Source organism: Urtica dioica, chromosome 8, assembly GCF_054948205.1.
Source record: "Urtica dioica subsp. dioica isolate 48M chromosome 8, U.dioica_male_clone48M_v1_H2, whole genome shotgun sequence".
Lineage (NCBI taxonomy): Eukaryota > Viridiplantae > Streptophyta > Magnoliopsida > Rosales > Urticaceae > Urtica > Urtica dioica.
In genome coordinates, this window is record NC_142763.1 from 26,981,952 (window position 1) to 27,051,505 (window position 69,554).

Below are 69,554 nucleotides of genomic sequence, written 5' to 3' on the forward strand. Positions count from 1 at the left end.
ATGCGTCTATGAACGATAGGATTTTATGTCCCGCTGTTGCTTTGACTAGTCTATCGATGTGTGGCAGGGAAAACTGTCTTTTGTACACGTCTTGTTTAGATCGGTGAAATCGATGCATACCATCCATTTTCCTTTTTCTTTTTTACGACGACAGTGTTACCCAACCAATCCGAGTATTTTACTTCACGGATGGAGCTTGCGGCTAGGAGCCTGTCTACTTCGTCATTGACTACTCGTGCCCTATCGGATCTGAGCTTGCATCTTTTTTGTTTTACGGGTTTGAAACTAGGATCAGTGTTGAGCTGAAGAGATGCAACGTCGATGCTAATTCTTGGCATATCTCCCGCCATATATTCTCTTTGAGTTCGGCTCCGATCCCTATACACTTGGTGGGATCAAGGCCATCGAGCTGCACTTGTACTGTCATCTCGGTGCTTGGGGAGTCCGACTCTTCGATATTTAGGTATTCTTCATGAGTCGGCTCAATGGTCATTAATTGCTATTGTTTTTCCCCAGTTTTTATCTTGTGGCTTGTGAGGTAGCAACTACGAGCAGTTGCTTGGTTCCATCTGATCTCCCTTACCCTTCCGGGTGTAGGAAACCGGATGCACTGATGGAATGTTGAGGGCACTGCCCATATCCTGTATATCCAAGGTCTTCTCAGTACTATGTTGTAGGGGGGAGGGGCATTCCAGAACCTGGAATTCCACTATTTTGTTTATTCCTTCCGTCTTTACGAGTAGCTTAATGGTTCCTACCGAAGGAGTGGTTACCCCGTTGAAGCCTGTGAGTTGGGTTTGTTCCCTTTCGATCTCCAACTCTTCTATCATCATTCTCATTAGGGTGTCCTTGAAGATAAGGTCCACATAACTCTCTCCGTCGATCAGGACTCTGGCGACTTCACAGTTGGACACGTCGATTGTAATAACGAGCGCGTCATCGTGTAGGTCTGTTATCCCGGGTGCTTCGCTTTCTGAGAACGAGATTTGGACATCATGTTATACTCTGGGTCGGGTGGTCTTATTCATCAGCCGTCGCTGATGAGCTTTGATCGAATTTACCAAGTTGCTACAAAATTTTGAGCCACCCATTATGAAGTCTACTCAATGTTTTACTACGGTCGGCGGAGAATCGGGTTCCCCTTCTTCTGTTGGTCTAGACCTTTTAGGTGAGGGATTACCTCTCCCTCGATTGTTAAAGACCTTCTTTTTAGGCGGGGGTCCTAAGTCGACATTCTTTAGTTCTCTTTTTGCGTATTTTACAGCCAAGACTTTACGCATAGTCTCGCAATTTACCGTTGCGTGGTCATTGCTTTGATGGAATTCACAATACGCGTTCGGATCCCTCATCCATTTTTTCATCTAGGGTCCCCCTTCCTTGCTCTCCGATGTTGAAATAGGTGTCGGTTAATGGTCATCTCTAGTCTGAATCTCGATTCGTGCCATAATCCGTTCTTCAGAGCAGTCATGGTATATTCAAGATCGATGTTCGATATTTTGGATAATACCTCCTTGTAACGGACCATGAAGTCCTTCAAAGGTTCATTTTCTTTTTGCTGGACCCCCCATAGGTCCGCCATCGTTAGTTCGTCCTCGACGAACATCGAGTAATGTTTCAAGAATGCTGCAGATAGTTTCGCGAAACTGTCAATGGAGTTAAGCTCTAGTCTGGAAAACCACTCTAGAGCGGATCCATATAGGCTTTCTGCGAACAATTGGCAGTAACCTGCCTCTCGCTCTCTCTCTGTTAGCATAGCTCGTCCCATAGCTATTCTGAAAAACAGAATATAGGACTTTGGGTTCGAGGTGCCATTGTAGCGCGGGAGACGAACTTTTTCGGCGTCTCCAATGAACTCATCGGTTATATTTTTAGCGAACGGGGTCCTTCCTGTCTCGGCGACGAGCCAATCTATTTCAGTGGCCGAACTGGTCGCGTTGTGGAATTTTGAATGGATGGCTCTCAGTTCGGCTGCCATGGACTCTTTGAATTTTTCAAATTATGTTATGCTGGGTTCGTCACTCCGAGAACAACGAAGTCCTGTGCGCAGTGGCGTTATGCTTGTGACTCCGACTGGAGTAGCTATGGTCTGATTCAGCTCACCCAGGATTTGAGCGGTGAATGTTTGCGAGGTCACCGAGGGACAAGGTCCGGAGTTTGCTAGGAGGGATCCGAAGGGTGCCCTTGCCGACAGGAGTATGGGCAGATCTATCGGATCATTTCGAGCCTCCGGGGTGGCCTCATCTGAAGTCCCGTCGAGCTGGAAGCTCGGGCAGGGGGTTTGATCTAACCCTTGGGAGACCTGAATCTCGGTAAAGTCTAGCTGGATGCCTGGAGGGAGAACTTGGCCCGTCTGTGCAGATGACGCCGTGTTCCGAGCCGATTCAGAGGTAGTCATTTCGCCGAATCCAGACCGCGGATCCGGAGTATTGAGAGGGGTCGTGAGGGAGTCTAACATAACATTGAGAGCTCGGTTGGTTTCTTCCTAATTCTCTACATTTTGTTAAGCATATCCAGGATCGCCCTGATCCCCGGAGGGATTTCCTCTCCTAATTCATAATGAGTCGGAGTGGAAGACATGGTATTTCTTTTCTGGGAAAGTTATTTCTTTCGATGTTGGTGTTTCTGATGTTTCCCACAGTTGGCGCCAAATTGTTGATGCTGATTTCGGGATCGTCAACAATCACAAATATTTTTATGATATATTCGTTTTATTTAATAATAGGTCTCAGAAGACTTCGTATAAGAAACATAAATGAAATCCCAATTTGGTTTGAGAGAAATATGACTAGTACAAAAAAGACCTTTGGGTGCGACTTTTTTCGCACCCAAAAGTCAATTTTCGCACCCAAAGATATCTTTAGGTGCGACTTTTCCGCACCCGAAAGTCCGCACCTAAAAAGTCTTGGGTGCGAAAAGTCGCACCCAAAAGTCTTGACTTTCGGGTGCGACATTTAGGTGCGACTTTCCGCACCTAAAGTCGCACCTAAAAAGTCACAAAAAAAATGGCGACATTTAGGTGCTCACACGGCCAAGACATGCTCACACGGCCAAATAACCAAATCCCTCGGCTGAAACACAACCCAATCAAAATATCCAGAATTCACAAAAAAAAAATCATTACAGCCTCAACACGGCCAGCGTCAAAAACACACGGCCAACACCAGAAACACACGGCCAACACAAAAGCCCCAAATTCAAGTTCCAAACCCTAGAAAATTTGGGTTTTGGAGGGGCTGGTCGGAGGAACTGCAGCGGAGGGGCTGGTCGGAGGGGCTGCAACGGAGGGGTTGGTCGGAGGGGCTGGTCGGAGGCTGAGAGAGAGAGAGAGAGAGTGTGTTAGAGAGAAGGGGGAGAGACAAAGTGAGGATGAGAATCTAAGAGTGAGAACGAGGGATTACCTAGCCGGAGAGAGATCACGACGACGGAGCTCGGAGTGGCGGCGACGACGGAGCTCGGAGTGTGGTGGTGGTCGGAGAATTTGTAGGAGAGAAATCGGAGAGAGAGAGAGAGACGAAATGAAATGTTTTGGCTCGGATAGAATGAAAACCGAGCAGAAATTTGATTTATATAAAACTTTGAATTTGGGTGCGACAATGACACTTTTGGGTGCACCCAAAGACCTGTGTCAGTACATTTGGGTGCGAAAAGTCGCACCCAATGATATTTGTAAAAAGAGGGGGAAAATTTGACCGCGGAAAAATTTAGGACATTTGGGTGCGAAAAGTCGCACCCAATGATATTTTAACCAAAAAGAGGGGGAAAGTTGGCCGCTAAAATGTTTTCAGCCTATGGGTGCGACTATGTCGCACCTAATAGTTTTGATAGACTTTTGGGTGCGAAAAGTCGCATCCAAAGTTAAAAAAATCAGCGAAAATTTTCAAATGCTTGTTTGAGTTTTGGGTGCGAAAAGTCGCACCTGAAAGCCTTATTTGGTGCGAATTTTGGGTGCGAAAAGTCGCACCCGAATGTCTTCCGCACCGGAAAACAGTATTTGTAGTAGTGATATTAATACGAAATATAGTAAGAAGAAACTTTATTAATAATAAATGTTTACAATTGGGGCGAAGTGCCGAGATCAAGAGGACGAACTCAACAAAGACTAGAGGACATGATTACAGATATTAAAGATTGAATCAAAGCTTGTACGTGCGTGAAAATGAATACAACAGTCTTTATTTATAGGTGAAGAAAAGATCATCTCTTGGACACGTGTTGATCAGCTCGGCCTCGCCACGTCATAGGTCGGTCAATTCTCAGATCCGGTCTTCTCGGCGATTTTTCATCTTGACCACAACTTCGCTACTCGACTGGTTCAACGCGGACGATCTGTTCTCTTCGGCGTCCTGGACTTGGGCTCCTTGTTCGGAGCCGGGCTGAATAATTTATTGGATTTTGGCCGAACCAAGGCCCAATAAATAATAAATATTTAAAAATTTTATACCCCTACTACTATTTGAGGGTATGTATGTATAACTCGTGCTGAGTGTGAAATGGTACTGAAATACACAACCAAAATCCACCGCTGCCCTTTGGCTCATAACAAAAGTAAGCGTATATATATATATATGGATTATAGAACCTGACACGACAAGCTCTGCATTGTCCAAAACTCCCAATTACTATAAACACTAAGTATTAAAAGAAATCAAAATAAAAAAAAATAAAAAATTGCTTGTTCCTCTTACAACCTGACGATAGAAATAGCATTTGCGTCCATCTTAATCTAATAACTCTTCGTTTGAGACAACCCACGACAAATTGGGCCGACTTTATTAGCTGCATTTTCCTTCAAAGGTTGCCTTCCTTTTTAACCGATTGAAATAATAAAATTAAATAAAGGCAACTTGATTATTTTTTTCTTTTTTGGTACGGTCGAAGTCGAATAAGAATGTCATTTACTTATGTTCTAACATTTTTTTTCTTGATGAATTCTATATTGTTGATGACATGGATAGATAGGAATAAAAGAGAGCCCATGCAGTCAATGAACAGAGAAAAATCTCGTATGATATGATAATATATGGCTAATGCTGCACTAATACGTGCGTTAAAATTTGACATATAATAATATATATATTGACGCGATAAGCAACAGAAAACTATGATGGTCAACGGCTAATTAAGACGCAAATTCTAGAACGATTATATACAAGGGGACATAAGAAGGTCTTACATGGATATTAATTATTCTTATAAGAAAAGTTGACTAAATAAATGCTCAGGTTTAATAGTAAACACAAAAAATATGTGCATGTTTATATATACATGTAATTTTTCATTTTGCTTAGTAGTATTACATCGGGAAAGAATTTGTTGCAATTAGTTAATCTTCTAACTTTTTTTAAAGATTCTAACCAAATTTTTTTATTTTATTAATAAAGTAGACTACAAATCGAAATAAATTAAATTAACTAAACCAGTTAATATAATTTACTTCGATGTAGTATGCTATTTTTTTTTTAATAAAATCAAACTTTTGTAATATTTTTAAAAAGAAGGTGAGATATTAAAATATTCACCTAATTGTCTATTTATACTTAAGAGAATATACTATAAGAATATTTTTTTAGATTAATTAATTTACTTTAATTATCTACTAATTATATGTCTAATATAATATATATATATATACATACACTTTAATTATTTTATATGAATCGATGAAATTATAATAATGTTTATGTATTTGGTGTAATTGTTACACAAAATATATAATATTATATGTAAAAGTATTCATTTGGTGTAAAAAAAAAATTAGTGGTATTATTAGAATCCTTTTCAATTTCATTTAGAGTTATAGAGTGTTCTATTAGAAATGGTCTTACAGCGTAATGAAATTTCTAACAATGAAGTATATTTAAGGTTTCATAAGATAATTCTTCCAAAAGAAGGATGATTTTATTGAGTGAAAAACTTGTAAATTCTCACTTCTAGAAAGACGATGCATCCACTAAAAAGAAAATAGGATATGCATGAATTAACTAAAATACTAAATTCGATGGATTAAGAGTAAGTGAATATACAGAGGATAATCACAAAAGTAAAAAACACGAGGCCTTCCCTATCCTATAGCATTTAATAGCGCACATACACTGTAATTAATTAGTACTCCAAGACAAAACCTGTTGGGCCACTAATAAAATATATATATAATAAGATTTATTGCGTTCAGAAACAAATAAGGGAAGTGATAATATCTCTCTTAATTCCACTATTAGAATGTCATGTATAAATACGAGAGTAGAGCAGAGACTAGAGAGGTACTACGACCATCAAAAGTAATAGGTAAAAGATAGTAGAGTAGAGATATCAATAGAAAAAAAAAGGCAGGAGAGAGAGAGAGAAAGGATCAAAGGACAAGACTACCCTCAATTCCATAGTTTTGGACGATCCCATGCACCTTCAAGCGGGAATCTCTTGGGAACTCGTTTCTGTCTCTTTCCTTGCCTCTTTTTCCTTTTAAAAATCCTTATAAAAAAGAATTTAGAAAACATTATTTCTCTCCTCCTCTGAACTCATCCATTTCATTCACTCACTCATCATCAAAACAACAGAATGACTTCTCATTATTCAACCCAACTATTCCTTCATCGTCATCACAACCATAATAACCATCTCTCTCATCACCATCTTCCTCACCACCCAAAACGACTCGTTTCCTCTACCGCTGATCAAGGTGAGTGCTCATCTTTTTGCGTCGCTTCACAATGCGAAATGTAATAACTGACACTACTAATGTTCCGCTTTTTTTTTTTTTTTTTTTCTATTTTCCGTTACCGAAACTACCCCTTATGTTTTGTTCAGGGAGTCTCTCTGAACAAACAAACCCAAAAAACCCCTCACATCCTTCTTTTCTCTGTCCGTCTCTCCACAGCAAAGAAAACCTCTCGGTCTTCTGCCACGTGGCAGTGGGAAGAGATTCTTGCGCCCAAGAAGAAGGATATGCCAGATATCTTGATGATAAATATGTTCCTTTTTTTTTTCCTTTTCAAAACTACCTTTTCGCTGTTTTCGTTTTCTGGAGCGACGGAATGATTAAATAATTCGAATCAATTCCGCAAAGGAGAGATATGACTAACCGGATTTTGTTTAATTAATATTGTAATGTAGTTAGTATAATCAATGCGATTATTTATTTTTTAATTCGTAGATGTTGCTTTCGTGTTATAGGAGTTTTGTTGTTCGGAGGAAAAGACAAAAAAGCCTACAAGCTTGATCGCGATGTTCACTCAAAATGCAGCGCTATATCCAAACCTCGCACTAACGGTACTCCTTTTTTTTCTCTCTCTGTTTCCTTAACTCCTAAATAATAATCCTATTCGCGCTGGAAAATTGAAAATGAAAAGCTCATACAAATACGTGGATATTGGAAATTTCAGAGTTCACCGGCGTGTTCCAAAGTGACGTGTCAGGCATTAAGTGGCGAGGCATCGTGGAGGATGACGTGGAATTGCTAGAGGACGAAGCTATCGTAAAGGTAAGTCGGTCATCAAGCCTAATAAAATCAAATTACGATCGTCGCTCGAAAAATAAAATTAATTATTAATTAAAAAATATAAACGGCAGCGAAAACGGAGGTTATGGAAGGGGAAGGAGATAGAGGAGAGCGTGGAGGCGATAAGATCGATGCTAACGGCGATGGGAGACGGAGAGATAACGGTGTCAGCGTACGACACGGCGTGGGTCGCCCTGGTACCGTCCGGCGACGGCTCCGGCGAGCCTCAGTTTCCGGCGAGCGTGACGTGGATCGCACGGAATCAGCTCCACGACGGCTCTTGGGGGGACCCACATATATTCTCGGCCCACGACCGACTCATCAACACTTTGGCCGCCGTGGTCGCTCTCAAACGCTGGGACCTCTATCCCCACAAATGCCTCAGAGGTATGTATAGAAGGCTTTGTTTTTTTTTTATATGGGAAAACGACATTGATTTTGTTGTCGTTTTTTGGTTTAGGAATGTCGTTTTTCAAGGAGAACATAGGGAAGCTGGAGAATGAGAATCCGGAGCACATGCCGATAGGGTTCGAAGTGGCTTTCCCTTCTTTGCTTGAGATGGCTCGGAAGCTGAACCTCGACGTGCCTTTCGACTCTCCTGTTCTCCGACAAATCTACTCGATGAGAGATATCAAGCTCACAAAGTAAATAAATAAATAATTTCACACATTTCTCTCTCTTCTGCTTCTCGGTGCGCTTTTTCCCACAATTTCACAAGAATACTAGATAATCGAGAAGCGGGAGACAAAAGTGACTTTGTATCTTGTTGATATATATGGCCAATGTAGATATGTTGATGATGTCGATCGCCGTAGATAAAAAAAAATGGATAATTTGCTTTTGTTTTCTTGTATGTGTTTGTAATGTGTGTGGGGTCATGTATATAAATATATGAATATATAAATAGGATACCCAGGGACATAATGCACAGCGTGCCAACGACCCTACTCCACAGCTTGGAAGGAATGACAGGACTTGAATGGGAAAAGCTTCTGAAATTACAGTCCCGAGATGGCTCATTCCTCTTCTCTCCCTCTTCCACCGCTTTCGCTCTCATTCAGACCAGAGACCCTAATTGCTTCGATTACTTGAGCAGAGCCGTCCATAAGTTCAATGGTGGAGGTATTTATATATATATGATTACAACCACTTCAAAAAAATTGCATGCTTGAAAAAAGTTACGTTGCTTTTTGTAGTCAAAGTCTCACTCTTTTTTTTTTCTTTTTTTTTTTTTTTTTTGTAGTTTTCTTCGTGATCCTTTTATATTATTTTTATTAACTTTTTTATTGCCAAATGATAGTTCCCAATGTGTACCCGGTGGATTTGTTCGAGAACCTTTGGGTGGTGGACCGATTGCAACGCTTAGGAATATCAAGATACTTTGAGAAAGAGATTAAGGACTGTATCACTTACGTTCACAGGTATATATATATATATATACACACAAACATATAAAATGATATATTTAATCACTTTTTGTGTATAATTAGTCACTGGACGGAAAGAGGGATTGCATGGGCCCGAAACTCAGATGTCCATGATATTGACGATACTGCCATGGGATTTCGGCTCCTAAGACTGCATGGTCACAATGTTTCTGCTGGTAATTATATATTTAACAATATTAAAAACAAATCGTAACCTAAACCCTTAAATTTTATGATATATACGTATATGTTTCCTTGAACAGATGTTTTTAGGAACTTTAAGAAAGGCGAAGAGTTCTTCTGTTTTTCGGGGCAGTCAACGCAGGCGGTGACCGGAATGTATAACCTCTTCAGAGCTTCTCAGTTGGTATTTCCTGGAGAGAACATTCTAGAAGCTGCCAAGGATTTCTCGTCAAGATTCCTCAGAGAGAAACAAGCCAATAACGACCTGGTCGATAAATGGATCATAACTAAAGACTTGCCCGGCGAGGTACGTATAATTTTTGGTTCGTCTTTTGTATTTGTTTTGGGTTCTTGATTTGACATTTTGATTATGTACATACATGTAACAAATATCTATAACGAGGAAGAAAAAAAAACAAATGTAGGACAAAGAAGAAAACCATAGGAAGGGAAAAAAGTTTATAGTACGTACGTAGAGTCGTCTTATATATAATACCTAATTAAAACTGGACTATTATGAGTAAAAATGACTAGTACGTAAGGTGCTACAGACACCGCATACCTACGCTAGTTTTTTTTTTCTTCTCTAAAATTAAATTAATTTCCTTTTCTAAATTAAAATTTTGGTTCACGCAAACCCTTATTATATATTTTATTCTAAATTCTCTGGTTGGAAGAAGAAAATTGAAAATTATGTTCAAGTTGGTTGATATAAATATTAGTACATACACCAGTTCATTATGATATTTATTTGATTGATTAAAAGCTAAAATATTTTTTTTAACAGTTGAATGAATCTTAGCTTGGTCTTAATACAACGTAATTCTTGCGAACATTATTTTCTATTAATTCCCATCTATATATTAAGTGTTAGAATTCTTGGTGTTAGAATTCTTTTCCTTGAAATTACATGTATATAAAAACTGTTTCCTATATATAGAGCCATTCATTAATAGGGGACTGGCTTACCCTTGACCTTAAGTGGGTCACATATAGATTCTCAAACAAGCACATATTGTTTAACAAAAAAGAACAAGCACAAACTCACTTTCTCGACATTCTGACTTAAAAAAAAAAGGTATTACACTTACGGCTTTATTTTATATTATTTTTGAATAATTGTTATTCTCAGGTTACAATCCATAATCTGAATGTAGGACTTACTGCGCTATTTTAATTGAAAATTAATGATCTGGTAGATAGGTCAAATTACCTGGAATAAGTTCGACGACAAATTGCCACATATGTAGGACAATATTACATTTTCAAGGCAATTATTTACTGGCCTGTAAAACAGCTTCGGAAATATCGTCAAACTACAGCTTTATAACTTTAACAAATCCTCACCTTATTACATAAATATCAGTGCTAATCATTTGACGTGTCCCATGAAAAAGAGGAGAACTAAAACAAGTCTCTGTGTATATAATATATTATATGAGTAGTACATGTATATGTCATCACCACCACTCTGCTCGAATCTGATTATATTGGCTGTCGCAATTATATGAAGATGTGGATTGGATGATTAATTGGCGATGGCCAGTCAGTATATATAATTTGTGACAAATGTACATATGAGATGAGAGTGACTAAATGAAAAGTAAATATTTTTTTGAGAGATGAAAAGTAAATATTTTGTGACAAATACATGATGATAATGATGGAATATATTGGTGATGATGGGTACAGGTGGGATTTGCACTAGAGGTTCCATGGTATGCGAGTTTGCCTCGAGTGGAGGCTAGATTCTATATTGAACAGTATGGTGGTCAAAATGATGTTTGGATCGGAAAGACTCTATACAGGTTATTATTACTATTTTTATATCCGGTACCCACATTTTAGATTCTTAATTTCTTCCTAGGTAGGACCATTCAAGTCTAGCGCTATAAAGGTTTTTATTTTGAATTTTATAATTTATACATGTTACATATGGATTTGGCAAATATGAAGGTCGCGTGAAATTCAAATATGGATAAAATATAGTTTTATATTTATTGAAAAATAGAATAAAAAAATTATTATATAATTTTTTATATTACTTTTATAATGTGATATGAAAATTTAATTAGATTAAGAAATTATGTTCTCACTAATACAATGTGTCTCTATTATATAATTGTAACTATATTTTATTTTTTTTATTAGGATGCCTTATGTAAACAACGATGAGTATCTCGAGCTTGCAAAGAAAGACTTCAACACTTGCCAAGAGCTTCATTCCATTGAGTGGTACAACCTCCAAAAGTAAGTGTTGTACTAGAAACATTTTGGTTTCATTCCACATGCACGGTTGGTGGGTAAATAATTGATAAATCACACGACATTTTCGATGTGCTTACGTGGCACTCGCAGGTGGTACGCAGATTGTAAGCTTGGCGAGTATGGATTGAGTGAGAGAAGCCTCATGTTGGCTTACTACGTTGCGGCGGCGAGCGTGTTCGAGCCCAATCGAGTCGAAGAGAGACTCGCGTGGGCAAAAACCTCGGCGCTTATGAAGACCATTGCGTCTCATTTTAGCGAAGAGGATCGCGATATCAAAAAGGCGTTCGCTCATGCGTTCATGAGAAGTACTAACATGCCTGATTATTTGGTTGCAAGGTATGGTTGCTATTATAATTACTTTAATTTCTAATTAGTGATCGTGTACAAAATTTCTCTAAATAAAATTACTCTTCGTTTGATTCTTCGTTAGTTGAAGTTGAATAAAATGCTTTAAGAAAACCAAAGAGAAAAGAAAAATGTTAGTGTGTATTCAATTTGAAGAAGATTTTATGTCAAATTTAAATGTTTGGCCTCAATAATGTTTCCTTTTGTCATATGTACGGACGAATAGTTCTATTTGTTCTTTTTTTCATAAACCTATTTTCAAGTCTCAGCGCAAAATATTCGGAGTTAACGTGTGGTGCTTTGTTCTATTATAACACAATAATAATGATAATAGTAGTGATATGTAAAAGGTTTGTTGCTTTTTTTTTTTAATATTTATTTATGGCCTTATGGGTCATGCCGTGGCACAATTAAATATTCTCGTATCTGTGTCACATGCTAGATAAACAGAACATCATATAAAGGTGGCCCTGTTAAAGATTTAATGTTATGCTCAAACTTATTTAATTAATTAGATTTTTCTTTTTGCTTCCCTCTCTAAAGATGAGTATTATATATAAACGTTGTCATGGCAGGCGATCAAACATGAGCAAATCAGCACAAGGAGTTCTACAGAGCTTAATTGCAACACTTTGTCATCTCTCCCTTGACTCCATTATAGTGAATGGAAGAGATATTAGTCCCCTTCTTCGCCAAGCTGTGAGTTTTTATTTATTTTTATCATTATTACATATTTTTTCGTTCTTACATTTGTTTAAATAAACTTAACATATTAAATATATACAATGTAGATAGAAATCTTTAGGAAAGTTAATATGCGATTTTCACCCCAAATTTTTATCAATTTTTTATAATTTTTCCCAAAAATATAAGATTTTTCAAATATGCCCCCTGAATAAATGTTTTTCAAATTTACTCTTTTACTGCAATTTTTTACTTCACCAATGCGTGGGATGTGTTTTGTAAATAGTGTCATGCACACTAGAGCGTGAAATGACAAATAAAATAGAATGTTATTTATTTATAAATATTGAGATGATGGGGAGCAAAGTTGCATGAAATATGGGATGGTAAATCTAATGCAGCAGGAATATTGGATTGGATGATATGTAGTGGGAAAAGTGGTTGCTGAGGTGGCAAGAAGGAGAGGATGACGTGGACGCAGAATTGTTGGTCAACACATTAAATCTCATCTCAGCTCGTGCACCGGAACAGGGACTCCATCCAAATCCTCACTACAAAAAGCTATTTGATATCACAAACTCTGTTTGCAACAAACTTACTCGCCTCCACCAACAGGTTCCAAATACTCATCTTATATTCTTTTTTTTTTTTGACAAGTTATATTCTTTTTTCGGGGGCGTGATCCACTTAAATATTTGGATTTGCAAAATAGTACAAATTTGTCTGAAATGAATTAAATAATTAAATTTTACAAAAATGTGCAATTATCATATACTGATTCCACGGTCAATAATTTTATTGACCGTGGCAAATAAAAATTGACAGCGTCTATTGTCTATTTAAAGAAAAAAATTAGTTTTAAATAACATTTTTCTAATTAAACTTATATATCTATATATACGAATATATATATATATATATATAAATTATTTACAAAAGTACTTGCAAGTTGCACCACTTTTTATTAAATGCTTTTCTACTCACATTCTATTACAAGCCATATATATCTTTAAAAAGGAAGAAAAACATACAAAATCCTATTTGAGCCAGCAGTCTAGCCACTAGAAATTTAAGTTTGTTAAATAGGTTATTAAGTTATATAGCCACACGGATATAGTGGATTGAGATATAGTCCACCTTTGGTTAATTTTTTGTAAATAGTCAAGTAAACTTATTAACAGATTAATAAAAGCCTTATTTAACACAATCAAACATATATTTTAGGTAGTTAATAGGCTGCCACGTATGCAAGTTGGCTATTTACAAATTATTTAACAAATGTTGGCTAATTTACAATTCCTATAGTTTAGGTGGCTTACGTAGCCAATTTTTTGTTGTTTTAAAAACATACAAAATTTTATAGTTCTTAAAGAACTAACGCAAAGGTTTTACAAGTGATTAATTCAATAAAAGTAAGACTTCAGCTATTCGGTTAAAATATTTGCAGATCGAAACTAACTTACAATACTTAAAAAAAAGTAACATTACTCTTCAGACGAAATTATATATAACACGACGTTGTGTTTAATCTGAATATTTTTCAGGTCTACCAAGACGGAAGATGCAACAAAATCATGACACCAGAAATCGAAGCGGAAATGCAAGAGCTTGCGCGATCGGTGCTCGAAAGCTCCTCCGGCGATGCCAAAATCAATGACACATTTCTAATGGTGGCCAAGACATTTTACTATTCTGCTTACTATGATTCTGTGACAATCAACGCCCACATTGACAAAGTACTCTTCCAGTCAGTGGGCTGATACAAATACATAGATTTCATCTAAGGTGATATTTGTGTCACCATTCACCACACATTCTTTTCAATCACATAGAAAAGGACAAAATAAAGAATAAGTACTATTACATTGTAAAAATTAAATCGAACAGCAATAATATCATTTTTTTTTTACATAAGTTCTCTTTTATCTTGCAAAGTACAAAGCATATTCTAGATAAAATATAAGAAGAGAGTGAAAATCAAAGGTGATAGTGGTCCACACACCAGCAGATAATTGTACCTTCATACTCTAGATATTATTGTTCACCTGAGAAGGGAACAAATAGATATTATTCCAACATTAAAGTAAATATATATATATATATATATATATATATTACTATCAATAAGTCCATATATAGTTTCCCATAATTTTCGAAAGCATTATACATTAACGCTTCTAAGAGATTATTATAGGTTCTAGAAACAGAGCGAAGCTTAGGCATGCGTACATACATCGTAAATTCATCAGAAGAAAAAGAAATAGTCAAATGGGCAACGATGAAGCCAAAATTTTATTTGACAATAAAACTGGGCCATAATATTTAAATATAAATATAGTCAAATACTGATGATTGTTTAACGTTTTCTTCTCCCTCATTTTCCTAAACAACACAAACTTGACTACATATTAATCAGGCTCGGCAAAAAGAGATGTATAGATATGTAGAGTCCACCAAGAGGGGACAAAAGAAATTGGTGTATTGATAAAGAAATTCAATAATTCCTCTTAAATAGCAACGAAATCAACAGTCGGAGTGTAACGTAGACAAATTGGTTACCATTGCTTTTTAAAAAAAGAACACTTGTGAGAAGAGGATAACATTTAAAAGAGTGGTTTACGCAAAAAAGGGGTTATATGAATGGATTTTTATGTTTAAACCACACAAACTGTGTGATTTGTGGGCCTTATTTCTCTCTCAAGTCTCAACCTTTTGGTGTGTAAACGTCTCAAACGTATGTAGACCAATAATCGCAGACATTGTGGCATATGAGCACGTGACAAGGTTGGGTCATGATTATTATCCGGGCTTGATTTCGATCTCCCATGACTTACGTCTCGACATCTTGGTGTTCCCTTTTTGGAAAAACAAATATGGAATAAAAACAAAATACTCAACTTGTTTTCCCTTCTGACAAATGATGTAAATAATTTAATATACGCGGTCTTTGAAAGTGTGTTGGATGGGCTAAGACATGATTTATATATATATATATATATATATATATATATATATATATATATATATATATATATATATATATATATAAAGGGTTAGACAACATAGTAGGATATAATTGCAATTTTTGCCGCAGCTATTTCGAATTTACAAAAAAAAAAAATGTGGCATTGTTAATTCACATTCATTCATAAAACTCTTTTTCAACATAATTTTAGTATGAACTTTGTATTATTATAGTACTTACTTTTGTTCATATAGTTTGTATTAACGATGTACACTTTTCTTGGTATAAACATTGTTGACATTATATAATTATATAATATTTGCATTTTATTATCTTAAATACAAATTTAATAAAATAAATAAAATGCGTCAAATAAGGAGACAATACATTTTCTGCTATAAGAGCATCTCCACTGGAGCGCCAAATCTCAGCTATTATAGCGTGGGTGCTCCAGTGGGTCTTTATATCTCACGCTATTATAGCGTGGGATGGAAATTTTGAACAGTGCAGCGCTACAAATAGCGCTGCACTGTTCACCGCTCTATAAGTTTTAAAATTTGCTCAAATACTCAGATTTTATATAATTATTTAATATTTATCCCTAAAATTATTTAATTTATATAAAATTTAATATTTGGCATAATTTAAAAGACAACAATATTTTAAAATACAACAATGATATATGCACATTGCAATAAAATTATAATATTAAAACGGTCATAATAAATTAATATCAAACACAATTACATTAACAATTTTATTTTTTTGTGTTGTAATTTTTATTAATAGAGTGAAAAATAAAGTGAAAAATAGAGTTCGATTGGAGAAAAATAACTGTTTACTGAAAAGTAGAGTGAGAAATAGAGTGATCGGTTGGAGATGGCCTTAGCGGGACATAATATAGCCGCTATTTGTTGCGCCTATATAGTCATCCGCTGAATGATGACAGGTTATAATATCAACGCTAACGCCACAACTATTATCGTGGCTGAAACAAATTTAGCCTCGACTTGTTGTGTTTCAGCCGCATTAAATATTGTGACTGAAACCCTAATAAATTGACGAAAATTAACATAAAAAAAGTCACAAAGTTCAAAAACTACTTTTGTAAAGAAATTAAAAAGAAAAAAGAAAAAAAAGAGGCCGTCTCGCTAAAACTCATAAAATAACTACAATAATGATGACTAAAGGACAGAGCAATGACGACCTCAAGTCGTGGCTTGCAGCTTCATCATCTACAATTTTGTAGAATCGTGAATAGTAATAGTAACAGTGTTTATACATGATAATCATCACTAAGTTGATGATAATAAATCAAATAAAATTTGATTAATTCATGATGTCAGAAGTGGAAGCGTGCAAGCCGCAGAACCATAGCTTGTAGGTCTTGTAGATGTAGTTGACAATACAATATTGCGTCTGGTTAAACGCATAAAGTTAAACACGTACGTAGTATTGATTATTATTATTGATAGAGATAATGTTACGAACAGTACCGAATTCTTCTGTCGTTTTAATCGGTGGGACACCGTTTTCGGAAAAGAAACGATGATCCACCCACTTTTGAGACTTGTCTTAAGACCAGGTTGGGTTAAGATTTCCTTAGCCTCTTTCTTCGTACCAAATGAATAAATGGGCAACAAACAAACAAAGAACCAAGCAAATAAAGTAAAAATTACGGAGACGCAAACAGGAAGGAGAATGTGGGTCCCATCCCAGTGACAAGTTCCAAAAAAAAAAAAAAATCCCTAACTACCCAAAATGTGATCATATGAAACCGACTTTCCGATGGATCAAGGAAGGCCAACTTTTTGGGCCCACTAAGGCCAGAAGAGATCTCAGTTGCATCATAGTAGAATATATGGTTCGACATGATTGACCTCTGCATGGTTTGCGTTCAGCCTGAATACGGAAATCATTCATATAATAAAAAAAGAAGATAAAATCCCAAAGAAGTCCCACTATTTTCAGGGTGTCACATATTGAAAAACGGATGGTGTTGGAGGGCTGAGACGTGATTTTGGGCCCCATTGGGCCCACTGACAGAGTGGAAATTGTAGAGAGAGAGAGAGAGAGAGAGAGAGAGAGAGAGGTGCGTATAATGGTTGTCGACATTAAAGGATTGAAATGAAAGAGGTGTGGTTCTAATTTGGGTAAAGCTTGAAATCTCAATCACTCACTCGCTCAAAATTCTCGGCCTTTTGGGTGTTGTTGGGTTGGTTATAGAAAAAAAAAACGTAGAGGTATGGTCTACACGTGATCAAAGTCCAAAACCCTTCACATTGTCTCTCAACGAGCCAACATCTAGATTGCTTCCGGTCCCACCTTTAGAGCTGATGATGACGTACTCACTGTACACGTGTCAACATTAAATCTGTTACGCTCACATGATACGTTCGTTCTGAAAAACGTACAGGAAACTTCCACTTCCTGTGGTTGGAACTTGGAAATGGCATTGCATGTAAATATCAACTCAAAAGACAGGTTAGAATGGCCCAACAATGAACAAACATTTATCCGAGATATGGTTGGGACCACAAGATCTCAAAGCGTGCCGAGCTGTGTGTTCTTTATTCCATTTGTTAATATATGGTTAAAACTTAGAGAGAAAAAGGCTAGCTAACTTGTACACTTTGATCTTTGCTGATTCGAGAAACTTTGGGTTTGAGAGAGTGGAAAAGTTTGCCTCGACTTTAATATCTGTTTGGCTGAAAAGCTACGTGGGAGGACACTTATCGAGGTTCGGCTGGGCAAAAGAGTGAAACTTAGGCCCAAATACTTGGATTGCTAAGTCAGCCAAGTGTAGTCCTCTCATTGTTGCAAGTAGAATCAAATAAGGAAGAGTCATTGGATGACTTGGGACAGAATGCGTAATCATAAAGTATCAGCTGTGAGATTTAGTCGCCTCCGTAATGGAGATTGGTATCCCGAGAGAGCTCTTTGATCGGGGAAATCTATAAAGCAAGATATTCTTCGTAGCTCTTTCTTTGATGCTTCTTCTAGGCTCTAACCCGAGTTTCGTGTTGCCTAGCATTTGGGAGGCGAGGTCGGTAATTAAAGTGGGAGTTAGAAGGACAATCGGTTCGGGTGGAGGAGCAAAAGTGAGTAATCTGCTTGTGTAGCTGGGATTTGGACTTTGCTTCGAGACATTTTTAACGAACGAGATTATAACCTTATCTTGAAAATCCCATTGAATACGGCAATTCATATTCATGACGTAGCCCCGACAAACACGTCGTGACACAGGTCGTAGTCGAATCCCCCTTTGTTCATCATGCTTAGCTGCTCATGAATCTATTTTCCACGTCCCTGTTGGGTGTGCCTTAGGCCTGTTTTGGGTGGTGTGAAGACCGAGAACCATAGCAACTTTTTTTTTTTTGGCAAAGGAAACCAGTGACCGACGAGCTGAGATGCTAAAAGGGGATATCGGAGACAGCCTCGCTGGTACAGTGCCTCCTCCAAACACAGTTAAAATCAATGTAAACAGAGTTATCTTCAGATATGGCTTTGTGGTTAGATCAGACTAGGACCTTTCTCACCAGCAGTGGCAGAGGCTATCGGAATCCGAGAAGCATTGAGCTGGAACAAGCAGAGAAGATGGCCGACGGTTATTCTTGAAGCGGATCGTTTTACAAGTCATCAAAGCTATAAGGCACCGAGACAACATGGTGTCTACTTTTGGCCATATAATTCAGGATTGGAAAACTTTTATTGCCGAATTTTGTCATTTTTCTTTGAATTTCGTAAAGAAGTCTGCGTATTGTGTTCCTCAATTGTTAGCGAGAGCGGAAAATTCTATCCCAGATTGTATTTCTCAGGAGGATTACTTACCTTCTGATATCAAGGCCCTGATGTTACAGAACCTGCTGGTTTGAAAAATCCCTTTTTTATATTAAAAAGAAAAAGAAAATAAGGAAGAAGAATACATTAAAATACAAGATGAAAACAATGAAACTTGCATATTTAATGTTGCTTATGCATTATAGATTTGATTTCTTCTTAGATTACATAATTCAGGATATTTATGACCCGACAAATTCAGCCATAATATTCTAAAATAATAATAACACCTAGCGCAGATTTCTAAAATGTAAATAAAATGAAAATAAACAAATTTAATACAGTTACAATGCCCAAATAAGTTTTGGGAGAAAACTAAAAGACAGAAGTAGATTGTGGAGACTCCGGGTTTAGGGCACAACTTGTTTCTCCATGGATTATTAAGGTCAACTTCAATAGGCTTCTATTTTCAATCTATGCAAGTACTACATGTGTTTAAGAAAACTCGATACGTAATGGAGGGCCAAGAGGGACATAATTTATCAATGAAAACCAAGCAACCACTCCATTTCATCTATATTATCCATAATACTAGTTCAGGGTCGAAATCAGAAATGTTTGTCATGACTCGATCTACTAACCTCTGAATAAATGTATTCTCAGAATAAATAAAATTGATTAAATAGTCAAATAGAAAAAGCCAAAAAGACAATTAACAAAAAACATGAAATGATACAAAACTTAGCGCAAGTGTGTTCATAGAGAAGTAAGCATCGATGCGCAACTCGTTTGACCATGATGCCTGACTTTGAGCTAATATATAACATTGCCAAACTTTTAGCATGCAGATTTTTCGTATATAATTTATATAGTGCGAGAGAGCAGAATCAATCATACTCTAATTCATCAGGTGTAATTGGGCGTTTGAGAGGTATAATAGACTTCTTTTCAACATCGCGTGACAATGCCTTCCTCATATCTGAGAGCCAGACCAATTTGCAACAGAAATGTTAGAAAATAAAGATTAAGAAAAGACAACTCATAAAATGGTTTGGGAGCAGACATAAAAACTCACCTAATCCGTCTTCTTCCCCAGAATAATAACGCAGAACCCTTCTATAAATTACATACCCAAGCTGAGAAAAAAAAAAAAAAAAAAACAACAACAAAAGAAAACAGATGTAAAATAAGCATCTCATAAGCAAATACATGGAACTTAGAGCATAAAAGAATGGAAAATTGGTTGCCTATGGGAACAATTGCTGTTCACAGCTTTATACGAATTGAAACTCAATAATGGTTTTGTACAATAAGGAATTACTCGTAGCAATTAAAACCTCGACACAACACCAAATGATTCTGTCCGTCAGTTTTATTTATTTACGTATCAATAATGAGCAAGACTACGGCCTATGCTCAATGGATTTGAATCCTGTATTTAAGTCACAACTAGTTGGTTGTTATCATTTGGGATTCCTATACCAGTGAACATTTGAAACCGATTAGAGCTTACGAAATCCTTCGATGAAAGGGGTAACAATTACAAGTAAAACGGGTATTCTAGAGACCCAGAACTCTCAAATGCCTAATCTTCCCTCCAATCTATTTTCTTCCCCAAATGATATTTTCTAACTTCTCTTTATACGTCAATGTATTACTATTTATTTTAGAATCACCCATTCAGTAAATACTTATTATTATAAGCACTCCGACCCCTAAGATCTTAACAGAGACCCCATATCCATGCTAAACCAGTCCTCCACAGAAATGAGAGGGTTTTCCATTGAAAATCGTAAGATATGGAAGTACATTTCAAATACCAATTTATTTTACTCATAATTTTTTTCTTCAAGGCAAAATAATAAAATTCATACGATATTTTATTTAACATAACCACTTAGCTTGTGTTTTTATACAGTTAAGATAGCGTAATGAAGTTCAACTACTAATTTCAGAAGTTCCCACATTTAGAATCATTCCAGAGTTAACCAATTAGTAACTGTCACAAGTTAAAAAACTTTTTTGATATGGGTGATTGTGAATCTTTGAGTACCACCAAACCTTTTATTCTCTTATTCGAGTCTTATTATAGAAGTGCTCTCGATGAACTACATGCTCGAGTTTTTTTTTCTCTGGCGATGGGGAACAGACCAAGTCTAGCAAATACCGTTTCTCTCAGCCTAATCTTTCTGAAGTAATGTTGACTATTAACAACCATGAGAGCGCAAATCTTCCCAAGAACCTCTCTCTTTTCCCACATTAACATAGAACAGATCAAAACTAATGATGCTCGACTAACAAGCATAATGTTAAAGTTCATACGTTCGGTAACAGAAATCTTACCTTTTCATACATCTTTATGGCTGGGGTATTTGATGCTCTAACGAAAAGGTCCACAAAGTACGCTTTGTCGCTGTCGAAAAAGAAAATTCACAAGTAAACGATCTTGAACCAACAACACAGATACTAAGATGTCTCTACAGAAAGTACAAATACCACAGCATAAAAAAAAAATCTAGATATTCAAAGAGTTAACAGCAAAAAATAGTAAAAAATTGAAATCCTGATATCACAAATCCTTACATCGTATCACTGATGTCTTCGAGAAGGTTCATGAGCTTCTTGGCCAGATTTTGCCTTCGGTACTCTGGGGCAACGGTCACCGCAGTGACATGACCATGCCAAGACTCGCCTTGTCCTTCCACTTTCCCCATAACTGCAATCTCACCATAACACAATACATTCTTTCATCAATACATAATAATTAGAGAGAGAGAGAGAGGGAGAGAGAGAGAGAGCTTACTGTAACCCATCATTCGGTTTCCAGGGCCTTCGGCGACATGAAAGTAGTCGGGCCACCTCGCCAAATAGGTCATGTAGAAAGACATGTTGAACTGAAATCCACAGATTATTCCACGAATCAGTCGAGCCCAATAACAGTCTGGTGATAATTGATTAAACTTACGGTTTCGGTGAGATGGTCGAAATTGACCGGAGAGAAGCGAAGAAGGTCGTTGCAGCAAAATCTGCGAATGGTCGTCATTTGGGATTGGGGGCGGACTGTGAGTGTCGGAGTCGGGAATCGTACGAAAGGCGAGTTCGCAATGTATATAAAAGTTACCTGATATTTATTTAAAATTCGAAAAACACCCCGTTATCATTAATAAGTTATGCGAATGTCTATGCAATTTTTTTTTTTTTAAGGAAGTCTACATTCCAATGATTTTTGTTGGTAAAATTATAAACAGTAAATAAAGATAAAGATAAACAAATCCTGAAACAGACATATTTCAGGAAAAACCCAACTTATTAATCTATTTTGGCAGTTATAAATTTAAGCAGCTATTTTTGTAATCAAATATATATAAAAAAAGCTACTATAAATAATTATTATATTTTTGTTTGTGTTGTTAGTGGGTGCGCATCTAAAACCCAAAGAAAAAAGAAAAAGAAAAAAAAAAAACTAAAGCAAAAAATAACTAGATTTTAGTTATTTTGTGAATGATCGTAAAGTAATTTCTTGTCAAAAATTTCCTAATGTGCTAGTCACGTGTGAATTCTGTCAAGGATTAATTTTTCAAATATAAAAAAATTAGAGATGATTTTACTTCTAAAAATGTACACTTGCTAAACTACATCGAAAAGAAAAAAAAAATTATAAACAACTAGTCTCTTTATATAGATGAGACTTTTAAATTATAGACTAACTATCTATTTATTTAGGGAAATAGTTCATATTTCTCAGACTTCCAATATTATCATTGGTTTCATAAAATTTCGTTCTTATGTGTTTGTTAATTCCAGACTTTTTTATAGTTATTCATCATCGGATTTGAATCATGGAATCGTTCGCCAAATCAGAGACATGTATTTTGTTTTTTCGAATGGTAAATAATATTTACTATCGAATGGTCCGACAGTAAATATTATTTACCATTAAAATTATCCTAGATTTGCAACCAGGATATTCGACGACTCATTTGGAATAGATGTTTAGGATCGTCGATTTCGTAGATGTTCGTCTATTGTTCTTATATTATCTGTTAGTCTAGGTTAGTCATTTAATCCTTCTTAGTTTATGTTTGTCTAGTGTAGGTGTTTAGGTTCTTTGGTTTCTTAAAACTTCGTTCTTATTTGTTTGTCAATTCCAATTTTTTTCCAGTTATTCATCATCAGGTTTGAATCATGGATCGTTCGCCAAATCGGAGACAAGTATTTTGCTTTTTCGAATGGTAAATAATATTTACTATCGAATGCCCGACTGTAAATATTATTTACCATTAAAGTTCTAAAGTTTCGGTTATGGTGTTCTATGGGTTAATCGAATTGGAAATATTATTTACCATATTTTATAGTTAATCTAACAGATAATTGATCGGAGATGCGGGGTAGGGTTTCGATTATGGTGTTCTATGGGTTAATCGAATTGGAAATCATATTTACTTACCATTTTTCCAAGTTTGAGAACGGAGACGCTCCGTCGGCTTCGGAAGTGGCGAAATCAGAAAATTGGTGACAGAAAATAAGGTCGGACGCAATATCAAAGGATTGAAGGATTCGAAATCGACGGAGAGTTCGGGGACAATATCGGAGGATTGAAGGATTTGGAGTCGGATGCGAAAATTTTGATGTGTATTTGATGAGGGGTAAGATATGAATATAATATTGTTTGGTAGTGGATTGAGTTAGTTACCTAATTTAAGTAATAGTTTTGCTAGAATTTTAAAAGAGATGGCCAATTTGGGTTAGATATTGGGCCAAAAATACAAAAAAAAATGTTGTTATTGTTCGAGCTCAGATTACTGCGAAAGTTTTTGGTGTTATTCTTTTTACTCTAGCGAGTACCTTTGCAAAATACAAACAAGTTAAGAGTATCAGCCTAAGCGACATCACTAGTTACATATTATTAGCGTGATTTATAGGAAATTTGTGTAATGGATTCGTTTGAGCGGCGGTGTTCACGAGCGTGAGTAGCGGTGGTTGCAGCGGTGATTGGGCTGGAGAGAGCGACAAAGAGAGAGAAAGAAAAGAAAGAGTGGAGAGAGAGAGAAAGAGCGGTTGTTGAAGAAAAGACAAGAAATGAAATAGTTTTATTTATTTATTTTTATTTTCGACCTAATTTCTAGAAAAGAGGAAAAAAAAAAATACAAGTCAACTAATGAATGAAACATGGAAATTTATCTTGCTAAAAATTATGATTTTTTTATGCGACAAATACCTAGTGACTTCGCATCTAAAAGCTAAAAATCTAATTTAAAATCAACATTTTTTTGTGATGCCAGTTGAAGCATTATATGTTGAAATTATGATTAATAAATTTAAAAAAACACTATATCTTCTATCAAGATTTCCTTACTTTACATATTAGCTTTAACGAGGCCAGTTTTGACAAATCCTTATTCATTTTCTTATTTTACATAGTAGTACTTTGTTTTAAAAAAATTAACATTATAATCCCTATCAATTATCATTTAAAATTGATTTTTATTTTTATTTAAAAAAAACCCAAAAATTGTCGGAAATATAATTTCCAATAAGCTTACTTGAATTTCTATTCTCGTGAAGCACGGATTCCAGTTTTAAGTTTATCGGAAATACCCTTTTTCTGTTAAACTAACGGTAACAAAAATTTTGATAAATTCTAATGCCCAAGATTAATCTTCACATTGTATTAGCTACTAAACAATGGAGAGTAGGTAAAAAACAAAGGCGTCCCATACGGAAAGTTAAGAAATGGAATCATGAAGGAAATAAGATATATATAATTAAGGAGGATGATACCTAAACTTACCCACATTAGAAATGATTTACATCAAAGACTCATGACAAAATTATTTGGTACGAAAAACACTACTAGGTAAGTTATTTTATGATATTATTTTGGAAATAAACAAATATGTGGATTTGATAATAGCCTATAATGGCCCACACCTAAAATGTTTTAGTTATGAAAAATTACACGGACTAGCCAACTCAACATTGAAATGCAAACTAGCCAATATTTCAAAAAATTTGTTTAAATACTCAATTTTGATGACGTGACAATTAAACCAATTTTTTACGTCTAGTTTTGCCTTTTTTGTTTCAATGTTTATTTGATTAAAATAAATAATTAATGAAATATTGTCTTATGATTATACATTTAAACTCATTTACTGTCACGACCCGCAGGACACCCGTCGTCCTCGGAACGCGACTTTTCCCATAACATTATCATAAACCATTTATGTTTTCAAATGAAATGAACATAAAACATTTTCAAACGTCATTTACAAAACGTTTATTAAACAAACAGCGGAAATAAAATTAATTTACATATAAGGAATAACAAGGGTTCCTAGAGCTAGTCCGCTAAAAATGGTAAAAATTTTCGCTTTTAGAAGAGTTACAAAAATGCGGACTACCCTAGCTTGCTATCCATAAGCACAGGCCCATAATCGTGCTAACCGAGTTTCAAAACGTAAAAAGAGGTTCGGGCCGATTATCTAAACGTTATGATATAATAAAAGTTCTTTCAAAGCTATATAAAACTTTCACGAGCATATAAGCTCGGTTTTCAAAAACCTGATACCCATTTCCCAAAAAGACATTTCCTATGCCACAGGTCGTCATGAGATCTACCTTGACTAGCACTCCTGCTTCGCCTGAGCTTTTCCTTTATCTACAAGGAGAGGGATTTAAGGGGTGAGTCACACCGACTCAGTAAGCAGGATATCTAACCTAGCACTACATGAGATGCATGGTTGCAGATGATAAAATGCAGATGATAGCAGGTGATAGATTCAGAAGAATAAAGAAGTTCCATCATACAATCAGGATAACAAAAATATCATTCAATCAACATAGACATATTCAGTTTTAAAACCCCGTTCTAAAACAATCAAACACATAATCATATAGGAATCCGGCTAACAACCGTCTTCCTAGAAACTCATCCATCTCGCTCATACCGGCGCCTTACATCAGTGGACTGGCCAATCAACACTTCAGTCCGCAGCCGTTCATGAGAGATGAGTAAACCATTCTGAGAACTTGAGCCTAGCCCTCAGAAGGCCGAAGTTTTAACGTCTGGGATCCACTAGCACATGTAGGAGGGCCTTAGCGCGCGTTTGGTAGAGGGAATCAAACCCTCACCAATCCCTGGTCGATCCAGGGTTCATATTTCCTTCAGGACAGGTAAGCCACCCATCGACTTACCTGAAGCCACCCATCGACTTCCCATTAAAGGGCCTTCGGGAATGCCACTCGCTACATTGCCGACAAGAGTTCGTTATGTTTTACAGGAGCTGTCTACAGCCTACCTGTCTATCTTATTACAGGAGGAGATCTTATCGGGATAAAGCCCATTATTAACATTATTAATTTCACTGTATGGCTCTTTAAGTATTTTAAAAGGAGTTGTCGACAGCTGTGAGGCTGGACCTTCTCCTAGAACAGTTCCTCTCGGGATTGAATCCGAAGGACACCGTCTTTCCTCCTCCTGTTGTCCTCTCCATCAGGACAAAGGGTTAAAAACCTATTACAGAAGCTCAACAAAGTTTTAAAGGCTTCAAGGTTCTTAACTTGCTAATCGTTTAACCCTACCATTTTATTATCTTATTAGTTAGTGGCCGAAGCCTTATTCGGTCATCTTGTCTAACTGAGGGTTTCTCTTTGTTTTAGGATTAAACGAAAAAAACATAAACAATTATTCTACTAGGCACCATTCCCCATTTGGCACCTCAAACTTAAATCCCACTTACCCGGAATAGTTCGTCGGAGAACTCGATGAATTCCGGAGGACACTTTGCTTTACACGCTTCCCGAGACCTTTAGCACGTCCTGGAGCGTCGAGAGAACTAGAATCCGAAGTTGAAACTTCATTAGTTACTGGATTTGAAACTACTTGAAAAGATAAGGTTCGTTGTCGGGATTAGATTCGAGTCGGTTCGGAATTCGATAATTTAATTCATTATTCTCCGGTTTTTCGGAAGTCAAACTTATTCAAGACTCACGTATTTTCGTATCGAGAACAATACGAAATAAAATCCAATAACATGCTTATGAGTCTCAAATAAATTGATCCGAATAAAAAGTAACCGAGAATTCCAAAGCGAATCAAATCAAACTCTTAAACGTTATTAAATAAATAAACATAAATTATTTATTTAAATACGCGAAATACATCACATTAATCAAATCCAAGAGTATTTAAACGCGAGACGCGATTAAAAGACTCACGAGTTAATCGAGCTTTAATTTCGATAACTCTTTTTCTTAGAATCTTCAAAACCGGCCTCGTCGCCTCCGCCTCGTCCGGTTTCCGTTCGTCCGTCTAGATCTGTAACCAAGTCATTGAATCCGATAACGAGTCAATTTCACACTTTCAAACTCATAATCAACTCCAAACCAAGCAAACACTTAACCAGCCCCGGCTGAACACACAGAATCAAACGCTCGGCAAAACACAAACAAATCACAAGAATTTCCCGATAGCCCGACCCACTAGCGCTTAAGCCATCATAACTCGAGCTACAAAACTTGAAATCGATTGATTCTAGCGGCAAATGAAAGTAGACTCATGTAGCTTTCTAACGAGATATTACAAGCATACATACGACAAGAATAGCTATCTCAAAAACAGCCCGTAATTTCCGGTTACAGTTCTGGAAATCCTGTAATTACTGCTGCGAAACACAATCTTTGAAAATTCATAACTCATTCAATACTCAATGGATTTACATGTTCTTGATCATCTTAGAAAGCTCATACAGTCTACTATCCATGAAAAATATCCAAAAATAAGAACTCAGATCGTACCATTCTGTCCACGTCGATTTACAGAGGCTACTCAAACAAACAGTTTTCCTTTTCAAAAATTCGGCCAAAATCAACAAACCCAGAAATCCGAATTCAAAACTTCAAATTCAGGTCATATACATCAACAATCGAGTCCAATTAACGTATTAAACCAATCAATTTCACGAAAATCCTCATTGAAATCGAAAACCCCCAAATTTTCAATTTCAAAAACCCTAAATCTCAAAAATCAATTCGGGTTTAGCTTTTCTTACCGAAATTCTTGCGAATCCGGAGTCCTCGTCGCTGTAACTCTCGTTCCCGGCGTCTCTTCCTCAGGCGGTGGTCACGGCGAGCTCGCGGCGGCGTCGCTTCGCTCGGTCGAGGCGCGCGCGATGGCTCGGCACCACGTGACGCGCGAAGGCGAGAGAGAGAGAGAGAGAAAGGGAAAGGGCGAGAGACGGTGGTGATGATGAGTCTCGGTGAGCTTGAAGGAGATGACCGAGAGATTTTTTTTTTCTTTGTTCGTTTGTTTTGCAGGTCGCGTGCGTGGAGAAGAAGGAAGAAGAAGACTGAATGAAGAGAAGTAGGTGATTAGAATGCCACATGGGAAAACTCAAAAGGCCCACGTGTGGGACGGGTGTCACCTCATTATTGGGCTTGTATATTGTCAAAACTGCCCCTCCTCAAAGTTTCTTCTCAAATTCGTCCTCCACCTCGTTGTACCTGGATCCTTTTAATTTTATTCTCTTTTCGAGAGATGGAAAAATATAACGAGGAAATTAATTCACTAATTTCCTTTCGAACTCCTTTCACGTTGGAATTAGTTTAAGGTCGTTAAAATATATTTTCACTTTCACCATCCTTAAATCCGTGAAAATATTCTAAAATATTATCGACCTTAATATTCTTAATTTTCCATTCTCGATTGTTTCCTCATTCATTCGAGAAATTCCTTAATATTATTTCCTTCGTTCTCAAGCACTTAAATTTATTCCAACATTCAAGTGCTTTCAAAAATCTCTTTCCTTATATTCGGATTATCAAAACTCACCATTTCCTTATTGTGAATTCTTATAATTCATTCAACACGGAGAGAGAAGAAAATTTCCTTTATTTATTGATAAGAGGAAATTTTTACAGAAGCTGACGTGTACAAAAGTCGGGTCTCACATTTACGCTCTCTCTCTCTCTCTCTCTCTCTCTCTCTCTCTCTCTCTCTCTCTCTCTCATCAGTTCAAAAATTGATTTCAATTTTTTCTTGCATTTGAGGATCGTACAAACCTCCATGACTTTTTTCAAAAAAAAAAAAAAAAACTATGCATTACAGCTACCCTCCGTCTTTGATATCGGCGCCACGCACGAGGCTTCTTTCGTCCGCCACGTTGTCGACGTCGTCAACATGTCTGCCGGCTTCACCTCCCCGAGATCGCCGCCCCCTCCGGCGCTGCCTCTGTCAAAGAATTCATGTACGCGCAGGCACAAGCCCGCCAAGGTCATTGTTGTCGAGGCCATCGGAGAGTCTTGCCGCTGTGCCGGCGCCACCGCCTACCTCAAAAGGAAGCCCGGAGACTGCCACAGTGACAACGCCGTCGTCTCCATCCTTGCGGGGCGTGCCTGATGGTTCGAGCCCGAATGAAATCAACGGCGTGGTCGAATTTCCGTCGCAAAATATCGTTCGCGGCAAGAGAGTTGGATCGGCTTCGTTTGTGCCATGACGAGGGTGGAGTGCAAGTTGGCCATGACGACTCTCCGGCCTCAGCTTCCGTCATTGAAACCCCCTCAACTGGTGAATCTCGTTTGTTTGAATTTTTTTCTTATTGTTGTGTTTATTTTGTGTTTATGTATTTTATTTGTGTTAATTTCGACATATTTGTTCTTATTATTGTTGTGTTTACATCGGTTTATTTTTGGAAATTTGTGTTAATTTTGACATATTTGTGTGTATTTTATGTTAATGTCGGTAAATTGATGTTAGTTTGCGTAAATGAATTTTCAGAAGATTTCAAATTGAATTGGGGATTTTAGTTTATTCTATTTTCGGGAATTGGATCTTGCGTGTATATGTGATTTTGTGATGATGATTTATTTCCTTTTATTTCACGTTTATTGCAGATGCATGGGTATAATTTCAATGCACGAAATCTGGAAGATTTCAATTTGATTCAGATATTGAGTTCAATATCTCGTCAGCTATACCCATTTAATGGAGGGAATAAAAGATTCATTAGGTAGGTTAATGTGGTTTATTGGCTATTGCACAAAATAAATCAAATATTAGTTATTTTGATAATTTTATATTTTGGATCAGCTACTCTACTCAAACTCCCTTTACTTATTTAGAAAGTTCTTATAACTCTTTGTTAAAATAAGAATGGTATCACATTGAGAAAAATAACCAATATGATATAAATTATCCAATATAAAAATATAAAAACATGTTAATCAACACTAGAAATTCAATTATGATCAAAAGATTCTTAAAAAAATTCTCTTTATCAATCCAAAATAAACTATTCTTAATTCTCAAGTCAATTGATGGCATACAAGAGTGCAAATTCAAGATGGAAAAAAAGTTCCAAGGAAAACAAAATGTCAAGACCAAAATAAAAGCATATGTCTACATGCATTTTTCACCACTTCAGCTTATATATTTTGCTGTCCTCTACTACTTATCTCTTCTTCTTGAGCAGCTATTTCTTCATGCCTGAGTTGTTAATTATAATATTTAGTGAAGGAACTAAAAAAAAACATTTGAGACTAAAACTTAATCTCTCAAACTTTTTTTATTTTATTTCTTGTGGACACTTTACCACAAAGTTTTCTTAGTATGACCGGCCTTCCACAATTTCCGCAATGCATAACCATGCCATATATCTTCTAGCTTTAGTTGCGACATGTGGTTCTTCAGGCTCTCTCCTTAATAGCTTTTTTAGGTAGATTTCAGGAGGTGCTAAGGGATTCGATCTTGGATAAGGTCAAGTTTCTGAACCATTCATTCCTCTAATTATTGGTGCATAAGATCTTAAATATGCCTCCTACTCGTAGCATTCTTAAATATAATTTGATGGATCGAAATGCCTTTCAGATATGCATGCTAAGGCATGGGAGCATGGAATTCCACTTAAGTTCTATCTGTTATATCCACAGGTCTTTTCACCAATATTAGATCATCACTTCTTGCTTTTATACAAGGCTTGAACTTGAAGTAACAACCAGTTCAAAAGTGTTTTTTTTTTTTTTTTTTGCAGTTTTTTCACTTTCTCACTCTTCAAAATATAGTTTAAAGATATTAAATGCTAAAGTTTATTTTCTAAATTTTACCCCTATAACAACATATACGGTCATATAAATTTATATTAACCAACGTTTGGTTATTGATTAAAAAATAGCCATTCTCATGACCTAAACAAAATGAGTATGACCTTGTATTCAAAAACCTGCTTTTTTTTTTATATATATAGGAATTCATAATTAAAAGAATAAATGACAAGATTGCTCCCTGAATTATAGTACGTGTGACAACGTGTCCCGTAAAATATAAAATCGATCAAACCACCCTACAATATCATGCTTTGGACGCTGGTGGTCGTTCCGTGTATCAATATCATTAAAAGTCAGTTAAATCTTAACGTTTTTTTCACGTGGGATACATTTATAGCGAAGTTACGAATATAACCCCACAATAACAAAAATATATTTGGTTGTTTGATATATGAATAAAGTCAAGATAATATTCATCACCCAATTCGAGATAGGGTTAGAAATCCCCAATTTTCCCAAAATCAATTTCATAGCTCGATAACCAATTAAGGTTCGATAGCCCATCATTTCTCATCTTTGTCGCTCGTATACTGGTCTCTTGGATACTCGTCTCTCGTACGCGATATGGAAAGCAGTCAGAGCATGTCGTCGAATCGCAAGAAACCTCGTGTCGTTGTCGAAGAACGAAGGACGGCGTGTTTTTGCGAGATGAGCAGGGTTGAACGGACTTCGTGGACTAGTGATAACCCAGGAAGACAATTTTTTGGATGTCTCACGTATAAAGTTTGTCTGTGTTTTGTATTTGTTAATCGATATTGAGTTTGGGCAATTCAAATATTGAATTGGAGTGAGTTTTTTGTCAGAATTCGAACTTAAAAGGGTGCGGGTTTTGGAGTGGATGGAACCACCGATGTGCTTAAGAGCAAAGAAAATTATTCTTGGATTGTTGAACAAGATCAATACACTTGAAAACGTGGAGCATTTTTTGGTGACTGAACATTCGGTAGACCGAGGACCATCTCAAACAAAAAATGAAGAATCAAGTGATGTGATTAGGGTGATTGCTAGTGAAGTGCACAGATTGAAGTTGTTGCTTACGATTGTTCTTTTCCTTATTTGTGTGATTTTGTTTAAATAATGCAATGTTATTGAACCATTGTGTGTTCGACATGTAACCTATCTGTGGAATTATGTACGCAATGTGTTAAAAGTATGTGTTCAACATTGTGGCGTTATGTTTACATTTGGTTGGTTCTTAATTATGTGTAAAGACGATGCAATGTTCAACATTGTTGCAGTCACAAATAGTTTCAGACATAAACTAGTGTAAAAACTAGTAAGTACAAATAATTAGAAACACATTCATTAGATTAAAGAAATGGCACAAAACATTGTCTTTGAGATACACATTACTAGGCATTTACTTAGTACAAAATAGTGGGATACACATTCATTACAATTCTTGTGCATAAGTAATAAGTTAAGCCTTTTATCAAAAAAAAAAAAAAAAAGTTTGTAGGGCATTTACATACATTAAACCCTGACCCAAAAGTATTCAAACTAAGGACAAAAGATAGGCTATGCATCTTTGTCCTGAGTAACACAAAATCACTCTCTGAAAAGCCCCCTAAGCTCCATGACTTCCCTCCAACCGCTGTGAGTCCTAAATTTTGGGCTTCGCTGTAAATGGAAAGAAAAAAAAAATCTGACTCCATATCCATTGATGACTAGAAGTTTAATATGGTTTAAGGTCCGTTACCCTTAAATTTGGTTGGCTTTCTTGTGTAGCTGAAGGTCCATGACTAGCTTAAGTTGTGTGATGTGGTGCTCGAGCTTGTTGAGGTGCTTGAGCTCGCTGAGTGATTTGTCTCCTGTTATGTGTAGTTTATCTCTGAAATTTGTGAAATATTGTCATTTCCAATAGTATATTCTATAATTTACAGTATAGGTTGTCAATATTATATACAAAAAGTACTTCTTGTTGTTTATTGAAACACGTGATCTTGTTATGTCCATCCTTGCCACAGTTTGAGCATGTCGCCGTGACAAACTTTTTAATTATTCTGGTTACACGTCGAGGAACGATTTCGTCATGTTCAACTCGCCTCAACTTCTTTGGCCTTCCAGGTTTTGCTCTGTCAGGTGGCATCTCCATTGTAGTCAAGCTTGTATTATTGATCACTCGGATTTATGGGCTTTATCCTGTTTTCGTATGTTTTAGTGTAGGATTCTTTCTTATACCAAGCTGACACATGCTTGACTGGGTCCTCATGCTTTTTCCATATGCAACTTATTGCATGTGAGCACGTTATATAACACACACACACACACACACACACACAAACAAGTTAAGACAAATCTTAAGGCTTTATTGAAATTTCTTAAATATTCAATAAAGAGTAATGATTAACTGACAAATCCCATCGCCTGTAAGAGCACGTATGACATGACAGGTTCACTCTTTACATTCATATGTACATGTTGCTCACTTGATATTCTATTTCACCGGCCCACTGTGCTATGTTCTGTGCACTTAGAATCTTGTCTGTCTCAAGTATCTTAAATATTCGAGGACCTAGTTCACCATTATATTTGTCTGCAACAAGGCTTTTCTTAATGAACCTTTGCAGCAAATACATTCTAATCCGCTCTAGCAAGGATAGGATCGGTTTCTGCCTAGCCATAAGAACTGCTATTGTGCCATTGAAACTTTCACAAAGATTATTTAGTAAGATCTCGCATTTAGGAGTTGTCCTAAAATGGTTCCTAGCCTAGTATTGAGCACCTTTCTCCATTATTAATTCAATCAATAACATTATGATCCTCATTTTTATATGCCCTATTTTAGATTCAAATCGAGGTTTTGAATATTTAATAATAATTAAAAATCTAAACTTGGCTATGAGCATTTTTGGCCGAGATATCTACTAATGCTAGCTCTATAAATGTCCATCGTATTGAAACATCCACGGTGTGAACTATTTGTTATTTTTAAAACAAAGTTGAACGTCGAGCAAATAGAAATTCAAACGTGACTTAGTTAGTATAATTTTTCATATATAATAAGAGTGCTAGACATATGACCTTTTATGTTAAAATTATAATATGAATATAGTTCAAACTTTCAAACTAACAAAATACATTCATCTAAGAGAGGTGACATTAAATTATAAATTGGACGATTTTTTTTTAATATTATTTATAATATAATTGTAGGTATTTGACTATTTCATAGTTTCTTCATTATTAAATAAATAAAACCATTTACTCAATTTTTAAGGTCCATAAAGAACTCAAAACGACAATTAAGGTCCTTCAAAAACTAAAACGACAGTTAAGGTCTTAAATGAACATACGAGTGAAATCAATGTCGATAAAAACATATGTCATCACTCCCAAATCGGCAAAACCTCTGACCCCAAATCAAAGCTATAGTCCCAACTCCCAACCCAAACTCAAACCCCCAAACCCTAGATGGACATTCTCAGGCAAGAGCTCCTCAAGAAACGTCAAAACCTGGCCGAAGAATCCGGCGGAAAGCGATTCTTCAAGCGCTCGGAAATCGAGCAAAAGCGAATCCAGAAACTCCGCGACGAAGAAAAGCGCGAATTGGAGGCCAAGTCGCAGCGCCAATCCGCCGCCGCCGCGTCATCCTCCTCCGCCGCTGCAATCGCCGCCGCAAAATCGAACTCCTCCTCCGCCACCGCGGCGGAAGCCTCGTCCGCCGCGACGACGGCGTCCAAATCTCAGACCGACGAGCAAAAGATCGACAACCTCGTGCTCCCGAAGCCGGAAGTGATCCGACGGCTCAGGATCCTGAAGCAGCCGATCACTCTGTTCGGCGAGGACGACGACTCTCGGCTCGACCGCCTCAAGCACGTGATCAAGACCGGTTCGTTCGAGGTCGACAGCGACATGACCGAAGGTCAGACGAACGACTTTCTCCGCGACATCGCGGAGCTTCGGAAGCGTCAGAAGACTGGGCTGCCGAGCGAGCGGAAGCGGCAGAAGGCATCGGCGGAGGGCGGCGACGGAGGCGGATCGGAGGACCGCGACGGCGGCGACGGCGGGGACGACGACCTCAGCGACGGGGGATCGAGCGGCGTGGACGGCGAGAGCGACTCGAAGAAGATGAAGGGGAACTTCGAGGAGCTTTGCGCGGAGGACAAGATATTGGTGTTCTTCAAGAGGCTGTTGAACGAGTGGAAGCAGGAGCTGAGCGAGATGGGCGACACCGAGAGGCGCACCGCCAAAGGCAAGTCTATGGTCGCCACTTTCAAGCAGTGCGCTCGCTACTTGAATCCTCTCTTCAAGTTCTGCCGCAAGAAGGTATAGCTTTTCTATTCTCTGTTTTACTCTTCTTATAAAACTGGGTGAGCAATATCATTAGTTCCAACGATATTGGCTCTAACTCACTCCGCTTAGTAAGTGGTTCATGTCTAGATCTTCAGCCAGTGTAGGACTTTGATGTCGTACAACTATTGAAATTTAATATATCTAAGAACCCTATACCTATTTTAGTAGAACAGAGGATATTGGATCTAAGTCTAACTCACCCTTGGCTTGTTTAGGGAGAGATATCCTGATTGTATATTAGAACAGAGTATATTGGGTTTAACACAGCCTCACTAAGAGGTGGTTCATGTCAAGATCATCGCCCAATGTAGGACTCTGATGTCATACAACTGTGGAAATCGGACATTGGGGGACCCTGAATTTAAAAAAATTGGGTAGGCTCTAATACCTTGGTAGAACTAGGGATATTGGGTCCAAGTCACTCTAACTAAAGAGCTAAACGGGCTTGTTAGGGAGAGATACCTTCACCGGTCCTTTTTTTATCTTGAACCATACCTAGTGTCCAGCTTAACCCGACTACTGAGGCCCTGGGAGACTAGTGGCCCCAATTGTTTCGTTCAAGGATTGAAAAGGTCTGGACGATCGTCCTTTCACAAATTTGATTTTGTTAGAGTGAATCACATCCAATATCCTCGAGTTTTTAACGAGCAGTGTTTATCATATGTAATTGGATCCAGCTATAAGCTTTTCGACAGGAATTTGGACTGTCAGGAATTTTCTTGTGTAGGTTGACAACTTATTAAACAAAAAAATCACCGATGAGTCACAATCTTGTAACAAAATTGAAAGCCGAGTACTTTTAGTTCAATTTTATTTTCTTTTTGGGATTGGGTTTTCCATACTTGAGATAATTGATCTCTTTTTTCGTCGACGTATAGGTCCTTCCAGACGACATCAGACGAGCGTTGATGGTGATGGTGAAGTGCTGCATGAAGCGAGACTACCTTGCCGCTATGGACCAATACATCAAAATGGCGATCGGAAACGCCCCGTGGCCCATCGGAGTCACTATGGTCGGCATCCACGAGCGTTCCGCTCGCGAGAAGATCCACACCAACAGTGTCGCCCACATCATGAACGACGAGACCACTCGCAAGTACTTGCAGTCCGTCAAGAGGCTCATGACCTTTTGCCAGCGCCGATACCCCGCCATGCCCTCCAAGGCCGTCGAGTTCAACAGCCTCGCCAACGGCAGCGATTTGCACTCTCTGCTCGCCGAGGAGAGGGGTTCTTCGGGCCCCCACAGTCAGTCCACCGAGGAAAGGCTCCGGATTAAAGACAACTAACCTAAACTCTGTATTTAATAACTTCTGAGCTTTGTAATTTGATCTAAAGAATGCACGAAAACACGGTCAGCCATGGTCATGAGACATTCATATTTCATTCTTAGCAATACAAAGAAATGTTTCAAGACTCCCGGATTGACCCATTGTACAAATTCAATATCACTGGCTCTTTGAAAGTCCAAACGTGTCTTCATCGCCGCTAGTCACCTTTCTTCTCCTCTCTGCAATCATGTCCGAGTATGCCTAGCAGAGGAATTAAAACTTCAAAAACAATGTATCACTCACTTTTATAGAATAGAGCACGAAAGGCATTGTAAATGATTCCCTGACCTTTGGATAGGAGTAGAGGAATATGTACCACCAAGCAGATATCAGTACCGAAACCAGTGATGTGATGAATATCGAGTTCAAAACTAGCCAGCTCAGGGCAATTGCGATAACCCCAGTCAATCCAATCGTCCATGGTTGACACCTACACACGAGGGAAAAAAAAAAAAAAAAACTCCAGCCAAAATCAAATTCAAGAACAAAATTAGAAAGCCGGTAAAATCAAGGAAAGAAAGAAGCTGACCAGGATGGTTTGGTGTCCCAAACGGAGTCATATTCAAGGGAGAGATAGTTGAGATAGCCATCCATATCATCAACCACTCCGTTCTCGTCAAGAAACTGAGCCTCATTTTGGTCCCGTGGATTTCTTTCGAAGGCCACGAATCTTCTGCGCTTCGAACTGAGTGGGTTCGTAGAGAGTAACGACGAGAAAATGGGGTTTGAAAAGTGGGTAGGCGGAGAAGAAAGATGAGCTCGTGGTCGTGGTACTGGAACACTGACGGAGAAGGAAACGAGAGAAATCGTCGTCATCTTTAAATCCTGCCCTACCAACACAAAAAATATCCCTCTCTTTGATTCTTTAATTTCCAAAACTAATCTCTCTCTCTCTCTCTCCCCTTCTTCATTAGGCCATCCAGCTGCCGTTAAAACGAAAATATTGTTCTCAACTTAGTTATTATTACACGAGAAAATAAGATACAATTTATGTGATTTTAATCAATCATGTTTTTATTATTAGTATAAATTTAAAAAAATTATTTTAATTTAATGTGTAGTTAACTTAAATTTACTCTTCCACTTAATTAAATTTATTACGAAGTTAATTTTAATTTTATATCCAATTAATTTAATTTACTGTCGGTCCGAATCTTCACCATCACCGATTTCAAACATTAAAAATACGAACAGTAAATTGAATATACTCTTCTAGTAAATTAATTAACTAAAAAAATAGAGTTATTTACGAGAATTATAACAAAAATCCAAGGCAAAACAATTCGAATTATTTATATAATGAGCCAAGAAAACAAATATTATCAATCAAACTACGTAAATATCACCATCACTGATTCCAAATAGCCAAAATACGAACGGTAAATTGAATTTACTATTCAGGTAAATTAATTAACTAAAAAACCAGAAAAATTTCAGAGTTATCTACGAGAATCGGTACAAAATTCATAGGCAGAACAATTCGAGCTGATTATATAATGAACCTGCAAACGAATATTATCAATTGAACTATGTAAATATCACCATCACCGATTCCAAACACTAACCGCCGATTTCAAATAGCAAAAATCCGAATAGTAAATTACTTCTGGTAAATTAATTGAAAAAACCAGAAAAGTTTTCACAATCAACTACGAGAATCATAACAAAAATTCTAGCAAAAAACAACTCGAATTTATTATATAATGAGTTTGAAAACAAATTTTATCAATTAAACCATGTATGTAAGAAGAATCGATGATGGCGTAGACGGGGACGAGCGGGACGGCGGAGACTATAGATTTCTTTTAAGAGTTTCCAACGATCTGATCGTCGGAGGAGTCGCGCAAAAGCATGACTTCATTGTACAGAGAGAGAGAGATGAAAGATTTGGGTGCAGGTTTTGGAGGAGAGAGAAACGGCCATGACCAAAGAATAGAGAATTTAGAGTTTAGGGGTATTTTTAAATATTTAATGTAATATTAGATGAGGTGAACTACTTTCTTAATAAATATAAATTTGGGCAATTTTTAAAAATCAAAGTAAGCTATTTGGCTACTGAACTAATCGACCCATAAAAACAATTAAGAAAAGCCAAGTATTTTGTGATTTGTAAGTGTTGAGCGACTTATTACGACTAATCATTCTCAATAATACCGAACGCTGATTTATCAATTTTCCCTTTGAATTGATTTTTTTTAACTTCCCAAATGATATTTCAAATGGACAAACCCAATACTTATACCATACACAAACGAATATTGAACCATCGTAAAAATTTATACAAGCATCTGAAAATAAAAAGACACAATTATGTAACAAGCCGTCATCAAACCGTCATTAAATTTTCTATTTATTAGATGTATCCACCAAGTTTTGTTAAATCAGCGGCAGAGCACATATACGATAACCATTTTTTCATCTCGGCACGCATGTGATAGATCACAACACTTGGACTTGGTGTAAAATAGCATTCCTCACTTGGTAGACAGATTTACAAGCATGGAGTGTCTAAGGATCCTGAACCCAAATGCGCACAGTTCTGTCGCGGTCGAGCCCAGCAGAGGCAATCATGTTCTTGGTGGGGTGACAGCAGACAGAGATCACGGTGTCAGCGTGGCCTTCGAGCTTCTGAACCATGGATTTTTGCTGGAGATCCCAAATGTAAACGCATTTATCCTCCGAACCGCTCACAATATATTTCCCATTCGTCACCGAGAACGTGGAAGTCACGCAGTATGTCTTGTTAACGTGCCCGGAATAGTTTTTCAGGAACTTCTTCGTCGAGTAGTTCCATAGCTTCTGCACCCCCAAGAAAGAAAAAAAACAGATCAAAACACCTTCGAGCATAGTAAAGCAAAGCAATGAAATTTCGATGAAATATCACGGTCTCAAATTCAATTTCCAATGAGCAGAGTAACTTGAAATCTCATAAGTCTCATTGTCTGATTTGAGATTTGTGGACCATCTCAAAATCAATTGGCAACGAGTGAGAGGAGTAATTCATAATCCTATAAAAGTCTCATTTTCTTAGCATTATCTGGAGTCTAACAAGTTCAAACAAAGAGAAATACTGAGAATTAGAGAGAGAAATACTGACGAGAGTGTCGTTGAGAGTGGCGACGAGGATGAACTTGCCGTTGGGGGAGAACTTGGCGAAGGAGACGGCGGGGACTTTATCGTCAATGAGAGTCTTGAGGCACGTGCCGGAAGTGGCGTCCCAGATCTTGCAGGAGCCGTCGTGGCTGGCGGAGACGATCAGCGAGCCGTCGCGGTTGAAGTGCACGGACGTCACCGGCATCGAGTGGGCCCGGATGCTGTGCTGGCACGTGCCGGTCTTGACGTCCCACACCCTCACCGTCTCGTCGAACGACCCCGACACGATCAGGCTCGACTGAGGGTTGAAGTTCACGCAGAACACCACGTCCGAGTGCCCTCGGAGGGTCTTCACGCACTCGCCGGAGATGGACCAGATTCGGAGGCTTAGGTCGTCGGAGGCGGAGCAGATGTACCGAGAGTCCGACGACCACGCCAGGTCTGAGACTCCCTCCGAGTGCCCTTCTAGGCGCCGGAGGAGAGATAGACTGGTCGTGGACCACAGAGCTACCGACTTGTCCAGCGACGCCGACGCCAGAAGCTCGCCGTCGTTGGAGAATTTTACGCACGATACGGCTCCGTCGTGGCCGCGCAGGGCTTTACCTTGCCGGTACGGCCTGTACGGCGGCGCTTCTTGCCCGCTGCTCGCCATCGGATTCTGATCCCTAACCGACCGGTGATTTCTTCTTTCTTTTTCTTTTCTCTCTTTGCTGATGATCTTCTTTCTTTGGGAGTCCTCTCTCTTAGGTTTTTGGAACTTTTTTTCTTTCTATTGTTTCTCTGTTCGCACTGCCCCTGAACTTTTATACCTCATTCTTTTTTTCTTTTTTTTTTTCTTTTATAAAAGAACTAAATAGTTTAATGATGAAATAAACGTCATTCTTAACTACGCTTACATAATTGCTCTTGCTGGTACTCTTCTAAATTTTACTAATACATGGAACGGGGATAATTAAAATTAAATTGACACTAATAAATGTTCATATAATAAAAAACGGTAGGTTTTGAGCACATGCGTAAGATATAGTAAGAACATTAGTGAATGCGACAATTCGATTCGTCGTTATAAAGACGTGCAATATATTGAAACCCTCTCTACTCATTGAAGACTCAAAACCTATTCAGGGTTGTGTTGATCAGCGAATTTTTAACTAGAGATCGTCTACTCGTATATAAAACTGTGTATGGGATGAAAGGCATGTTGATATTATTAGCAAATAGAAATACGGGGAAATTGAGAGGATAAACATTCAACCTCATTTTTCCTTACAATAAATGCGTTGGTCAAAGCCAAGAAAGAAAGAGAGAAAAAAATCTAAAGCCTCTTCGAGTGGCTTAAAAAGACATCATCACATTGGCAATTAAGATGGGGAAAAACATCAGGCTCCCAATCCCAAACTTGATAATCAACCTGAAGATACTTGTTTTACACAGCTTCAGACATTCATAGCCTCCGAAAGTGTCATAAAAAAAAAGATTAGATCAAAACCGACTTCGAACCGTTAGATCGTGACCTTTCCCAGGGATTCTGGAAAAAAAGCACATCCCCATTTGTTCTGATACGAGTTCCTTCCTTGTTGCAGGTGCATCTGCCAATGCATTCACCTAGTTATACATCAAAGTACAGTACTTGTATATAAAGTGCATTGCCAAGTTTACAAGGGAGTAGTAAATAATAAATTTTCTGGGCCCAAATGAGTCTGATCAACTGAACTTCTCTTAACTGAATCCAATGAAAATGGTAATATGACCAAGAAAGCTTAAAATTATCCTCACCGTTGTGTAAACATTTTATTAAAATATGTGGATAAACACACTCACAGGAGGATGTCAAGTACCTAATCCATCTGATAACCTCAAGATTGAATCCTCGGCGTATTTGGTGCTAAATATCACAACGCAAAATATTCAACCTCATCTGAGCTATAAATGACAAAATTGGAATCTCGACCATTGTCGTTGCCGCTGCCATGGTCACTGTTGTAGCTGCTCTCGGAAAAGCTCATAAACATAGAGCTTTCCGACGTGTGGCTGCTCAATTGCGATGGCAAACTGATATCACTATTTGGCTCACTGTCCAGCATCTGATCAATTTCGATATAACTGCAAAAACAATCCAGATGATACTGGTCAGCCGATCTTTAAAATTTAGCTTTGGTGAACATAACCAAACATTACACTAACCTTCCTTCTGATGGAAACTCAGCCAGCAAACAAATGCCGGGTCTTTGTTCCAATACCTGCTTTATAGGGATAACACTGCACAAAACAGCAAAAAGAAAATTATAAGTATGGGACTGAACAGATCAGACATTTCACTTTGGTACGATACCGGGGTGAAAGGGAAGAGGGCCCAAGACGCCTATAAACGCTTTCCATTTGTGACACTGGTACAATATATTACTCTACAATCAAAACAATGAGGGAAGACCATCTATCAGGCCTACCATCTATGACAGCAGTCTGACAGTTGTATACCGACTAATTCCATTCTAAACAAAGTTGCAAAAGTTCGAAAAAAATATTATTCAAATCATTGACAGCCCATTGTACCAGTAATCAGCATACATATACGTCATGTCAGTACACCTTAATCCAACATATTATTGGTACTGAACCAGCAGTAACCAGTGACTCTGCTTGCCTACCAGAGTTACAAGCAAGCAGAGAAGATATTGGTATATTTGTATGCCATATCATTGAACCATAACCCAAAACTATACCTCGACTCTAAAACACCATGAATCCGGTGGATTAACACTTTGGGCTTAAAAACACTTAATATGTCTAGTAACTTGAAGGGTATCTACCAAGATGCGGTGTGAGGTGTTCCCCAACGGATATAATGACACAAGCATTCTCTCAAGTTCAACGGAAAGGAAATATATTCAAAACTGGTTAGAACAACATTATTACCTGGAGTTGTAGCATCTTTCATACCAGTCACCATCAGAAGCTAAACCTTCTCTATTGGATATGTCCTATTTCAAGAAAGTAAACCAAGACAGTGACGTAGAAAAATAAGATCAACTAAACAAAAAACTGTTACGCTAAAGACAAGGCTTAAATGCATGTATCCAGAAAGAAAGTGCGGAAAAAAATCTACTTACAAGATGTTTGAGAAACTTATAATCCCCTCCAATAACTGCTGTCATTAGCCGAGCAACTTCAACCTGGAAGTAAAAATCTAGAGTTTGAGAATCGTCCAAGTTGAAATTTAAATGTTATCCATGTAAACTGTTAAAAATAGACCAAGGGCTAATATGCCAAGTATTCCAATATTAAAAATATCACCCATCTTATGCCTAGTTCTCCCATAGTACAATTATTGCATCTTATCTTAGTTTGAACTATTTTCTTAATTATTAGGCAGTTCGTTAGAGTTTTAACATAAGGGAGCCATATGCCTAGCTACTTGTTTTACTGGCCAGTATATTTTCATGTCTTTTATACATGATACAAAGAATGAAATACAAGAAAAAGAGAGATATTTGTACTCCTTGCCTCTTTAAGATGCATGCAGTCTCGTAAAATCAAGACTTCGAGCAAACTTCCTCCCAAGCTGCTTCCAAGGTTTCTTAAAAATAAAAATAACAATCATCACGTGATGAATAACCGAATAGAACTTTTCAAACATAAGACCCAAAGATACTGTTAGGGTAATTTTGGAACTGGAAAATCTGAAGGGTAAATATACATTAACTTCCAAACACAATGAAGATTTTTTATATTCCCTCACATTTTTCTTCAAATTTTAATTTTTCTTTAATTTTCATTTTCCATCGTTATATATGGGTTTCAAACATAACCGTAAGGGCTAATCAAAATAACAAAACTGACCTCAGAAATGTTCCAGTTATAGAGTAGGATGTTGAAAAGTCGGCGTATTTTAATTTTTTGAATCCCTGCACAAGCACCATCAAAGATCAAAGTCGCTAAATGTATGCTATTTTCTTTCTACTATTGATTTTCCGCTCACATCCCTACCTAGAGATTTGTAAAAAGTAGCCAAGCCGTCATCATACTTTAAACTGTATACAAATTTAGTTTGGGTACAGAAAAATAACCTATAAGAATCAAGTTACAAATGCAAAAGGCAAATTATGACCTATAAGACAAATTTATTTATAAATTACATGTTCGAACAAAATTATGACTCAATTTAATCTTTTCGGCATATGCAATGCAAGACAGACATCATACCTTAACCAGAATGCGAACTTTATAATCGTGCAGCTTAAACCCCCGTAGAGCCAATGAAGTTAAATTTGGACAGTTATTAACCAAATCAACGCAAGTTGGTGATTTCAAACTGTCGTCTCTACCTGTAATTCGAATTTATGAGGGTAAGAATGATACAACAGTAATATACTGGAGCCAACCATTGCAACATGATATAAAAATAAAAACTGGAAGCCAGCCATAAGCATTGAATACCTGTTTTTGAAGATTCAAAGAAAAGGCGCTCGATTGAATGACAGTTTGCACTCACAGACACCAACGTTTGCCTCAACTCAACATGGCTGGTCATTCGAAATAAGTTGTCAATCCGTATGAGAGTAAATAATCAGATTGAATGCAAACAAGGCAGAACGATATTCAACCCAGATATAAACTTACAGGCCAACAATTTCTAAATCAAGCAGAGACGGGCAAGCCGATAAAGCCGCACAAAGTGAAGTGTTGTCCACTCGCTCAAGATTGTACAGGTGCAACCTTTTCAAAAGGGTGCTATGATAAGAATGAAAAAAAAAAAATCATCAACTTTCAGGGGGGGAAAAGTTAATTTAATGCATCTAAATTCAATAGCTTTATTTGCTTAAACAGTTATACCCTGGCGCACAAGTGTCTCCAACAAGAGGGCTTAAACAGGATCTTGTGAGAATGGAAGACTCTTTCCCTTGTCTAGATCTTTTATCATTCCATGAGAAGTTGGACACCTCCACGGAGTTTCTGATTGTATACACCAACGCCGGGCAAGATCCAGATGATGTATTGGGACCTTGAACTACTCCAAGCTTAAGAGACCTATGTAAAACCAATTCAAGTTTCAATACAAAATGTTGGCAAATTGCTATTAGGTAAAAGCCCCATACACATTCAATTCAAGAGGATCAACAAAATTCGTAACACCACAAATGGAGATAATCAGACTCTCTTAAAATCGAAAATATGAAGAGAAATTTTCTTACTGAAGTGATTTCCCAGCTCGATGGATCATCGTGGACACAACAGCATTGTTAACTTTTGGAACAACCGTCGTCAAATCAATGTTAGCATAGCAGGAGGAATCCATTGCACACTTGTTAAAAAGAGCGCAAGTCGCTGCTGCATAACAGAGGCTCTGCGTATCGAGCATAGAAAATACCTGCACATCGCCACCCAAACTAAAATAGTGAAAAAGAGACATCAAACTTCTGTCATCAAAATTCAATTGGTAATAGTGCCCTGCAAAATAAAATTAAAAATAAATAAAAACAATCAAGCCTCGCTCTTGATCTAGGAGATGCTATTGGTACTGCTTCAACCAATCCATGATTATTGCAAATCAAGTCCAAAAACGACTACGGCGATGAAATTACCAGTCTTTTACTCTAATCCACTGAAATCGAAACGCACAGCAATCCAAACGAAACATCAATAACCACAGAAGCGAAATCCAGACACAAATCCATATCCACATATATATATATCCCTATCCCAATCAAAACAGCCACAAGCAACCAAAAAGCACTTCCATTTCCACTTCACCGAAAACCTAAAGAAAACAGACCTTGATGGTGAGGTCGGGAGGGAGAGCCCAAGCTAGCGAGTTGTGCATCGAGGCTCGCTTCCGAGCAGAGCGATTTCCGGCGTCGAGAAGCGCCGATCCGAGACGGAGCGCTCGGTCGACGAGCAGAGCCTGGTCGGCGTCGGAGGTCCGAGACTCGAGAAGCGCGTCGAAGGAGAGATCGACCGAGGACGAGTCGGAGAAACGGAGGAGCGAGTCGAGGAGGTCGGCGAGGTGATCGGCGTGGCCGCCGGAGAGGCCGTTGGGGTTGGGTACCCTAGGGTTTTGGGAGGGACAAGGTCGCTTCGCCATGGACGATGGGCTGTGAAGAAGAGCGTCCATAGCAAAACCACACACCACAACGCAACCGAACGGGATTGGAAATTTTTTTTTTTCAGATTTTCCTTTATTTTATTCGATCGATTGATTGATTGATGGTTTTTGGCTTATTTAGATGCCAATTTACCATACACTGGTTTGTATCGTCGCCAATCAGACACACAAAGAGAGAGAGAGAGAGAGAGAGAGAGTGGACTGTTTGGCTTTTCGAAGTTAAGATGCGGACGAGGGATTTCGCGCCACGTGTCTTCGTACGTGTGTGGTTATAGAATCCATGACATTTTTTTATATTTTTCTGAAATCATTTGAGGAGATTCTTCTTGGGAATTTTTATGAGCAAAGAGGTTAATAAGTAAAACCTTGTTAAATAACTGGCTATATAATTTGTTAGTATCATTCACACCAACAAAGAAACAAAAATATCGTAACTTGTCGTTCTTTGACCTGAATATAAATAAATTAATATGGTGATGCTAATAGTTTTTAAATCTACATGGTTCAAAATAAGTTAAACATAGATATATGTGAGGTTCATCCCAATAAAGAACCATGATAATAGGTTAAAGTGCTAAACATGGTTCCAAAAAAAAAAAATGATTCAACCAATATTAAAATAATACATATTTTTAAGGGATCTCATATACTACACGCTATAAAGCAATTTGCGATCGTAACTTAAGGATGAGAATGTCGAAGCCCACTAGGAGGCCAAAAACCCGGTCCTGGAAAGTCAATTGAGCAAATGGCTATAAATGATCTTGTCTAAGCCTAGCCTCATGAGGTGTAAATGTTAATCCTCATGATCTTGTCACATTTTTAGTAACTTATTTTCTGTCATTATTTTTCGGGTAACTTAGTTTGATTTTATACGTCTTTACTACAGATAGAATGAAATATACGAAAGAGATTAAGAGAAAAATAGAGATGAGAATGTTTTCAAATGCAAGGATTTGAAGTTAAGGGTGTGATGATGGCAAAATATAGTAGTGAACAAGTGTACGAATTCACGAACTCAAAGATTACTAGTAGATAATTAATAGATTGTGGGTCTAATCAACCAATAAAAAATGTTAATATTTTTAAATTTGTCCGCCAACTGGGAATTGCTTTGCTACTTACTATGGAAATTACGAATAAACAGTGAAAATGTTCGAATAGACAGCGATGAATACAATGAAGCCGAACCAAAGAACACACACAGGGTCAAGTTTTAAATCATTGACAGAAACTGGGAAAACGGGGCAAGAACAAACATATCTGAAAAACTCATTCGGATCGGACTAAACGAAATTCGGGTCACACACTGCAAAATGAAATCATATCAGTACAGAGTTTCACTCTCACTCAGTCCCAAAATTCCTCAAAAGCTCATGATAAATAAAAAAAAAAAACAAAAAAAAAAACACATAGCTTTAAGTAGTAAACCAAGACATGAATGTTCCATGTAAATTTCTTCAGTTCTTTTCCTTTTCCAACTTGAAATTCTATGACAAAGGCTATTGGTTTCACTTTCACCTAAAACCAATTATGTATTATTCTACAGGACTAAGTACACTGATAAATAATAAAAATAAAAATAAAAACACACCAAGAAATGGCTTGAGCTTGACTATCTATGCAATTGAATCTATAAATTTACCTTGAAAAAAAAAAAAAAAAAAAAAAAAAAACCTCTCTCTCAACAGAAAACCAACATTTGGGAGTTTCAACTTTCTATCAACACTTCAAAAAACAAAAAAAAAAAAAGGCATGATAAGTCATAACCATATGTATAATTCACTCATTCATTCTTCCAAGCATACAAGAGCAGCGAAAACCCGAGCCCCTCGGCTCGGCAATCCCTGCGATCCTCGAACACGGAGCGACCGGCCCAATTCTTCTCGGCGGTCATCGAAGTCTGGAACATGAAAACCGCATTGGCCGCGGAGTTCCCGAAAAGCCAGCTGTGCACATCCCAAAACACCTGGACGGGAAGCCCGTCCACCAATATCGTCCCGTTCCCTCGGAACTTCCATTTCAGCCTCTTCACGGTCATCACGGGCTTCCCGTCGATCCGGATCACGAGCCCCGGCTCGCCCGACCCGCCCGTGTCGCACTCGATCGCCACCTCGTGGGCCCGCCCCCGGTCGCAGAACTGAGCCCGCGTCGCGTACGATCTCTTCCCAAACACATGCTCTCTCTTCGCCACAAACACCGCCGCGTTCGCATTGTTGTTGTTGTTTTCGATTCTCTTCCTCTCGTCTCCGAGGATTAGGACGGGCTCGCCGGCGAACATCACGGCCAAGTGGAACCCGCCCAAGGGTTCGGGGCCGGGCCCGAATTTGGCGTTGGACAAGTCCCAGAGAAGGTCGATCTTCGAGGAATCATCGGAGGATTCTAGGGTTTTGGAGCCTTTTCTCTTGGAGAAGAGCCAGGGCTTGATGTCGACCTTGCAGAGGCACCGGCGAGAGGAATCGTCGATTCCGATGCTCAGGCCTTGGCCCATGAGGTTCTTCGTCCACGTGACGGTGATCGTCAGCGACGACGAAGAAGAAGAGCTTCCCTTGAGCTTGCACTGGTAAACGCACGTGACTAGGTTCTGAGCGGTTTTGGATGTGGTCGACGATGAGGAAGACGAGGATGAGGAATCGGCGACTTGGATTCCGCTTTCGCCGAAGCAAGAAGGGAAATCTCTCATGATCTCTCTCTCTCTCAGTCGAGTCAACAACAATGGGGGTTTTCTATTCCTTTACAGAAGCTATACTTGTAAAGCGAGTAATGCCTTTCGGATTAAGGCATTAGTGTGTGTCTGAGTGGGAACTGAGAAAGATACCTCGGATTTGCCTTTTGGGTGTCTGATTGTTGAAGCACTCCTGGGACTCAGATTTACTTGGAAAATAAGAAATGAGCAGAGATAAAGACTAGTGAATTTGAAATAGGAGGATAATAGGATGAGAGAAACGCTTTCTTTTTCAAGATGAGAGAGAGAGAGAGAGAGATTGAAAAATATAATATAAAATAAATAAATAAATGGAGAGTCACGGCTGAGAATTGGGGTATTTGCTGGAAAAGGCTGGCGTATTATACTCTCCTAGTACGTTACACGATAATGAAAATAAATTAAATAAATTAGGAAGCTATTTTTTTTTCTTTTTTAAGTTGCATATTGGTTTTAAATAAATAATAGATATTCCATATTGCCATAATTAAACGAATCATAATGGCTCCTCTTTAACTGACATAACACATGCACTGGACATGAAGATTTCAAAGGTTGAATTCTTAGTATAGTAACTCCGAATTTTGTAACCTCCTTCAATACTTTTATTTTATTATTATTATGTTTTTTTAATATATTATGAAATACAAGAAATTTTTCCACAATCGTGTAGTTTTTGCCAGAAAGAAAATTTATCTAATCTTCTATGTATGCATTTAATTCAGCAACAATTTGTTTTTATTATATTATTTTTAGGCTTACTAAGTTTCTAAAGCCACCAAAGTGGTTTCCGTTAAGATTCTTAAGAAAGAATTTACTTTTATTTTTTTGGCAAAGAAATTTGTCTGCTAACTTTGGTGGCTTTTATTTCCTTTTTGACCAAAACTAAGAATAAGACCTTGTCATGTTCTTAAAATTCTTAACTTATGTCATTGATCTAAAACTTGGGAATTGCTTTGCTATACGACCTCTTCAACGGCTCACGGGACTTATATTTTATTTTCACTTTATCTTCTTCTTCTTTTTTGTTAAATTATAATTGTCATCGTTTTGCTGAAAATAGCTAAAAATGTAAGTGTAAAAAAAAGGAAAGAAATATCCGGACACAAAATTATGGGATAGTCTTTAATCATTTTTTTTTTTTGTGCTGTCATTATAAGAGAAAAAATTATTTAAATTGAGTGTGATAAGGGTCTGTGAATAAAATTTTGCATCGTCACATCTTTGGGTGGACCAAGGGGCTTGGAAATCGGACCACATATTGGCATTTGGGAATTCAGTCTACTAGACAGAGTAAATACGTTATTGTTTTTTTGGGTATACATATTTAATTAGACTTCAATAGAATCCCACTCGACTTGACCCACATTCTGAAAATTAATTATTCATTATGGAAAATTATATTTCCTTAACAATTTGGTTTGGGCCCTTTTGGCCCTACCCCCTTGCAAGTTTCAATAATTTTATTTTTAATTAGGATAATTTACAATAATACACCCTGAACTCTTGGTCGATTAACAATGTGCACCCTCAACTCGGATTTTCATCAAAAATTACTCTGAACTATCATTTTTCTTGACTTTTGCCCCTTCCGTCAAAATTTAACAGTTACCATCCATGAGATACGCACGTTTTAGTCACATGTTACATCAATTGAGGGTAGAATAGTATTTTTTAGTATATTGAATTAATTTTTAATTTTTTTATATAAATCAACTCTCTCTCTCTCTCTCTCTCTCTCTCTCTCTCTCTCTCTCTCTCTCTCTCTCTCTCTCTCTCTCTCTCTCTCTCTCTCTCCTGACACATACACTAACAAATCAATACACCTGACATAAACCCATTTATATATACAACTTTTTTAAACTATTCAAGATATGTTGACGACACGGATGTTTTGGTAAATTAAAGAAAAAATCATCAATACCTCAGTAGCAGAACACTAGACAAATTTATATGTACAAAACATAATGATAAAAATAGTCTTATAAATATTCTTTTATATTTTCTTTCTTTTGCTTCCCTATATAAATATATGTTGCTTCTGTAGAATCCTTTTCTTTTTTCCTAACCTTTACAGTGTAACCCATAAAAGCTAATAATATAATGATACAGTTGAATTCTGAGTTTCTGTAACCAAAGAAGAGCAAACTTTTGATACAATGCCCAGATGAATTAATTGAATCAACAATCCTTGACCAACCGAGATCGCGAATGAACGAGAACATCAGCAGAGTCTAAAACCGGAGATCGCGAATGAACGAGAACATCAGCAGAGCTCCGAATTTCCGACATAGCCGAGGAGACAAATGCCAACTGAAAAAAGAAAATATGAACTAGTTAATTAGCCTGATGAATAAACATGGGAAATCGTCTACATATATAGTTTTTCTTTGCTAACCTTCCTTCTTCGGGCGTTCCTAAGCGAGAGTTCAAATCTTGCTCGATTTTTCCCAGAAGAGACCCTTCTTTCTCGGGGCAAAACTCTTGTCCGCTGACCCAGTTTGCGAACTCTTTGACCCGAAAGAGAAATGCTTCTTCAGAAAAGGCTTTCTCGGGGAGCCTCTCATAATCAGCCACCGGATCAAACTCAAGACCAAGGGATCTGGAGCGGGGGCTGGGCAAGGACGGCGAGTCTCACCGAACTGGTTCGCGCAGAGGCCGGGGTTGCTTTGGATCTGGTGCGCGAGCAGAGGCGGAGAACCCGGATCTGGAGCGGGGGCTAGGCAAGCGAAAAACGAGGAGGCACCGGCGAGCTGGGAGATCGGTCGCGAGACCCGGGCGAAGGGCAAGGAGGCGCCGGCGAGCCTGGAGAGCAGTCGCGCACGAAGAAAGGGGCGCCGCCGTCGCCGGGGTTGGAGAGAACCGGCGCGCACACCAGCCCGTGGAACTCAGATCCACTTTTTTTGTTTTTTTTTTTATTTCTTAAATAAAATAGAGATTTGATTTAGATTTGAATTAATAATAATAAAAAGAAATTGAAATAATAGAGGGTATTTTGATAATTTCATATAATTTAAGTCACATATGACATCCACGTCATAAAATTGTTAACAGAGTTAGTAAAAATTTGACGGAATGGGCAAAAGTGAACACATATAGGAGTTCAGAGTAATTTTTGATGAAAATCCGAGTTGATGGTGCACTTCGTTAATCGAGTAAGAGTTCAGGGGGTATTCATCCTTTTAATTATTCTTATGAAAATGTTACAACAGATTAATTGAACTTAGAAAATACTTTTTTGGGTCCTATCATTGACCAAGTCTAAAGTCTGAAACCTGTTTAGTGTGTCATTGTGTTATCCGCAAATTATGCATGGGTGAAATTATTCTTTATTCATATGGTAAAAATGGTAAGAGTGGCAAGGATTTAGATAAATTTTATGAAAGAATTATCTTTTCACAAAATAAGAGTAGAAAAAGACTTCGATGAAATCTTGTGAAAATATTAATTTTATGTTCAAAATGTATGAGCACAAAAATGTATATGAAGAAATTTCGTCAAAATACTAAACCCTTTTTTGGAAGGTAAGAATAGAAAAGACTTATAAAAAATTCATGAAAATATTAAGTCTCTGCTCAGATGATACGAACATAGCGACATATATGAAAACTCATAAAAATATTGAGTCTCTGATTTTGAGCTTTTTTATTTTTTTAATGACTCGATGTTTATTTGTTGAACATTATTATATAATTGCAATTATATATAATTTTCCTTTGACACCTATCAGATTTTTTTTTTTTGGCGTGCTAGTTGTAAATTGAGAAACGAACGAGCTTGTAAGGAGAGAGTAAAAATCACTGAGTTGAACTGAAAAATATCTGAAAAATTGGTAGTAAACAAAATATTAGTCAATGAATAAAGAGATTTATAACTAACTAAGCCACTTTAAACATGTGATTTTGGATCTAGCCTATGTTTGACAATTTTTAGAGATATAGTCAAATGACTTATGTGTCAATAATTAAGGTCTGATTTCCCCTTATTTATTACCAAATTCGTCACTTTCTCTGTCCTATTTTTTTCAAATAATTTTTTTTTGTATCAAAATTTCGAAAATTCGTAGCTTTCTCATAAGAACTCGAAATTGAGTGATTTCATATCCTACAAAATTCGTGGCGTCGAGATCTTAAAAAATGGACCCATTGTGTTTGATGAAAAATTATATTTATGTCGATAATTTCAAAAAAATTCAGTTATTTCCATATTTAAGGTAGTAACGTGATTTTTCTACATCTATGGTATTAAACATGATTTTTCATCAAACACAATGGATCTAGTTTTTAAGATTTCGGCGTCACGAATCCGTAGGATTTGGAATTACTCAATTTCGAGTTCATATGAGATAGATATGATTTTTTGAAGTTTTTATGTAAAAAAAATGTAGGAAAAAAGTAGGTGAGAGAAAATAACGAATTTATTAATAAATAAAAGCAAATCAGACCTTAATTATTGCCAAATAAACTTGTTGGCTATTTCACTAAAAAATGTGAAACATAGGCTAAAAATAAATTTCATAGTTTCATTTTAGCTATTTTGCTAACTGCCCACCGTGAATATACAGAAGAGTTGGCCATGAAAGAAAGTAAATGTAGGAGACTACGAATTTGACTGTTACCACATAAATAATTATTGTAAATCACAAACTCAACGTTTACCATTAAATAACTAAACACTCAATAATATAAAAAGGCAAGCTTAAAAATGAAGAAAACAAGACGCTCTCATTCATAATCATCAGTTCCTAACATTTAATTTTCCTCGAAATAAAATTGTCTATCGTAGAAATGTTGCATAGTAAAATGAATGGGCTTACAAGTGAATTTTCACGATAATACTTGCAACAATTTTTTTTTTTTTTTTTTTTGTCATCACCAAAGAAATATTACAGAGGAAAAATAAAATGCAGATAGAGAATATAATAACAGCTTAATAGAAAATGGCTTCAAGTTGTTGTACACATCGGCCTACTTGGTAACGCTTTTAGTGGTATTAATTTGACAAAGTAAAACTCATTTGTCGTATATTCGAACAAACTTAATGAATGCATCACAAGAAACAATATTATCGATTCCAATTATCTTACGGTTGTCACAAAGACGACATCAAAGAATGACACCGAACTTATAGAGAGTCCATTTCTAAATAATAATTGCCAAAGCAACTAATAAAAATAACTGAATTATCACCCACCAAAGTTTGCTTTGCTGACCAAACGAGTGATAATTGTCACGTCAAGGTGACGAAAAATGATAATGCAAACATTAGCAACATTGATAAGAAAAGAAGGGAAAAAAAAGGAAAAAAAGAAAAAAAGAAGAGGGAGTCCAACATGAAGCAATAATAGAAATTTAACAACGCAAATATATTGGCCCCAATTCCCAAAGGGTCCCATGGGGAATGAATTCAGTGGCTTGGATACAACTAGAGACAAACCATTATTACAACAGCAATAAATTGAGCAATTTCCTATGGACTTCCGTTTGTTGCTTCAATCACAATTCAGAATTTTGTTTTCCTTTCAATTATGTTAGTCCTGTTTGCAAACTTATTCTTTTTTTAAAAAAAATAAAAAATAAAAAGATTTTGCAAACTTATCCAATACGTGGGATTATTACTGCCTACCTAGATCCAAAGAAAACAAAAACACTAATAAAAGTGGAGAGGAAGTCCGTAACTCGGGGAATTCATCCGTAATTCAATATATATATATATATATATATATATATATATATGAAGCGTCTCTCTCACAATCATATGATGACAGATATCCAAAGATCATGCTTCATGAGGAAAAAGGGGAGTTTTGGAGTAATGGAAGACATGAAACTTTAGCTCTGTTGGTTTGCTTCCCACTTTAACGAGAGTTGAATGTATGAATAAGCATGCGATATCAAAGTTTGAGATACCGTTAATGTTATTGTGCCGAAACTCAAATTTTATAAGTATATTTTTTACTGCAGAATTCGTGAGTTTTTCGGAAAAGAAATCAGTAAATTTTTCATAATAATAAATATAAAATAATTTTTTATAACTTTTGTTTTTTATTTAAATTTATTTTATTTATAACTACGGTTATTACGATTTTTATGAAGTTTTTACCCGGATTGGACCGATTTTTTGCCACGAGATTCTCTACCAATATTGGCGTAGTAAATCTCCATTTTTATGATATTTTACAACTTTGTACATTTCACTATCAAGATATGGTGGTAAGCGGTATATCACCCGATAACTCACTGATTATTCCGGTAACTCAAACCTTGTATGATATCATAGTTAAAGTCATACCAATTAATTTGCAAACAAGTTTGTTTATGTATTGTCCAAAAGGTGAATCTGAAGATCTCAAATTATATTTTCTTCAGGTAGATTATTTAACTTGCTATCTCTCATAAAAAAAATGACTACAAAGTCAAATTAAATTATTTCACAAATAAAATGTTAATTTGTACTCAAGAAAAAATAGAAAATCTCATATTTATAGCATTTCCACTTCCCATGCCATGTGCTGATAGCGCCAACACGCACAAAGAGGGGGTTGGGCAGCTGAGAGATGTGATAAAGCCACGCCAACGCCACCATCAATAACACGGCATCCAATTTCTACTAAATAAATAAATCATATATTGCATTGAATGAACTATGGACGGTTTTTATGGTTCGGCAGAAGTTATTTTTCATTATTATTAGAATGTATCTTTTTCTTTCCAACATTTTATTACACAATTTAATTTATGGTTAATATCACACAAAGGGATGCAAAAGTTGTATACCAAAAATTAAAATTAAGAAGTCTACGTTACGCGATAATTGAACGACCTACCTTTCTTTATCCAAATCAAAGTGGGGGTCTTGATGTATTACTTCAAAGTAGTTAAACTAGAACGAGGCTCGAGTATGCTACTTTGATGGAACAAAAGAAAGAAAGCCGAGACCACATGGTGCTGAGTGCTTTTAGATCCGAGGATGACTTCCCTTTCGATTCGAACAATAATAATAATAATAATAATAAAGGTCAAAACGGCTAGCAATTTTAGTAATATGACATTGAAGGAAAAACTAACCCTCATGCACGGTCAATATCAACTCGGACTATTTCTCGAAAAGTATAATGATGTTGATCATCAATCTCGAGATAATTGATAAGTGCAATTCATCTACATTTATCAATGTTTTTCGAGTAAGAATCGAAAGTTGTTCTTAAGACTTTTGATGTTATTTTTGTAGTTTATTTTGATTTTATAAGTTATTAAGGAGCTACAAGTGTTATGAGGGTAATTGAGCACTTTTATGGTGATTCCAAGACTCCCCGAACAAGTTAGAGCAAAACAAGAAACATACCGCTTACTTCTGCACGATTTGGAGATTCATAATTGACCATTTTGGATGAGTTCTTTCCATAAGTGAATAAATCTTTTTCTTAGCTTTCCAACGTGTGTTCGTTTGTCAAAATCGGAGTTCGATGCAAGGAGTTATGGGAAATTCAAATTTGTTGTGCATGTTGGATAGAGTCTCACGCGATAGTCGCGTGAGGAAGATGCGATGCGGGTGCTGGACAGAGTCTCACGCAATGATGACACAACCAAAATTCCAATTTTCGTGATTCTGAGCTAATCTTGATCCCTGGATCACATCTAAGTGCCCAAAATACTCTGTAAATACCTATGGAAACACTAAATACCCTTTATTAGATTAGTTCTCATTATATCTCATTAGACTTAGATATTGGAGGAGGAGAGAGAGCGATGAGAGGATTTGGAAGAAGAAGCCATTGAAACTTTTGGAGATGAAGAAGAAGAAGAAGGAGAGAGCTAAAGACAAACTTCTCCAACATATTCCTCACCACCATCTTATTCATGGTTTTATCTTTCTATCTCTTGCTCTTTCTCATTACCTTGTTTGAACTCCACTTTGTTTATCTTTTCCATTTGAGCTTGAATCTTGTGTAGTTGGTTTGAGATAACTTTAGTTGATCTTGATTGAGACTTTGGATTTCTTGTTGATTTAGATTTGATTGTTGTTTAGTGAATAAATATGTATGTCTTTGTGTTTATGCTTGTGTTGATCTCTATATTGATGTGTTTATTGATAATCATGAGTGGCTAAACACATAAGAGGGGTGTGATATGGTTAGGTTATTTGATTCGGTTAGTATATTATTCTAGGTTTGTGCTTGAATGTGATTTGTTTGTGGTGATCAAGGGAAATTGGTGTGGTTAATATCACTGCTTGGCTTGACGAAATAGGTCGTCAATCTCTAGACCCGTTTAGACACCGAGAGATGGTAATCGAGTATGCTCAACCCGTTCCCCCATCCGCCTACCTAGATCTATAGAAAGATTAGAGAGTTTGTGTAGTTATTTGTATTCTCGTAGCAACTGCAAATTGTTTGTTTTAATAGGACCAAAGCCAAGAGGTGTAAGTTTGTCAACCAACTAGGTCCGTTTCTACTCGAGAGAGAGATTAATGGGTATTCAAGAGGGAATTAGACTAGATTTCCTCAAACACTAACCGTTGCTAGAATCCTTAGAACCGACCAAATCGAATAACCCAACGAAGTCATGCCTCTTCACTCTCCATATCATTTGTCAAGTCTTTAATTTATTGCTTTTGTTCAATTTTGCATTGTAATTAAGTTTAAATAAATAAATAAAAAAAAAAAAAAAAAAAAAAACTCACTCGTTTGCATTTTCATAACTCATTATAATTTCCTAATTATTTATTATTGAAAAATAGATAAATTTCTCGTGAGATCGATAATCTGTGTTCATGCACGTATTATTTGACGACACGTATGTTTGCGTCGTGTGACGGCAACCGTTCAAGTATGAAAGATATTTGGCCTTTAAAGAAGAATGGTAATATTCATTGTGAACGAATTCATTTGTAAAGCTAACTAAATCGAGAGGTTAGCTGATGCAGCCATGATGAGGTAAAAAAAAAAGGTAAATTACTTCAATTGCCTCAACAAGGCACGTTCAAAACACTCCAATCTGACCGTCAATGAACGCGCACTCTCTCGAGTTTCATGGACAAGTACACACAATAAAATTTGGATGCACGAGCCACACCAACTCTCCAGTGTGGACTCTTTTGCAACAAGGCTTAATAAAAAGGTTTTTTCTCAAGGGGTGTAAAAAAATAAAACAAAATCTGAATATCTTGGCTTTGATGTATTTGAAGATCTGATGAAATCTAGATTGGAGAAGCGTGGCTGATGTGTCGGAAAATATCACTGGGATGATTTGCAGAATTTGGCTTCAACGACCAATATGGATATGGAATAATGACTACCGTGTAATGTCTCCCAGTCCCAGCTACAAGGGCCCTGTAGAATGTCGTTAAGGATAGACTCAATGCAATAAATGAAAGCGTTTTCGGGTCAAATGGTAGGCCTCGAATTTTTTTTTTTTTTTTTTTTTTTAAAACTTTAGATGATATACAGATAATTCAAGCTTAAAGTATGATAGACCAGCTACGAGAAAGGTCGGATAAAGAGTAGGATCTGAAGTCCAAAACTAGGGAAAAAGAAGACAGGATTAGGAAGTGGTCGACCTCGATTTGCAGACTTTGGAAGATTCTGTGCCAAAACTTAGCAGCAAACTAGCAATCCTAAAAAAAAAGGTGATCTTGGGAAAGCCGAGCAGCAAAGCTCCGAAATGGTTGTCAAGTGATTTCGGCGTTGAATGATGTCGACTGTCCTCAGTTTGTTGGCAATAAACAGCCAACCGATAAACCGAACTAACATTTCTGAAAAGTTATGGACTTAACTGAGAAAGGTTCTCTATTATGAAGCCGTCCCCTTCGGTCCTGGAAGCCTTCCCACAGCTTCACCATTGGCTCGATACTTCGGAAGTTTCCCTGGTCGTGAGATTAGATTACGAGCCAGTTTCATATTCTAAGAAACGTTGCCGATGACGGGGACCAAGAATGGCAAAGTGTCTAATAGGATGAAGATGCGACGTAGAGCTTCTTGCGAGGTCTGGGAATAGCTCGGAGAGAGGTACGTCGAGTCTCCAACGATCCTCCCACAAGTGTATCACAGACCCGTCTCTCACTATCCATTTGTCCCGGCTGACAAAATAACAAGCCACCTTGGACACTGATTTCTAAGGGACTTTTGAAAGTGCTCTGGGAGGAGAGACCCACGTCCCAACCGTTAGCGTCGAGCCCGTGAATAACTTTATACTAGTGTTTTTGCTCCGTAACTTGAATAGAATCATTCGTTCGCCCAGAGTCTGATGTAATATGACCTTCTTATCTTTTTTCCTAACCCCCTCAGACGTTCAAAATGTGGGATATATTAGCAGAGGGAAAATTAATTGCATCTTCAGTTTAGACTGTACGGCATCAATGTACCCCAGCAAAAGGTGGTTAGACTTAGAACTTTAGAAGCAACCTACCTGAATTCTCATACTTGGCTATAATACTATTATTTAATATTATTAATCTCATACTTGGCTGTTGAAACGAAGGGATATATCTGAATTCAGGAGAATAGTTCCTGCTAAACTCTCGCGTAGATAACTCATATACCCATCATTTCATATAATTTATTTTTTACCTCTATGAATCATAATATCACTTTTTGACTCTCTCAGACACATTTACAGATAAACATTACAGAGAATGGTTTCAAGCATGATACATATCTTAAGTTATATCTACGTATAGATTCTTCCCAAACACTCACCATTTCAATACTACAATCAGATAACTCTTGATGAAGAACAAAGTAGCCAACGAAGTAACAAGATAAAGGTCCATCAGTTTACATAACTCCCTTGAGTGATTCGGTGACAAGATAAGAGGCAAGTCAATTAATTTAACATCTATCACCGCTTGCTCACTGTTTTTTTAGTTAAACCACAATCATCCATATCAATATTCTGCTTTTTCAGGTCTTGAAGAATGAAATTGAACCTCAAGATGGTTTACAAAGCCAAGGTTCACACTTAACATTGCTCTTAGCTTTCCCAAGAAAGCAAAGACCCACGAAAACTGTTTACTAATATCCTCGAATTCATAAGAACAAAACAAACAACCAAACCAAAAAAAAAAAAAAAGGGCTGACCCGATAAAGGAGGTTATGTTGCTCAGGCGTCGTCGGCGTCCTCGGTCGGCTTGGCGGTGGCGCCGAAGGGGTCGTGGGCGGGGGCGTCGTCGTGGCCGCCTATGTGGCGCTGGACGAGGCGTTGGAGGTCGGCCATGACCTTGTGCTCGCGCTTGGCCTTCTCCTCGTAGTTGAACATGGCGAGAGCTCGCTTGTCCTCTGCGCTGTACACTTGGTTCTCCTTCCTGATCCTGATGGCGTTCATCCTCTGGTGCCGGCTCCCGCTCATCACGTACCCCAACCCCTCGAACTTCTGGATCTCGTCCGCCGACAGACCCACCTCTCCTCTCCTCGGGATTCGCTTCCCTTGCTGCACGTACTGCGCTATCGCGTCCCCTTCCCCGGGCCTCAGCGCTCCCCCGTAGCTTATGTGCCCCTCCGCTCTCGGCAGCGGCGCCGGCCCCACCATCGCCTCCTCCTCCAGATCCTCCGCGCCGTTGCTCTTCTTCTTCTGCAACTCCATCGCCGCCGCCGCTTCCATTTCGTCTCTCTTCGTCTCGTCTTCTTCTGCTGTTTGGGGCTTGGTCTCTGTTTCGGAATCCGGCGAGACCTCGCTTTCTGTCTCCGAGTCTCTCTTCTTCTTCTTCTTCTTACTCTGCTTCGATCGTTTCTTCGTAGTCGTTTCAGAGTCGGAGTCGGAATCCTCGGTTTCGCTTCTACTCGTTTTCTTCTTCTTCTTTGTTCTTCGGCTACTTCTCTTGCTTCTTCTCCTGCTCTTCGATTTCCTTCTCCGTCTGCGATCCTCTTCGTCGTCCTCCGACGACGATTCTTCGCTCTCGCTCTCCGACTCTTTGCGATTCTTCCTTCGCTTCCTTGACCGAGAGCGCGAGTCTTCCTCGCCGGAGTCCGAATTGGACTCGCTGCTCCGCGATTTCTCGGACTCTGATCCGGACGCCGCTCCGTTCTTCTCCTTCTCCGTCGTCTCCGGAGCTTCCTCGGGCTTGTCTTCGGCGTCGGATCCCTCGTCGGGGCCCCTGGGCGGGCTCGGCGTGGTGTTCCAGATACAGTTCGCCTGAAGCTTCCTCAGCTTCTGCCTCTTCAGCCGCCGGAACTCCTCGAAGTTCAGCCCCTTCAGCTCCTCGTCGGACTCCTCCTCCGTCTCCGGTCTCCTCTCTCCTCCGCCGCGACCGAAGCTTCTAGGCAGGCCGTTCGGCGGTCCTCCGTCTCGCCGCCTAGGGTTCGGAGAACCCGACCGGTCTCGGTCTCGGTCTCTTCCTCGGTCACGGTCACGGTCTCGGTCTCTTTCTCTTCCTCGGTCACGGTCTAGGCCACGGCGGCGATCGTAGGCGTCGTAGCTGGGGCTGCGACGGCGACGACGGTAGTCGCCGGAGCTGTCGGAATCGACGGCGCGGCGTCGGTCGTCGGAACGGCGATACCCGTCGGGGATCTCGATGATGGAAGCTGGCCTTCCCATTAGGGTTTGATAGGGATTTGGTTCGCTCTAAGGCGGTTTTGAAATAGGATTGCGTGGTGTGGAATCACAGATATGAACTATCGATGCCTATAGGCAAATCGCAAATTCGCACGCCGTGATTAATCAATCCCCATTTGGAACTACTGTATTTTTGAAGAAAGGAAAGAATAAAAAACGAGGGGAAGATAATATGCAGTGCGTGAAGTCTAAAATACACCGTAGTTTATTTTGTCATGGGAATTTGACCTTCGGATAATTTTGTTTATTTTTTTTTAAGATTACAACTTTTAGGTAGAAGTGTAATTTTACAAGAATATCCATACATATCATTTTCCCCCAAACGTTGGCTATTTAAATAAATTTGATAAATCGCCTCTCTTAACACGATTAAGTCAAGCAAATAATTAATTTTTAAATTTAAACACATAACACAATTCAAATTTAAATGAATGACTCACAAAAATATTCAAATAAAAACGTAGAATAAATATGTTAATATTTGTTAAAATGTGTCAATAATTGTAAATATTCTGTAAATATTCGTAAATACGTATAAATATGAACTACGATTTAAAGAACACAAAATTAGAAAAATAAATGTTGCGTATATTTTGAGCATTGTTTTCTATATTTTTTGAAAAATAAGAGAATTTAAAATTCAAAATTTTAAAAAAATTGCCTTAAATAAATTGTTGAATAAGTAATCAAAATTTAAATGAAAATTCAAAAATAAAAAGGAGGGAAAAACCTGAAAACATAAAATTTTAAGGTCACGTCAATTTTATGGCTATTTACCTAAAATTTACGAAACATTGGTTATTTAGGAATGTCAAACGTTTAAATTCACTATTTTCCTAATAGACTTTTTTTTATAGAAAAAATATCATCGGTACTAGAAGAGTGATGTTAGGTAACAGCGGATCAGCGTCCGCTGTTAATCTAATACAACAAGTGGATCCCCTGATAGGTGAGTCTCACCGCCTCACTCACATCAGCAGACGCTGATCGGTTGATGAAAATCATATACGATATTGAAAATAGTTGAAAGTAATCGTTTTTCTCAACTTTTTTCAATATTAATCGCTGAACTTCCTAATTTTTCATAAATAACTGTTTTCAATAACTGTTAACCAAATTTCAATATTTGTTGACCATATTTCAATAACAATTAATCAGATTTCAATCGTTGTTGACCAGATTTCATTAACAGTTAACTAGATTTTAATAGTTGGTGATCGGATTTCAATATTTGTTGACTAAATTTCTAAAACATGAAGTTATTTTTGTCCAAATAAAAAAACGAAACAGTTTTACAATGAAATGTTTTGAAAATACGAGTGAAATATGAAAAGTGACGCATATTTTAAATTAGTTATGAATTTTTACCCTGTCTATAAAAATTGTGTTTCGAATTTTTTTGCATCCAAACTTCCCTCGAAGCTTGAATGCTTGTGCTTTTAAAATCGTTATGTTTATAATCTTTAAACAATAAAGAGAACTTTTCTCCGCATTCATTTTTAAACAACCTTGCAAACCAGAAATTTGATACGGAAAACTTATGCTACACACTTGTATTCGACATCTCTTTTTGCAATTAAAACGAGGTGAATAAAACGGGATGACAAGAGAAGCTAGCGTTTGGTTTGAATACACTTACTGTATTAAGATTTTTTATGAGTCAGGAAAGAAGAAGTAATAGAAGAAGAATAACCAAGAGCGCTCGTGCTCACTAATTGATCAGTGGTTCGATTCATAACCAAGAGCGCTCATGCTCACTAATTGATCAGTGGTTCGATTCCGTGGGATTAAAAGAATGAAATGTGGAAACCGATAATTTTTTTGAAAAAAAAAACGGTTGAATTAACCGAGCAGAATTTTCATTTGCTACCACGGCCTTCAGTATCTGGTTCTGTTCAGCTGGGTCACCAGGTTTAACCGAGCTTTTCAATCATTTTGTGAAGTCAACGACGAAAAAATGCGCTACAAGTTGAACATGTAATCAAAAGTGCAATGTGCCTGAAGCATCCTTACTTTTACCGATTCACTACAAATGAAGCTCACCTTCTTCAATTTCCGTAACATCTCAAGCATGAAAAGAGCAAAATAAAATTAAGAAAAAATAATGATAAAAGAAAATTTGAAAGACAAAAAGAAAGTCGACGAAGAAAGCTTTTGGTGGAAAAGCATGGCTCCTCGAAATGAAAATCACTTCTTCTTGGCAGCTTCGCTTGCTTTGGTCTACACGAGAAATAAAAAGGAAAAGAAGAAGAAAAGATGGCCAATCAGAATAACATTATCGTGGACAACAAAAAAAACAGATGTTCACGGTTTTAAAGCTGCTACGATAAATCAAGGACTCAGAGAGACAGGTACAAAATGCTCATATAATTTGATTTGATCAACATGACAAAGCTAAACTCCGTACCTTCTTGACTCCGCGGATCTTCTTGGCTCTGTTCTTCCTTTCCTTCATCTGTTTCCTCGACTTCTCAACCTTGGTATCAAGTCCATTCTGAATACAGGTCACAAAGCAAATCGAGTATTAGAATTTTTTTTTTTAAAAAAAAAAGCTAATTCCACAATATAACACTTTGACATCTTCTTCTACAGGCTTTCCATTTGAGGGGACTTGAGCAGATGCATATCGAATATTTCAAAAATCCATGTTATAACATTATAGATACGAATAATAATTGATCAATTTCCCACTCCTTAACACTCTTAATCAAGAGTGTGAACTAAAACCAGGTCGCGAGTTGAAAAATTATTGGGAAAACATACCCAGATAAGCCTGTACTTGGGCTCAAATTTCTTAGCGCTCTCCACGGAGTCGTAAATCAATCCGTATCCGGTCGATTTTCCACCTCCGAAGTGCGTGCGGAATTGGAACACGAAGATAGAGCTCGTGCTCTTCACATCGTACATACTCGCCAGCTTCTCTTTCAACTCAGACTAAACATAAGAGAAAAACAAAACAAAATAAAATAAAAGGCGAACAACATAGTTTCACCAGATGTGGATGATGAATGACAAACTTGATTTTCAGGACTGTAAATAAAAAAAGTTCCAAACTTTAGATTGCAATCAAAGACATTCAATAACTTCACATTACCAAATGCTTACTAAGTCGAAATACAGGACATGGACATGCAAAATTACAACTGACTAATGAGAAAAAATAAAACCAAGCAAAGCCAAAACAAAGGTGATCTGGGATTTAAGAAGAGGACGAAAATGAGGACAAACAAACCTTGGAAACGTTGGCTCTTCCAGGATGAAGAACATCGATGACCTGTACGCATCGCAAAGAAATCACCGTGAGAGCAAGCCAAGCCGAAAGAAACTCACAGATTTGGGTCACTCACAGAACTTATAGCTTAATTTTTAAAATTTGATTGATGTGACGGAAAAGAAAAGCTCACGAATTGCTTCCTGGCAAGAAGACGGTTGGTCATGAACTTTCTGGTTCGGATGGTGACAGCCTTCTCCGCCATGGTTGATCGCTGGAGTTTTGCGTTCTAGCGAGAGTTGCCTGAGGCTGCGAGAGGGAGCGAAGGTATGAGTGAAAGTTGGTTTTAGGGTTTGCGGATTCAGCTGATTGGGCCTTTTAGGTCGATCTCGTATGCCCAATAGAAAGTCGCCCCATAAAAACAAAAATTGAAAAATTAACGATTTTTTTACAAACTAACCGTGATATTAAGGACAATCGGAAAATTATCCACTAACTTTTAAAATTTTTGTTTAAATACTCGTTATTTATTTTTATGTTTTTTAGCGGGTACTTGTGGCTTGCTGTGTTTAAACTTTTAACCAAGGCTTTTCACTGTGTGTAAAATTACCCTATACTAAATTATGAATCATAAAATATGTCCATTCATTGCAAGGGTTAAAATTTCAAGAAATTGCGGTAATTTGAAAAGTGGCACATTTACGATCATATGTGCGTTTCGCCATTTTGTGTCGCGGATATTGCGTCGGAATTCGGTGAAAATTTACATGTCGTTGCGTCCATTTATGTCGTTTAGCCCATGGTATAAAACAGAAAAAATCGTGTCATTTTCGTCACATTTCACGCCGCAATTTCAGCTGCGTCATCCAAAAGTCGACCAAGCTAATGCAAATTCAACAATAATTCAGTAAATTGTGTGAAAATTGCGTTTATTTGTGTTTTTCAACATATAAATTATAATTTTCAATGTTTTTCGTTTTTTTCATTGAATGTTGTTTGTATTTGTTTCATGGTGAACATATTATTGTTTTAATATTTTTGGAGAGGTTACAAATTTTGAATTGATGTTAATTGGAAGTTAATTGTTACAAAATTGTGGCAGTACATTCAATTATGATGTGCTTAGAACTTATTATGTGTGTTCATTATATGTATCTGACTTTGAAGTTTGAACTTATTATGGTTGTGTAGTATATATGTGTTTGTAATTGAAACTTTATGTGTCTGTTTAGAACTTCTTATATGTGTATGGAACTATTTTTATATTTGAAATCGTGCAACAATATTTTCCATTGTAAATTTCGTGTTTTGCTGTAATTTTCACAGGCCAACGCAATTTCCGTAGACATAATTTTTTTCAAATTTTCACATTATTTTCGTCGCAATTTCCATCCGCTACCGTAATTTTTTTTTTTTTAATCATCGGCACAAAATCGACAATCGGCATTTTAACCCTTGATTCATTGTGATCAGGAGTGAAGCCAGAAACAAAAATTAAGGTGGGCCGAAAGTTTATAATAATTTTTGTATTAAGAGTGATTTAGCTAAAAATTAAATTTAGAAAGAGTTTGAATAGGTTTTTATATTTTCTTTAATGTAATTTTCTAGGTATATTTTATGAGAGTAATCGAATTTTAATTTCATTATATAGCAATCAGGAGTTAGTAAAGTCGCTAAATAAAAAATAAACAAAAACACAATTCTGAATGGTATTTTATAAAATAAGGAAAAATGATATTTTTGGCTCCTCAACTCTGTCACAAGTAACAAGTTGGTCCCTGAACAAAAAAATCTGCAATTTTACTCCTTCGTCATTGTAATTGTATCATATTTGGTCCTTATGTTACTTATATCGTCAAAATAAACGAAATTCGATCGTGTGTCTATCATGTGTTGGAAAAAATAAACAAAATATATTGGTAATAACGTGAATTCACAACATTCGAATCCATTCGACAGTGTTTTTGAGGCGGTTTGGCTTTCATGGAGCCGTTGTTGCCACCATCGGTAAGTAATTAATCTCTCTCGAAATGGGTCTCTCTCGAATTAATCTCTCTTGTTATAACCAATACAGCATTGTTTTTCAACACATGATAAACCTACGATCGAATTATTTTGACGATATAAGTAACATAAGGATCAAATATGGTACAATTACAATGACGAAGAGGTAAAACTGTAGATTTTTTTGTTCATTGACCAACTTGTTACTGGAGACAAAGTTGAGGGGCCAAAAATATCATTTATCCATAAAATAAACTAAAAAGACTAAAAATATGAAAATTGGAAAAGTTGGGGAGGCCAAGGCCCCTGCTTCACTTAACCTACATCCGCCTCTGAATTTGTGATGTCTTAGGTCAATTAAAAAAAATTGTGACTGTAAAATGTAGAAAAATTCTCGTAAGTTGAAATCGCGAAAAATGATGTTTACAATTTGCAACATCCCTAATTATGGATTGAATGAAAATCAAATTTCTAAAGATAATAGAAGAACCATTTGCTCTCGAAAGATGACAAACAATAAATTTCTTATATTATATGAATCTATACGTAAAGATAACATCTCAAAATTCAATACTAAACATTAACACAGACATCGCAATGTCGCATTACCACAATAAGATCAATACTCAATAGTCATGATAAAAATAGACAACCCCATTATCTTCAAAATGGCATCTCATACATAAGAGACATACTACAAAGTAGATAAACTATTAGCTAATGAGTTAGATCTCGTGCCTTTTCGCACAATCTAAGTCACTCCTCACATGATTAGTCACATTGAAAGGCTCTTGAGGGATAAAGGTAGGGATTGGACTAACACAATGGGAAAATCGTATTTGAACACATCACTCTTCATGGTCAACTCTAAACCTACCAACGATATAACTGATGTTAATTATAAAATGTTCACATAACTTATCCATATCCACACCTAATCACAGAATCAAACTCATTTATCATTTAAAAAAAAATAATACTATGATGACATCGTATATCAACATTAGGGGCTTGAACCCACATGAATTATAGGGTTAAAAAATTTGCTGTCTTAATTGTGTTTTTATTCATCATCTAAATAATCCGAACTAAGCTAGAGGATCGTAAATTAGAGGAACAATTAGTCTATAAGATGCATGCACAACTTTTTTAGCAGACTTCCAATAGAAGATAAGTTAACATGTCAAATAAATAAAAGATGACCACTACTTGAGAGCTAGATAACCAATTTAAACATATTTTCAACGATCATCCCATCAAGAAACACGTAAAACAAAACCATAAATTATCGCTAATAACCATCCGATGACACGTGTAGAGCTATATCAACCCAATCACTGGAAAATCGTGTGCCTGATCAACCTACAAACTTAAAAAACCTACCATTGTAAAAGGCAAGCCCGAGGACCAAAAAATGATGTTTTAACAAAGGCCGAAGACCCCTTTCACCATCTTCTTTATTATACAACACCCTTAAAATAAATTAATTATTACACATTTTAATATATTTACTTGTATATAGAGACAATCTTGCCTTGTATGTATATGTATATTCATCGTGCTTTACACCCTCTCATAATTAATTTTATTATACTCGTCAACACACGCATGATATCAACACAATTGTCGCTTGCAATTAGAAGTAATATACGTTAATGTGTACAATAAGCATTACATACTGTGGGCATGACTTGATATTTTTCTTGGAACCAGATTCTTCATTGCGTGTTGATCTTTTAATAAACACGAGTTTTTGTTAACATTGCCACCATGATAGAGTACTTGTTCAAAAATTCTCCGTCATATGAATCTTGCCAATCCTTAAGAATTTATGATTTGGTTTCCTACTTAACATAAACAATAGTTTTATAGTTTTCGTATTTTGTTAAGCTATCAATAAAAAAAATAGGAGGACTATGGTTAATTCTCAAAACTACTTCTCCATCTCAGATAAAGATTATGGACGTTCTCCTTCTCCATGAATATTTGTCTACATTTATCGATTATTTTATTGTGCTCGTTGATCCTATTCACGCCACTGTGTGGTGTTGAAGTAGATGACATCTTTTAGCTTACTATTAACATTTCTTAACATTGTTTCGTTACACATTTTATTTTGTTGTTGATGAATACTTGCTCAATCTTTAACTATTTCACCTCTGTAATGATTTCTCTCATTTAAGAGATCAATATAGTAGCTAATTGCATTATGCTATCCTATTGTTCTTCAATTTTATTGAGAATTTCAGAGTTTGAAGGATTTTTATTTTCAAATGAAAATAGATGTATTGTATAAGTTTCACCAAAATAAAATGGCAAAATAAGAATGGAGGATGAAGACTTATCGTAAAAAAAAAAAAAAAAAAAAAAAATTGGCGATTTTTTATTACAAGAACAATGTTGTCTCGGGGAAGAGAGCTTACAACGGCTCTCTTTTATCTCAATCCTCTTTATGGTAGAGTATTCCGTAAGAAAGATTAAAAATGCCAAGGTAGAAATACATTAAAATAAACTCTAGATACTTGGGGTTGAAGTGGAATATCCCATCGATTTGAAGAACAAAACTCCATTTTAGGTTTCACGCTCAAACTAGCCAACCAGGATTCACACCATAAATTAAATTATAACGGCTCTCTTTGTCTTAATCCTCTTTCTGGTCACAAGAATTAATACAGGATTCAATAACAAAAATTAAAAATGCCAGAATAGAGAAACATTATGATAAATTCTAAGAACTTGGGTTTGAAGTGGAAAGTCTCATATACTTCGAACAATAAAACTCTATTTTAAGTGGTCATAAACTGCGTGCAAATTTATTTTGACTCCCATTGACTTCCACCCACGTTTCATATCCTTTGGCAGCAAAAAAAAAAAAAAAAAGATAAAAACAAACAAAAAATCGAGCAAAGCAATTTATGTATGTTTATCCATTATTCTATATGCCTACGACAAAAGCAGATCGATACGAAGATGATCTATATAGACAAGAGTGAGAGATGACTACACCTAAACTTATCC

At 37.1% G+C, this 69,554-nt stretch overlaps 9 protein-coding genes across 10 annotated transcripts; 2 read left to right on the top strand and 7 right to left on the bottom strand.

Moving 5' to 3' along the window:
* Positions 1–6,545: 6,545 nt before the first annotated feature.
* On the top strand, positions 6,546–14,310 carry GA1 (Terpenoid cyclases/Protein prenyltransferases superfamily protein). The gene is made up of 15 exons (XM_089622864.1): positions 6,546–6,676; positions 7,171–7,266; positions 7,380–7,477; positions 7,567–7,882; positions 7,956–8,139; positions 8,403–8,617; positions 8,796–8,916; positions 8,986–9,098; positions 9,186–9,412; positions 10,798–10,913; positions 11,257–11,355; positions 11,464–11,709; positions 12,294–12,417; positions 12,832–13,017; positions 13,947–14,310. The coding sequence occupies exons 1-15, from the start codon at positions 6,556–6,558 to the stop codon at positions 14,160–14,162; spliced, it is 2,478 nt and encodes an 825-aa protein (XP_089478990.1). The 5' UTR covers positions 6,546–6,555; the 3' UTR covers positions 14,163–14,310.
* A 5,493-nt stretch (positions 14,311–19,803) lies between these two features.
* LOC149388757 (Acyl-CoA N-acyltransferases (NAT) superfamily protein) lies at positions 19,804–28,490 on the bottom strand. Of its 2 annotated transcripts, XM_089624071.1 has the most exons (10): positions 28,201–28,490; positions 27,368–27,467; positions 26,890–26,985; positions 25,769–25,808; positions 22,113–22,268; positions 21,951–22,041; positions 21,731–21,863; positions 21,491–21,560; positions 20,223–20,283; positions 19,804–20,126 (listed from the first exon to the last, which is right to left on the bottom strand). In XM_089624071.1, exons 5-10 carry the CDS (start codon positions 22,188–22,190, stop codon positions 20,035–20,037), a joined length of 525 nt encoding a protein of 174 aa, XP_089480197.1. In that variant the 5' UTR covers positions 22,191–22,268; positions 25,769–25,808; positions 26,890–26,985; positions 27,368–27,467; positions 28,201–28,490; the 3' UTR covers positions 19,804–20,034. The 2 variants fall into 2 exon arrangements, with proteins under 2 accessions (XP_089480197.1, XP_089480198.1); XM_089624072.1 differs by lacking the exon at positions 25,769–25,808.
* A 6,083-nt stretch (positions 28,491–34,573) lies between these two features.
* LOC149388758 (splicing factor Prp18 family protein) lies at positions 34,574–36,960 on the top strand. The gene is made up of 2 exons (XM_089623586.1): positions 34,574–35,518; positions 36,424–36,960. The coding sequence occupies exons 1-2, from the start codon at positions 34,664–34,666 to the stop codon at positions 36,829–36,831; spliced, it is 1,263 nt and encodes a 420-aa protein (XP_089479712.1). The 5' UTR covers positions 34,574–34,663; the 3' UTR covers positions 36,832–36,960.
* Positions 36,905–37,794, bottom strand: LOC149388759 (spindle pole body-associated protein). Its single transcript, XM_089623587.1, has 3 exons — positions 37,403–37,794; positions 37,162–37,303; positions 36,905–37,074 (listed from the first exon to the last, which is right to left on the bottom strand). The coding sequence occupies exons 1-3, from the start codon at positions 37,687–37,689 to the stop codon at positions 36,991–36,993; spliced, it is 513 nt and encodes a 170-aa protein (XP_089479713.1). The 5' UTR covers positions 37,690–37,794; the 3' UTR covers positions 36,905–36,990.
* Positions 37,795–39,095: 1,301 nt separating this feature from the next.
* On the bottom strand, positions 39,096–40,978 carry WDR5B (Transducin/WD40 repeat-like superfamily protein). Its single transcript, XM_089622016.1, has 2 exons — positions 39,971–40,978; positions 39,096–39,672 (listed from the first exon to the last, which is right to left on the bottom strand). Exons 1-2 carry the CDS (start codon positions 40,616–40,618, stop codon positions 39,382–39,384), a joined length of 939 nt encoding a protein of 312 aa, XP_089478142.1. The 5' UTR covers positions 40,619–40,978; the 3' UTR covers positions 39,096–39,381.
* A 175-nt stretch (positions 40,979–41,153) lies between these two features.
* LOC149388761 (F-box protein SKIP17-like) lies at positions 41,154–46,247 on the bottom strand. The gene is made up of 13 exons (XM_089622015.1): positions 45,740–46,247; positions 45,159–45,334; positions 44,800–44,994; positions 44,587–44,697; positions 44,404–44,489; positions 44,170–44,291; positions 43,807–43,871; positions 43,471–43,543; positions 43,077–43,139; positions 42,883–42,947; positions 42,151–42,225; positions 41,805–42,069; positions 41,154–41,555 (listed from the first exon to the last, which is right to left on the bottom strand). The coding sequence occupies exons 1-12, from the start codon at positions 46,076–46,078 to the stop codon at positions 41,859–41,861; spliced, it is 1,581 nt and encodes a 526-aa protein (XP_089478141.1). The 5' UTR covers positions 46,079–46,247; the 3' UTR covers positions 41,154–41,555; positions 41,805–41,858.
* Positions 46,248–47,268: 1,021 nt separating this feature from the next.
* Positions 47,269–49,043, bottom strand: LOC149388762 (uncharacterized). The gene has a single exon (XM_089624724.1). It carries the CDS (start codon positions 48,750–48,752, stop codon positions 47,856–47,858), a length of 897 nt encoding a protein of 298 aa, XP_089480850.1. The 5' UTR covers positions 48,753–49,043; the 3' UTR covers positions 47,269–47,855.
* A 10,402-nt stretch (positions 49,044–59,445) lies between these two features.
* On the bottom strand, positions 59,446–61,512 carry LOC149388763 (Ras-induced vulval development antagonist protein). Its single transcript, XM_089623631.1, has one exon. The coding sequence runs from the start codon at positions 61,301–61,303 to the stop codon at positions 59,873–59,875; it is 1,431 nt and encodes a 476-aa protein (XP_089479757.1). The 5' UTR covers positions 61,304–61,512; the 3' UTR covers positions 59,446–59,872.
* A 1,778-nt stretch (positions 61,513–63,290) lies between these two features.
* LOC149388764 (small ribosomal subunit protein eS24z-like) lies at positions 63,291–64,925 on the bottom strand. Its single transcript, XM_089623663.1, has 5 exons — positions 64,726–64,925; positions 64,554–64,595; positions 64,085–64,255; positions 63,729–63,815; positions 63,291–63,541 (listed from the first exon to the last, which is right to left on the bottom strand). Exons 1-5 carry the CDS (start codon positions 64,795–64,797, stop codon positions 63,509–63,511), a joined length of 405 nt encoding a protein of 134 aa, XP_089479789.1. The 5' UTR covers positions 64,798–64,925; the 3' UTR covers positions 63,291–63,508.
* Positions 64,926–69,554: the final 4,629 nt, after the last annotated feature.

What these genes read in the sequence shown, in the direction of transcription:
- GA1 (XM_089622864.1), top strand. Translation starts at nt 6,556, where the DNA reads ATGACTTCTCATTATTCAACCCAACTATTCCTTCATCGTCATCACAAC. An exon ending in CCATAAGTTCAATGGTGGAG is followed by an intron (nt 8,618 to 8,795) that starts GTATTTATATAT and finishes GCCAAATGATAG; the next exon opens with TTCCCAATGTGTACCCGGTG. An exon ending in CCTGATTATTTGGTTGCAAG is followed by an intron (nt 11,710 to 12,293) that starts GTATGGTTGCTA and finishes TTGTCATGGCAG; the next exon opens with GCGATCAAACATGAGCAAAT.
- LOC149388761 (XM_089622015.1), bottom strand. Translation starts at nt 46,078, where the DNA reads ATGGACGCTCTTCTTCACAGCCCATCGTCCATGGCGAAGCGACCTTGT. An exon ending in CGAGCTGGGAAATCACTTCA is followed by an intron (nt 44,995 to 45,158) that starts GTAAGAAAATTT and finishes GGTTTTACATAG; the next exon opens with GTCTCTTAAGCTTGGAGTAG. An exon ending in ACTGCATGCATCTTAAAGAG is followed by an intron (nt 43,140 to 43,470) that starts GCAAGGAGTACA and finishes TTTTACTTCCAG; the next exon opens with GTTGAAGTTGCTCGGCTAAT.
- LOC149388757 (XM_089624072.1), bottom strand. Translation starts at nt 22,190, where the DNA reads ATGACGACCATTCGCAGATTTTGCTGCAACGACCTTCTTCGCTTCTCT. An exon ending in TCGACCATCTCACCGAAACC is followed by an intron (nt 22,042 to 22,112) that starts GTAAGTTTAATC and finishes TGTGGATTTCAG; the next exon opens with TTCAACATGTCTTTCTACAT. An exon ending in CCATAAAGATGTATGAAAAG is followed by an intron (nt 20,284 to 21,490) that starts GTAAGATTTCTG and finishes TTTTTTTCTCAG; the next exon opens with CTTGGGTATGTAATTTATAG.
- LOC149388763 (XM_089623631.1), bottom strand. Translation starts at nt 61,303, where the DNA reads ATGGGAAGGCCAGCTTCCATCATCGAGATCCCCGACGGGTATCGCCGT.
- LOC149388762 (XM_089624724.1), bottom strand. Translation starts at nt 48,752, where the DNA reads ATGAGAGATTTCCCTTCTTGCTTCGGCGAAAGCGGAATCCAAGTCGCC.
- LOC149388758 (XM_089623586.1), top strand. Translation starts at nt 34,664, where the DNA reads ATGGACATTCTCAGGCAAGAGCTCCTCAAGAAACGTCAAAACCTGGCC. An exon ending in TCAAGTTCTGCCGCAAGAAG is followed by an intron (nt 35,519 to 36,423) that starts GTATAGCTTTTC and finishes GTCGACGTATAG; the next exon opens with GTCCTTCCAGACGACATCAG.
- WDR5B (XM_089622016.1), bottom strand. Translation starts at nt 40,618, where the DNA reads ATGGCGAGCAGCGGGCAAGAAGCGCCGCCGTACAGGCCGTACCGGCAA. An exon ending in CCACTCTCAACGACACTCTC is followed by an intron (nt 39,673 to 39,970) that starts GTCAGTATTTCT and finishes TTGGGGGTGCAG; the next exon opens with AAGCTATGGAACTACTCGAC.
- LOC149388764 (XM_089623663.1), bottom strand. Translation starts at nt 64,797, where the DNA reads ATGGCGGAGAAGGCTGTCACCATCCGAACCAGAAAGTTCATGACCAAC. An exon ending in TTCTTGCCAGGAAGCAATTC is followed by an intron (nt 64,596 to 64,725) that starts GTGAGCTTTTCT and finishes CGATGCGTACAG; the next exon opens with GTCATCGATGTTCTTCATCC. An exon ending in AGATCCGCGGAGTCAAGAAG is followed by an intron (nt 63,542 to 63,728) that starts GTACGGAGTTTA and finishes TTTCTCGTGTAG; the next exon opens with ACCAAAGCAAGCGAAGCTGC.
- LOC149388759 (XM_089623587.1), bottom strand. Translation starts at nt 37,689, where the DNA reads ATGACGACGATTTCTCTCGTTTCCTTCTCCGTCAGTGTTCCAGTACCA. An exon ending in TGGGACACCAAACCATCCTG is followed by an intron (nt 37,304 to 37,402) that starts GTCAGCTTCTTT and finishes CCTCGTGTGTAG; the next exon opens with GTGTCAACCATGGACGATTG. An exon ending in TCCTCTACTCCTATCCAAAG is followed by an intron (nt 37,075 to 37,161) that starts GTCAGGGAATCA and finishes TTCCTCTGCTAG; the next exon opens with GCATACTCGGACATGATTGC.